The sequence below is a fragment of the Bufo bufo genome, chromosome 5 (genome assembly GCF_905171765.1).
Source record: "Bufo bufo chromosome 5, aBufBuf1.1, whole genome shotgun sequence".
Taxonomy (NCBI): Eukaryota; Metazoa; Chordata; class Amphibia; order Anura; family Bufonidae; genus Bufo; species Bufo bufo.
Genome location: NC_053393.1, coordinates 528,313,711 through 528,385,799, shown reverse-complemented (window position 1 = coordinate 528,385,799; position 72,089 = coordinate 528,313,711).

The following is a 72,089-nucleotide window of genomic DNA, read 5'->3' as shown; positions in this document are numbered from 1 at the left end:
TTCTGCTGGTGCAGTCACTGTGTACATACATTACTTATCTTGTACTGATCCTGAGTTACATCCTGTATTATACTCCAGAGCTGCACTCACTATTCTGCTGGTGCAGTCACTGTGTACATACATTACTTATCCTGTACTGATCCTGAGTTACATCCTGTATTATACTCCAGAGCTGTACTCACTATTCTGCTGGTGGAGTCACTGTGTACATACATTACTTATCCTGTACTGATCCTGAGTTACATTCTGTATTATACTCCAGAGCTGCATTCACTATTCTGCTGGTGGAGTCACTGTGTACATACATTACTTATCCTGTATTGATCCTAAGTTACATCCTGCATTATACTCCAGAGCTGCACTCACTATTCTGCTGGTGGAGTCACTGTGTACATACATTACTTATCCTGTACTGATTCTGATTTATATCCTGTATTATACTCCAGAGCTGCACTCACTAGGCTGCTGGTGCAGTCACTGTGTACATACATTACTTATTCTGTACTGATCCTGAGTTACATCCTGTATTATACTCCAGAGCTGCACTCACTATTCTGCTGGTGCAGTCACTGTGTACATACATTACTTATCTTGTACTGATCCTGAGTTACATCCTGTATTATACTCTAGAGCTGCACTCACTATTCTGCTGGTGGAGTCGCTGTGTACATACATTACTTATCTTGTACTGATCCTGAGTTACATCCTGTATTATACTCTAGAGCTGCACTCACTATTCTGCTGGTGGAGTCGCTGTGTACATATATTACATTACTTATCTTATACTGTTCCTCCCGCAGCTTAGATACACATCGGAATTATTTACTTACAGGTGACTGGTTGCCACTGTAATTTGCCCAACAAAAAATTGTTGAGAGACACCCCCTTTACAGCTCAGCGGAGTTCCTTTTATGTAGTGCTGTGAGTGATCGAGAATCTGGGCCAGTTACTTTTTTCTACATCAGATTATTATAACCTTCCAAGAATGCAAATCACCAGACCAGGCTCTGTACAGACACTGAAAAAGCAGGGCCTGCTGCTAACTAAGTAACTATTAATGCACTTATGGAGGAGAATTGCTATATTACCGTATAACTCAGCAGAAAATAATTAAAAAAATGTGTTACCCACCCAGCTTCAGTCTTTGCTCAGTCATTGCTGAGAAAAATGATGTTTTAATATATGCAAATGAGCCTCTAGGAGCAACAGGGGCGTTGCCATTACACCTAGAGGCTCAGATCTCTACAACTTCCACGCCCTCTGCACTTTGACTGACAGGACCAGGTGTGGTGACGTTTACACAGGCCCTGTAAATCAAAGTGCAGAGGGTGCAGCAGTTGCAGAGAGAGCAGAGTCTCTAGGTGTAATGTCAACGCCCCCGTTGCTCCTAGAGGCTCATTTGCATATATTAAAACTAAATTTTTCTCAGCAATGCGGGCACATATGAACATGGGACCAACACAGATGTCTTCGGCTGCCAAGTGCAGATGGAACAGGTCAGCCAGTGTCATAGGGACAGATCTGCTGACAGATGCCATTTAACCCCTACATGTACGGTGGCGGTTGGGTCTTTAAAGATGGATGATTTGCCATTTTTTCATCACTTTACCTCTCAAAAATTGAATATAAAGTCATCGAAAAGTCATACACACTCTAATAAAAACTAAAGACTATAAAAAAAAAGTTATGGGGGTCAGAATATAAGGGTGAAAGAAAAATATACCTTTTTACAAAAGTAAAAAAAAAAAAAAATTCTGTATTAAAACACAGGAAAAACTACACAACTATAGTATCACTCAAAACAGTAGAAAAAATCCAGCAGCAGGCTCAGGATAAAATCCAATTTAAGATGTACAGTCAAAACGCTTAGACCTTGCCTGTCTGGTCAGCCTATGGATTTTATAATGAAGAAATAAAGAAACTGGTTTTTATCCTGAGCCTGCTGCTGGATTTTTTCTACTGTTTTGATTGATTCCTGGTCTGGGATCCGTGGGATCCGTGGGATCCGTGGGATCCGTGGGTTAGGGGTGGGAGATATAGGCGATATGCGATATAAATTTGTGCCACGATATGGATTTTGTGCATATCGCCGGACCGCGATATGACCACGGAGCTACCCGGAAGTAATGTAGCTGCACCGGAAGTCACGTGGACGCGTTGGAATCAGCTGGAGGAGGGGTGTGCGCGCTGCGCAAGCGCATTCGGTAAAAGTATAGTAATCTGGCAGAACACCCCCTCCTCCAGCTGATTCCAACGCGTCCACGTGACTTCCGGTGCAGCTACATCACTTCCGGGTATAGACTTTTGTCCGGGTATAGAAAAGTGGCAGAACACCGGCCCCTATAACTGCACGCTGCGATCCGCCGCAATTAACCCCTCAGTTGAGGGGTCAATTGCGCGGATCACAGTGTCCTGTCAGAGGTCGGGTGCCGGGAATGTTCTTCAGTCTCTGCATTGGTGGTAGTGGGCAGTTCCGATCGGAGTCCCAGCAGTGTAATGCTGGGGCTCCAATTGGTTACCATAGCAGCCAGGAGTCACTCTACTGAAGTCCTGGCTGCCATGGTATGTTAGTGAGCAGCATTATACTCATGTGCGCCATGGCCGCCGGTCGCTTCTTCTTCTGTCTGTGCGGCGCATTGCTAATGCTTATAGCATTAGCAATGCGCTGCACAGACCTATGAGAAGGAGCGCCCGGCGGCCATGGCGCACGTGAGTATAATGCTGCTCATTAACATACCATGGCAGCCAGGACTTCAGTAGCGTGACTCCTGGCTGCCATGGTAACCGCATTACACTGCTGGGACTCCGATCGGAACTGCCCACTGCCACCAATGATGGGGGGGGGAGGGGGACCCTGTGGTATTATAGTAGTTATATTCTTGTACATAGGAGGCAGTATTATAGTAGCTATATTCTTGTACATAGGAGCAGTATTATAGTAGCTATATTCTTGTGTATAGGTGCAGTATTATAGTAGTTATATTCTTGTACATAGGGGGCAGTATTATAGTAGTTATATTCTTGTACATAGGAGGCAGTATTATAGTAGTAATATTCCTGCACATAGGAGCAGTATTATAGTAGATGTATTCTTGTACACAGGAGCAGTATTATAGTAGTTATATTCTTGTACATAGGAGCAGTATTATAGTAGTTATATTCTTGTACATAGGAGCAGTATTATAGTAGTTATATTCTTGTACATAGGAGGCAGTATTATAGTAGTTATATTCTTGTACATAGGAGCAGTATTATAGTAGTTATATTCTTGCACAGAGGAGCATTATTATAGTAGTTATATTCTTGTACATAGGGGTAGTATTATAGTAGTTATATTCTTGTACTTAGGAGCAGAATTAAAGTTGTTATATTCTTGTACATAGGAGGCAGTATTATAGCAGATATACTCTTGTACATAGGAGGCAGTATTATAGTAGTTACAGTCTTGTACATAGGAGGCAGTATAATAGTAGTTATATTTTTGTACATAGGGAGCAATATTATAGTAGTTATATTCTTGTACATAGAGATCAGTAGTATAGTAGTTATATTCTTGTACATACACGTAGGAGGCAGTATTATAGTTGTAACATTCTCGTACATAGGAGCAGTAAAATAGTAGTTATATTCTTGTACGTTGGAGCAGTATTATACTAGTTATATTGTTGCACATAGGAGCAGTATTATAGTAGTTATATTCTTGTACATAGGAGGTAGTATTATAGCAGATATACTCTTGTACATACACGTAGGAGGCAGTATTATAGTAGTTATATTCTTGTAAATAGGAGCAGTATTATAGTAGTTATTGTCTTGTACATAGGAGCAGTATTATAGTAGTTATATTCTTGTACATAGGAGCAGTATTATAGTAGTTATATTCTTGTACGTTGGAGCAGTATTATAGTAGTTATATTCTTGAACATAGGAGCAGTATTATAGTAGTTATATTCTTGTACATACACGTAGGAAGCAGTATTATAGTAGTTATATTCTTGTACATAGGAGCAGTATTGTAGTAGTTATATTTTTGTACATAGGAGGCAGTATTATAGTAGTTATATTCTTGTACATAGGAGCAGTATTATAGTAGTTATAGTCTTGTACGTTGGAGCAGTACTATAGTAGTTATATTCTTGTACGTTGGAGCAGTATTATAGTAGTTATATTCTTGCACATAGGAGCAGTATTATAGTAGTTATATTCTTGTGCATAGGAGTCAGTATGATAGTTGATATATTCTTATAATACCACACAGAACCATTGGACAGATGTGATACTGTTTTCTGAAGAACGTAGCCATGTTTTTCTAATTTTGGAGAAACCTTTAAGGCTACTTTCACACTCGCGTTTTGTGCGGATCCGTCATGGACGGATCCGTTCAGATAATACGACCGTCTGCATGCATTCAGAACGGATCCATTTGTATTATCTTTAACATAGCCAAGACGGATCCATATTGAACACCATTGAAAGTCAATGGAGGACGGATCAGTTTTCTATTGTGCCAGATTGTGTCAGTGAAAACAGATCCGTCCCCACTGACTTACATTGTGTGCCAGGACGGATCCATTTGGCTCAGTTTCATCAGATGGACACCAAAACGCTGCAAGCAGCTTTTTGGTGTCAAGTCTCCAAAGCGGAATGGAGACCAAACTGATGCATTCTGAGCAGATCCTTTTCCATTCAGAATGCATTAGAATGCAAACTGATCCGTTTTTGACCGCTTCTGAGAGCCCTGAACGGATCTCACAAACGGAAAGCCAAAATGCAAGTGTGAAAGTAGACTAAGTCTAACAGCTCACCAGTAATTGTGATCCACAACATTTATCACCACAGTCCCTGACGTGCAACTTAAAGGGAACCTGTCATGTGGATATTTGATTATAATCTAACTAATTATATACAATCATTAACTACTAAAAAGTGCCTTAGATGTATTCACTTACTGGTGTGACAGATGGTTATCTCATAATATACACACAAAGATGCTGCATGCTAATGAGCTGATTTGAGTCCAGCGTGATGTCAGTGAGTCCAGCGTTTTTTTTATTTAGAGCTGTAGCCACGCCCCTGCCCACCTGCTGCTGAGTCATATGGAAAATAACTGTCAATCTGCAGCCGGTGGGCGGGGAGAGTCAGGAGCTCATAAATATTCAGGACTCATCATTATCAGCTGGAACTTTTCAATACAAGATGTTGGCAGATTGACTGGGTCAATTAAAGAAAGTGACCCAGCATTTTGCTAAGAGAATCAGTCACTTATTTATGTTGCCCTTAGTTAGGACACCATAAAACTGGTGACAGGTTCCCTTTAAATACAGTAGATAGCCGATGACATATTGAATGTGTGTCTGATTTAGGTCTGGGGGTTGCAGCCCTAATGCATGTGAAAAAGTGCCGCCATATATACAGCAGTGTATATGAATTTCTTTTTATATTTTTTAAATTAGACTCGGTCTCCATGGCGACATGACATCACATTAAAATCGGTAATTACATTGTTTGCAAATGGGAAGATAGTCACCAATAAATATCTCTTTGCAGTCATCTTATAATATCCCCACAACTTGTGAGCGCCCCTTCCCCCCCAGTCGCCATGGATGTCTAGTCTAAGATCCACAGACTACATCCGAATCTCTCTATTAATTGAAGAACTCTCCATCCATGGTCATTGATTGCACACTACAAGACATGAATAATGCAGAAGTCTGAATCATCGGAAGAGAAGAGAAGAGAACTTTCTTGTTTCATCCAGTAGAGAATAATGGAGTGTTTATGTTCTGGAGAATCAGCCGCTAAGTTATCTATTAAAGAAGATGTCTGATTGTTCCCCTCGGATCCTGAAGACTGTTTATGGGATAATTGGATAGCACACACTGCACCACTAAGGGTTAAATATTCCACAAAAAAATATATAAAATGGCTGGGGAAATGTAAAATGATGCTGTGAATGGCAGCTCCAGTCATATATGTAAATATAAATACAGTACATATAGGAGTTTTAATCTTGTACAGAGGATCACTATAATAATAGTTATATTCTTGTACATAGGAAGTAGTATTATAGTAGTTATATTCTTGTACATAGGAGCAGTATTATAGTAGTTATATTCCTGTACATAGGAGCAGTATTATAGTAGTTATATTCTTATACATAGGAGCAGTATTATAGTAGTTATATTTTGTACATAGGAGCAGTATTATAGTAGTTATATTCTTGTACATAGGAGCAGTATTATAGTAGTTATATTCTTGTACATAGGAGGCAGTATTATAGTAGTTATATTCTTGTACATAGGAGGCAGTATTATAGTAGTTATATTCTTGTACATAGGAGGCAGTATTATAGTAGTTATATTCTTGTACATAGGAGGCAGTATTATAGTAGTTATATTCTTGCACATAGGAGCAGTATTATAGTAGTTATATTCTTGTACATAGGAGGCAGTAATATAGTTGTTATATTCTTGTACATAGGAAGTAGTATTATAGTAGTTATATTCTTGTACATAGGAGCAGTATTATAGTAGTTATATTCTTGTACATAGGAGCAGTATTATAGTAGTTATATTCTTGTACATAGGAGCAGTATTATAGTAGTTATATTCTTGTACATAGGAGGCAGTATTATAGTAGTTATATTCTTGTACATAGGAGGCAGTATTATAATAGTTATATTCTTGTACATAGGAGCAGTATTATAGTAGTTATATTCTTGTACATAGGAGCAGTATTATAGTAGTTATATTCTTGTACATAGGAGCAGTATTATAGTAGTTATATTCTTGTACATAGGAGGCAGTATTATAATAGTTATATTCTTGTACATAGGAGCAGTATTATAGTAGTTATATTCTTGTACATAGGAGCAGTATTATAGTAGTTATATTCTTGTACATAGGAGCAGTATTATAGTAGTTATATTCTTGTACATAGGAGCAGTATTATAGTAGTTATATTCTTGTACATAGGAGGCAGTATTATAGTAGTTATATTTTTGTACATAGGAGCAGTATTATAGTAGTTATATTCTTGTACATAGGAGCAGTATTATAGTAGTTATATTCTTGTACATAGGAGGCAGTATTATAGTAGTTATATTTTTGTACATAGGAGCAGTATTATAGTAGTTATATTCTTGTACATAGGAGCAGTATTATAGTAGTTATATTCTTGCACATAGGAGGCAGTATTATAGTAGTTATATTCTTGTACATAGGAGGCAGTATTATAGTAGTTATATTCTTGTACATAGGAGCAGTATTATAGTAGTTATATTCTTGTACATAGGAGGCAGTATTATAGTAGTTATATTCTTGTACATAGGAGGCAGTATTATAGTAGTTATATTCTTGTACATAGGAGGCAGTATTATAATAGTTATATTCTTGTACATAGGAGCAGTATTATAGTAGTTATATTCTTGTACATAGGAGCAGTATTATAGTAGTTATATTTATGTAGATAGGAGGCAGTATTATAGCAGTTATAGTCTTGTACATAGGGGCAGTAATATAGCAGTTATAGTCTTGTGCATAGGATCAGTATTATAGTAGATACATTCTTGTACATATGGGCAGTATTATAGTAGTTATATTCTTGTACATAGGAGCAGTATTATAGCAGTTATATTCTTGTACATAGGAGGCAGTATTATTGCAGTTATATTCTTGTACATAGGAGAGGATAGACGTGTGCTGCTGAGCTCCCTGCAGGGAGGGGGCATGGCTTCTGACCCAGGTGGAGGGGAGGGAAGCTGGGCTGATGATCCTGGGAAAGCCCAGAGCTTGGAGTGTGGCCTGCAGCATTGAGAGGAGAGTTTGGAAATGGTGGCTGGTGAGTCTTCTGAATGCAGCATTGTTTCTGACTTAAACATAAATGTGACCAGGAAAAATGTATTTAAACTTGAAATGAAGATCCACAGATTAAGAGATGAAATTAGCAAAGAGTCTGATCCTAAAACAAAGCTGATGAAGTGTGAGTGTCTGGATGATTGCAGACGTGAGCTGGCTGTACTGAAGGGGAGTCTGGAGGATAAAAGTATAATATCTACAATACAAAACTGGGCAAGTGACAAAAAGAAAGAATCTAGAGCCCAAGTTGTGAAAAGGAGAGAAATTCTTAGAAAAAAAGAAACTGAATATGAGACTGGTCGCAATGTTGTGAAGCAGAGGGACCCTATAATATGTGGGGGTGCAGAGACTGGAGGATCACAGCTCTTGTGTGAACCATGTTTGGGGTCTGAGCCATCAACCTCTTCAGATGCTGCAGAACAAAGTGTGCCAGACAGCAAGGGGTTAAGCACAGTGGACTTTGTTTGTAGCACTGATGAATTGAATTCTAGTGTCAGTCCTGTGATTCAGCAAGAAAACTCTTTATGTGCTGATATGGTCAGTGAGACCCCGCTCAGTGCTGCGAGTGACAATTTACCCCTAATTGAACCAACTGCACAGCGTGCAGCAGAGGTTACAGACATTGTACAGGACCCTCAGCTCTCCACAGTGCAGGCAGGACTATCTGCAGCTGAGGAGCGGCCGAGTACTGATCCATCAGCTGAAGAACCTCAGTACAGGAGACTGTTCTCTAATGTCACCAGACCGGCGAACCCCCCACCTCAGAGGAGGAACGCAGTCAGAATCAGGTTCACAGGACCAGAGGAGAACATCCCCTCCAGACTGCACATTGGGAAAGTTCTTCTGAAAGAGTTCATGAAGTTTAAGGCTTCTGAGGTGTACGCTCTGATCCATATTCCTTCCACCAGATATTATGATGTCAGCTTTAAGCTTCAGTACAGTCTGGATTTATTCTGGAGCATTTATAATGATACTAAAGAGAACAAGATTTGGGAGCACATCAGAGTGATCCAGCTGTCTAGGCCCCAGGTGGTCACGGCCACTGTCCTCTTCCAGTCAGAGGTGGTCGCGCTGGCCGATCTGGAGCTCTGGCTGAACAGACAGTGTATAGTAGAAAGCCGGCCAGCAAAAAACTATGATGGGGAGGGTATATGGAATGGGGGCTACACTGTCAGAGTTCAGCTCGTCCAACACAACGGGGTGACCAGCCATCTGCCGCACTCCTTCTACCTGGGCTCTGAGAGAGGGATATGTTATTACCCTGGGCAGCCGCGCCTGTGCCATAGATGTGGGGGCAGACACTTCGCCCACAGCTGCTCTCACACCAAGTGCTCGTTATGTGGACACCTGGGGCATGTAAAGGACGAGTGCACAGGCCCGGTCATCTGTAACCTGTGCTTAGGACAGGGCCACACGTTCCGGGACTGTCCGCACGCAGAACACAACAAGATTACTGAGGAGATGTTCACAGAAAACATGGAGGAAGACCAGGAGGATGTCCCTACAACTACAGATGTAGTCTCAGAAACTGTCAATCCCAATGATGCTAGAAGGCAAGGTACCAGTGACCCTGCTGTAGAGACTGATGTGCCACCCATGGGTGCTGCTTCAAAAATATCACCAGCCACCGAAGAGAAATTCCTTCCAAGAAGCAAAATATTCAAAAAAGTTATGAATGAATTACTAAAACAAAAGCAAACAACGCCTGAAGAACCAGCTGCCACCAAACCACCTGAAGAGAGGCCCTGCGTGTTTACAGAACCAGCTAACCCTGTAGGGGTCACACTTGTAGAACCAACTGATCCAGCCACAGAGACTATGTCCACAGAGCCAGCTGGTCCAGACATAGAGACCAGTGTGGATGATGATGGGTTCCAGACAGTAAAAAGGAAAAACAGCAAAGTGAAGAGAACACCTGAGCTATCGGTGCTGAAAGTAGCTTCTGGACGTTACAGTGCACTAGGAGAAGAAGATCAGAAGGAAGAGGCACAAATGGAGCAAGTTCATTCACTCAATCCTGAGGATGACCCTCAGAAAGAAGATCTTGTTTCCTCAGTGTCCACCAAAAGATGGGGCTCTACAGGTCACAGCAGTGGGAGGAGGAAAAAAAGGGCAAAGAAGTTTAAGTGACCTGAATAAAACTGCAAAAAAAAACCCTCTTAATGTGAACAGTGTAAAGACTAAGAACAGGCGGCAGGCGAGTTTCTCAGGAGAGATCTGATGTCTTCTCCATCCATACAGGAGACTTATCTGAAGAGCAATGCTCATGAGTTTGCAGCCGGGAGACAAGAGTCGTCTTTCTGGTCCTTTTTGCTGGAGATAAATGATTGTGTGATAGGATAGAAGTTGAGAAAAATAACTGCAATAATGTGTAGTGGAGGAACATCCATGTGTCAGCATGTGTATAATGTTTGTGATGTAACTTTATTTCATTTATTTTCGATGACTTTATTGTAAATATATTGTAATATTTTGTTGCTTGATTTTAAATAAAAAGATCATTATAGTAGTTATATTCTTGTACATAGGAGGCAGTAATATAGTTGTTATATTCTTGTACATAGGAAGTAGTATTATAGTAGTTATATTCTTGTACATAGGAGCAGTATTATAGTAGTTATATTCTTGTACATAGGAGCAGTATTATAGTAGTTATATTCTTGTACATAGGAGGCAGTATTATAGTAGTTATATTCTTGTACATAGAAGCAGTATTATAGTAGTTATATTCTTGTACATAGAAGCAGTATTATAGTAGTTATATTCTTGTACATAGGAGGCAGTATTATAGTAGTTATATTCTTGTACATAGAAGCAGTATTATAGTAGTTATATTCTTGTACATAGGAGGCAGTATTATAGTAGTTATATTCTTGTACATAGGAGGCAATTTTTATTGTAAAAAACAAAACAAATACAGTTACATGAACAAAATTTCACTTCAGTTCAAAAACATAAATTACATTCAGTGTTCGTAAATGATTACTCCACTATAGAAAACACAAAAACATTTTTAACTTAAAGAGGCCATGCCTGAAAAAAAAAAAAAAAAAAAGAAAAAAAAAAAAAAAAAAAAAAAAAAAAAAAAACATCATATAGTACAACCGAACAATAAGAGAACCATTCCTAATCCAGATGTACATTTCTCCACAATATTTTGTTGTTCTGGTTCTTACTTATCTCCAATGACCTGATCCACCTGAGTTCAGACAGTATTTGGCTGACTGCTGTTGTGTGTTGGAAGGCCTCACTGTGTAGGGACACTCGAGTTCTTGCATGCCAGTGGTAATACCTAATGGTGGATATTATTATATATAGCGTACCCTTGTCGATGTTACCATTAGTAGATGGAATACCATAGATAATCTCAGGATACTTTAGGGACTGCAACCTTGGGATTCTTAAATTGCCAGAGACTTCTGTCCATATTTTCCTTCCTCCCGAGCACTCCATTATGAAATGTTCCATGGTCTCTTCTTGCGGACATCCCAGAGGACAATTCCTATCTGACTGAGATAGGTACTTCAAATTACCTCTGACAAAGAGCCTCCCGTGTAGTGACAACCAGGCAATGTCATACAGTTTAGCAGGAAGTCTCTTCCCATTGAGGAACCTCAGACTTTCCTGCAGTGTGGTGGTCGGACAATCCCTCAGAGCAAGGGGAGAACAAAAGAAGTCCCTACATATCTTATTGTATAGTTCTTTCCTGGTCTTACTCATGATGAAAGACTTCTCTAGCCTCCACTTCCTGACACACTTCAGGGCATAGTCCAGGTACTGGGGGAGGTAGTCACTCGTCCTTCTCCTCCTCTTGAGACTGTCGCCTCGCACCCAAGATTCTGCAAAAGGCAATATCCAATCCCTGACACTATTCACCCACAGGGAGCTGTTCTCCGAGTCCAGGCCACCAAAATTGACTTTTAGAAACATGGAGTCAAAGAACACCCTTGGATTTATCATATCCAACCCACCCTCTCTCCTCTGCAGGTATGTTATACCCCTCTTTATTAGGTTCAACCTGTTCCCCCAAAGAAGCTGGAAGAACAGGCTAAAGAGCCTAGCCGAGAAAGATTCTGGCAAAGGAAAAATGACAGATACATATAAGAAGACAGGGACCAGATAAGTCTTTAACATTTTGACCCTTTCTCTATAGGTCAGCCTCCAGTTCTTCCATCGCTGAACCTTTGCATTTCCGGCTTCCAATTTATCTTCCCAGTTTATCCTGGCATTATCGTCCCTCCCAAATTTAACCCCTAAGATCTTAATATAGATGGAGGCTTTCGCAAATTGTGGCAGATCAAAGTCTGGATCAGAACTTAGTGTCCAGAAAGCTTGACTCTTCTCAAGGTTGACCAGAGACCCTGAGGCCTCCGAGTAGCTTCTGATGGCTGCAGACAACATCTTCACCTCACGAGGCTCAGATATCACCACAGTAACATCATCCGCGTAGGCGACAACACTCAGGGGCAGGCAGTGGGGGACCGGCACCCCCTGAAAATCACACTCCTGCAGTGACCTCAGGAACGGGTCTAAGGCAAACACATACAGCAGTGGACTCAGCGGGCAACCCTGTCTCACCCCTGCCTCAACCCTGAACGTGCCCCCCTGCCAACCATTGATCAGAGGAAAGCTCTCTGCCTCTCTGTACAAAGTCTTCAGCCAATCGATAAATTGTCCCGGAATACCGTACTTTGACAAAGTGGCCCATAGATACTCATGGTCTACTCTGTCAAAAGCTTTAGCCTGGTCCAGACCTACAACATATCTCCCACACCTCAGGGCTTTACATCTCTCAAACATCTCCCTTATCGAGATGACTGCTCCAGAGATGTTCCGCCCTTTTACTGTGCCGAACTGACAGCCTGACAACAGTGCCTGGGACAAACAAACTAACCTAGAGAACAAAATTTTCGCCAGAATCTTCCTGTCGACATTCAAGAGGGCAATCGGCCTCCAGTTCTTGATATCACTAGGCTCTTTCCCTTTAGACAGCAGAATTAAGGAGGACACCCTCATGGACGGAGGCATCAGGTGACTTTCTAGACAATTTTTGAACACGTCCACGAGGATTGGAGCTAAGTGGTCTCTGAACTCCTTATAAAATTCTGCGGTAATACCATCTGGACCTGGTGCCTTCTTCAGATGTAACTGATCAATGGCCTCTTTAACCTCCTCCACCGTTAATTCTGCTGTTAAAGGAGAAAAGTCCAAATTGTTAGTATCAGGGCCTGGAGTTGCCTCCAAGAATTGAGCCATTTTTTCTTTATCCAAAACCTTCTTCTGAAATAAGTCAGCATAGTAGGATCTCACCACCCCCAGGATACCCTCCCGAGATTCCTGCAAAACACCCTGGGAATCAGTGAGACCTGCAACAGATTTATTAGCCACACGCTCCCGGCAGTTCTCAAAGGGATCAGGAGACCCTAAGGTCCCATAATCCCGTTCAAGAACCAGGGAGGTGTACCTGTTGTACTGATACTGCCTCATCTCAGATTTCAGTCGGTTTATCCTTCGTTGGTCCCCCCCATCTGCCGAATACAGTGACTCCAATTCTTTCCGCAGCTTGAGATACTGGCTATATTTACTCTTCCCTTTTTTTAAAGACAGTCTCTTTAAGAGGGATCTGATCTCATCCTTGACGTCCTCCCACCAGTCAGCCACGTTTTCGTAAAAATCCATTCTCTCTAGCTGATCTTCAAGAAGGGAGTGGATGCAACTCTGGATGTAAGGATCATCCAAGAGGCTGGAGTTGAGTTTCCATGACCCTCTCCCGAGATCAGGGCGCTTGGTGGCTCCCAAACAGAAGTACAAAGCTAGGTGGTCAGAATAAGGGACAACTTTCTCTCTCCTCTCACTGATGTTTTCAGAAGGACTCACCAGAGCTAAGTCTATCCGACTACTTCTGCCAGCACAAGAATAAGTGAACTTTGGCTTTCTACCACCACATGCAAACACATCGGACAGACCAGCCTGAAGAATCATCCTGTTCAGGACCTTAGAATCTCTAGTAAGCGGCCTGTCAGTAGGTCTGTCACTGGGCATCATAACAGCATTAAAGTCCCCCGCCATGACCACAGGAACAGATGTGAACAGGTATGGCTTTACCTCATTAAAAAGGTCAGCCCTCTCAGTCACTGTCTGTGGACCATAGATATTGATGAATCGGAGCCTTCTACCTCGGATTGTGACCTCCAGGACCAGACACCTTCCCATGGAAACCTCCGTTAATCTATGTATGGTCACATCCCTGGTGTTAAACAGTATGGAGACCCCAGCATATGGTTCCACAGCCAGCGACCAGAAGGAAGGACCAGACTGCCATTCTCTCTCTGCCTCTCGTACTAGACCCAAAGTATTTAGATGGGTCTCCTGCAAGAAGAAGATATCGGCATCCAGATACTTCAGATGTTCATACACAGCATGCCTTGTTCTCCTCACTTTCATGCTATTTACGTTGCTGGAAATGACTTTAATATAAAAATCAGCCATTAAAATAAAACAAAGTAGAAGAAACAGAGAGATGGACCCCATCATCATATATCAGAGTCTGAGCACTCCCGCTGACCACCACCAGTTTCCATGTCTGAATCATACTGTTCCTCAACTTGAAAAGGTCTCTTTTTAGAAGGAGGATCATCACTTGGGTCCTCATCATACTCGGCCATCATACGTTTCAACTCACTTTCCATTTCTGCCTCTGCGTCTGACTCCGACAAGACACTGAATCTATTGGCGGTCACTGTCCCATCTGGTCTACTGTCCACTTTCACCTTACTTGGCTTTCGGACAGTGGTCCACTCACCCTCAGGCTTACGGCTGGACTTATCTTTTTTCTTTCTTTTAGGCTGCTTATTCTCCCCAGTGGTGAACACTGGAGCAGAAGAAGAGACAGCCTCTGTGTCTACAGCCTGTGTGACCACCTCCATGTTCCCCTCAATGATATCTGACTGGGGTTGGGTTTGTACTGGATCACTGTCTGGTAAGTCCTGTTGAGGCTCTGGCCCTGTTGGTACTGACCCCGATAACAACGTGTCCTCCTCTAGGTCATCTATCCCTTCCAGTAGGTCATCATCAGGAAAGTCCTTGCTTATGTTGTGCCAGGCGATGGGACAGTCCCTGTGGGAATGACCAATCGTACCACACAAATTACACCTAATGACCTGGCAGTTGGCACTGACATGACCAATCTCACCGCACAGGTTGCACTTCACCATGGTGCACGCACTCGCTAAGTGACCGGTCTTCCCACACTTAAAGCACTTTCTAGGCTGACCCGCGTAGAAGCACACACCCTTCTCCCTGCCAATGAAGAAAGAATTGGGCAGATGTTGGGTTATATTGTGGTGCTGATGGAGCTTCACCAAGACCTTCCACCCCCCAGTCCAGATACCGTCTTCATCTCTGGTTTTAGTGAGTTCGGACATAAGGTCACAATGTCTCCTCAGCCAAACTACAATGTCCTGGTGGGGAACCGACTCATTCCAGAAGATGATGGTGACGTTAACAGTATCTGGCTTAGAGATGGGGATAAAACTGAACTTATTCCAGCCCTCTTCTTCTCTGAACCTGGTGAAGCTAGCCCAGAAGAGATCGAGATCAGACATAAGCTTAAAGCTGATGTCAAAGCCCTGCCTGTCCGGGAGGTTTATGACCGCCAGGATGTTGGATGGCTGGAAGCCCATTTGCTTACATAGCAGCTCTCTGATGACATACCTCCTATCGGGCAGCTCTTCCTTGGCACCTCTATGCTTGAACCTGACCACGTTCCTCCTCTTAAAAGCCTGGCCGGTATAACTGGTGTTTGACCTAAATGATGGTGAGCCACGGCTCCAGGCATTCCCAGAGGAGGTGTGACCAGGTCCACTATTTTGCTGTCCTTGTGAGCCTTGTGTAGGCTGCTGGCCTCCTGTACTAGGGGGTTCTGGTGCTGTCTGTGTAACTAACGGGGGAAACTCCTGTACATTAGATTGTACTGACCCCTCCACACCATCAGTGTCACCAACATTAACAGAGGGATCCACAGACTGGCCTGATTCCCCAGAGGATCCCAGATCCCAAACAGACTGTGGTGCACCCTCCCCTGACAGAGCAGTATCACATAGCGTATTATCACACACAGTATCATCAACATCATCAGACACTTGAATGTTCTTAGCAGTATCCTCAGACACCTGAATATGCTCAGCAGTACTGTCCTGTACATGGATGTCCTCAGCAGTACCGCCCTGCACAGCACAGTCCTGAGGACCTGGCTCAGTAATAGCAGTTTCATGTGCTGCTGCACTGTTACCTTCTGTTAGGAGTCCACAGTCCATGTGCTCAGTGCTGCCCCCAGACTCTTGTGGTGACTGCACTGCTACTACAGGGTTACCTTCAGATAACAGGCCACATTCCTCCTGCAGAGTAGTGGATGCTGGGACTTGTAGTGCCATGCTAGGAACTGCTTCAGGTGCTTGCTGCTGCTGGACGCTTGCTTCCCCTTTGTACAGACTTCCTTCTTTAAAGGAAAAACTTGCTGGCTGCAGTAAGGGTTTTCCATGGGACTGCCGGGCGCCATCTTGGAAAAATTCTGATTCAAAGCGCTGCTGGTTCTTATAAGTCTCTCCAACTGGTCCTAGTTGTTCCAGGACAGAGTCCATCTCCCTTACGGTGTCAGCGAGCTGTATGGCCAGGGAGCTCAGCTTGCGGTCGTGCAGCTCCTGGTGGTCAGGGTTTGCTGCCTTCAGCTTGTACATGCAGTCTATCTGCTTCTGAAGCTGCAGTTTCTCTCTTCTCAGAGTCTCCATTCTCTGCACCAGTGCTGGGATTTTGTCAGCGAGGCTCAGCTCAGGTGCGCGCTCTCCCCCTCCAGCAGACTGTCCATTGCTGGGTATTGCAGGCTGTGGACTCACAGGTGTAGTGGCTCCGCTTGTGTCCAGCCCAGGTCTCTGCACTGCTGGTGAAGACACTTGTGGCTTTGGACTTGTTGCGGTCACTGCGGTGGGTGCACAATCCCCAGGTTGGAGACCGGCTCCCAGGTTTTCTCCAGTGGCTGCACCTGGTAACCTTCCTGCTTTACCTTCTTTGGTTTCATCCACACTTTTTGCATCTTTCTTGCTGCTGCTTCCAGATCTCGTACGGTCAGAAGTTATCAGGACATTTTGCTGCAGATTTTGCTGTATGGTCTGTCTCTCCAGAGAAGTTCTTCTCTGTCTGCATGGGGAGGGTGAGGGCTGCACACCTGCCGGCCGCAATGGAGTCTTCACCTCCTGCACAGTCTGCTGGCCTCTTCCCTCAGGGTATTCTGGACGCTGCACATTCACACTGGTCGATGGCTTCATCACACTCTTACTTACTGCGGCTGCTTTCTTCTCTGCTGTTACTTTCTTTACTTCTTGGCTTCTTCCTCCATAAAGACTGCTGACACCTTGACTTGGACCGCTGACGACATTACCGCTGACATTCATTTTCTTCACAAGAACTTTGGGATTTTCATCCACAGGTTGAGATGTCTGGGAATTGTTTCCCAGAGTAGGCCGTGGAGCAGGGGCCTTGCCTGGGGAGTATCCCCGCCCAGGGTGACCCCTCCCTGGGCTAGCTCCTGACATGAGGAGAACCACCTACACACGTCCTCTCAGCTAGGAGGCAGTATTATAGTAGTTATATTTTTGTACATAGGAGCAGTATTATAGTAGTTATATTCTTGTACATAGGAGCAGTATTATAGTAGTTATATTCTTGTACATAGGAGGCAGTATTATAGTAGTTATATTTTTGTACATAGGAGCAGTATTATAGTAGTTATATTCTTGTACATAGGAGCAGTATTATAGTAGTTATATTCTTGCACATAGGAGGCAGTATTATAGTAGTTATATTCTTGTACATAGGAGGCAGTATTATAGTAGTTATATTCTTGTACATAGGAGCAGTATTATAGTAGTTATATTCTTGTACATAGGAGGCAGTATTATAGTAGTTATATTCTTGTACATAGGAGGCAGTATTATAGTAGTTATATTCTTGTACATAGGAGGCAGTATTATAATAGTTATATTCTTGTACATAGGAGCAGTATTATAGTAGTTATATTCTTGTACATAGGAGCAGTATTATAGTAGTTATATTTATGTAGATAGGAGGCAGTATTATAGCAGTTATAGTCTTGTACATAGGGGCAGTAATATAGCAGTTATAGTCTTGTGCATAGGATCAGTATTATAGTAGATACATTCTTGTACATATGGGCAGTATTATAGTAGTTATATTCTTGTACATAGGAGCAGTATTATAGCAGTTATATTCTTGTACATAGGAGGCAGTATTATTGCAGTTATATTCTTGTACATAGGAGAGGATAGACGTGTGCTGCTGAGCTCCCTGCAGGGAGGGGGCATGGCTTCTGACCCAGGTGGAGGGGAGGGAAGCTGGGCTGATGATCCTGGGAAAGCCCAGAGCTTGGAGTGTGGCCTGCAGCATTGAGAGGAGAGTTTGGAAATGGTGGCTGGTGAGTCTTCTGAATGCAGCATTGTTTCTGACTTAAACATAAATGTGACCAGGAAAAATGTATTTAAACTTGAAATGAAGATCCACAGATTAAGAGATGAAATTAGCAAAGAGTCTGATCCTAAAACAAAGCTGATGAAGTGTGAGTGTCTGGATGATTGCAGACGTGAGCTGGCTGTACTGAAGGGGAGTCTGGAGGATAAAAGTATAATATCTACAATACAAAACTGGGCAAGTGACAAAAAGAAAGAATCTAGAGCCCAAGTTGTGAAAAGGAGAGAAATTCTTAGAAAAAAAGAAACTGAATATGAGACTGGTCGCAATGTTGTGAAGCAGAGGGACCCTATAATATGTGGGGGTGCAGAGACTGGAGGATCACAGCTCTTGTGTGAACCATGTTTGGGGTCTGAGCCATCAACCTCTTCAGATGCTGCAGAACAAAGTGTGCCAGACAGCAAGGGGTTAAGCACAGTGGACTTTGTTTGTAGCACTGATGAATTGAATTCTAGTGTCAGTCCTGTGATTCAGCAAGAAAACTCTTTATGTGCTGATATGGTCAGTGAGACCCCGCTCAGTGCTGCGAGTGACAATTTACCCCTAATTGAACCAACTGCACAGCGTGCAGCAGAGGTTACAGACATTGTACAGGACCCTCAGCTCTCCACAGTGCAGGCAGGACTATCTGCAGCTGAGGAGCGGCCGAGTACTGATCCATCAGCTGAAGAACCTCAGTACAGGAGACTGTTCTCTAATGTCACCAGACCGGCGAACCCCCCACCTCAGAGGAGGAACGCAGTCAGAATCAGGTTCACAGGACCAGAGGAGAACATCCCCTCCAGACTGCACATTGGGAAAGTTCTTCTGAAAGAGTTCATGAAGTTTAAGGCTTCTGAGGTGTACGCTCTGATCCATATTCCTTCCACCAGATATTATGATGTCAGCTTTAAGCTTCAGTACAGTCTGGATTTATTCTGGAGCATTTATAATGATACTAAAGAGAACAAGATTTGGGAGCACATCAGAGTGATCCAGCTGTCTAGGCCCCAGGTGGTCACGGCCACTGTCCTCTTCCAGTCAGAGGTGGTCGCGCTGGCCGATCTGGAGCTCTGGCTGAACAGACAGTGTATAGTAGAAAGCCGGCCAGCAAAAAACTATGATGGGGAGGGTATATGGAATGGGGGCTACACTGTCAGAGTTCAGCTCGTCCAACACAACGGGGTGACCAGCCATCTGCCGCACTCCTTCTACCTGGGCTCTGAGAGAGGGATATGTTATTACCCTGGGCAGCCGCGCCTGTGCCATAGATGTGGGGGCAGACACTTCGCCCACAGCTGCTCTCACACCAAGTGCTCGTTATGTGGACACCTGGGGCATGTAAAGGACGAGTGCACAGGCCCGGTCATCTGTAACCTGTGCTTAGGACAGGGCCACACGTTCCGGGACTGTCCGCACGCAGAACACAACAAGATTACTGAGGAGATGTTCACAGAAAACATGGAGGAAGACCAGGAGGATGTCCCTACAACTACAGATGTAGTCTCAGAAACTGTCAATCCCAATGATGCTAGAAGGCAAGGTACCAGTGACCCTGCTGTAGAGACTGATGTGCCACCCATGGGTGCTGCTTCAAAAATATCACCAGCCACCGAAGAGAAATTCCTTCCAAGAAGCAAAATATTCAAAAAAGTTATGAATGAATTACTAAAACAAAAGCAAACAACGCCTGAAGAACCAGCTGCCACCAAACCACCTGAAGAGAGGCCCTGCGTGTTTACAGAACCAGCTAACCCTGTAGGGGTCACACTTGTAGAACCAACTGATCCAGCCACAGAGACTATGTCCACAGAGCCAGCTGGTCCAGACATAGAGACCAGTGTGGATGATGATGGGTTCCAGACAGTAAAAAGGAAAAACAGCAAAGTGAAGAGAACACCTGAGCTATCGGTGCTGAAAGTAGCTTCTGGACGTTACAGTGCACTAGGAGAAGAAGATCAGAAGGAAGAGGCACAAATGGAGCAAGTTCATTCACTCAATCCTGAGGATGACCCTCAGAAAGAAGATCTTGTTTCCTCAGTGTCCACCAAAAGATGGGGCTCTACAGGTCACAGCAGTGGGAGGAGGAAAAAAAGGGCAAAGAAGTTTAAGTGACCTGAATAAAACTGCAAAAAAAAACCCTCTTAATGTGAACAGTGTAAAGACTAAGAACAGGCGGCAGGCGAGTTTCTCAGGAGAGATCTGATGTCTTCTCCATCCATACAGGAGACTTATCTGAAGAGCAATGCTCATGAGTTTGCAGCCGGGAGACAAGAGTCGTCTTTCTGGTCCTTTTTGCTGGAGATAAATGATTGTGTGATAGGATAGAAGTTGAGAAAAATAACTGCAATAATGTGTAGTGGAGGAACATCCATGTGTCAGCATGTGTATAATGTTTGTGATGTAACTTTATTTCATTTATTTTCGATGACTTTATTGTAAATATATTGTAATATTTTGTTGCTTGATTTTAAATAAAAAGATCATTATAGTAGTTATATTCTTGTACATAGGAGGCAGTAATATAGTTGTTATATTCTTGTACATAGGAAGTAGTATTATAGTAGTTATATTCTTGTACATAGGAGCAGTATTATAGTAGTTATATTCTTGTACATAGGAGCAGTATTATAGTAGTTATATTCTTGTACATAGGAGGCAGTATTATAGTAGTTATATTCTTGTACATAGAAGCAGTATTATAGTAGTTATATTCTTGTACATAGAAGCAGTATTATAGTAGTTATATTCTTGTACATAGGAGGCAGTATTATAGTAGTTATATTCTTGTACATAGAAGCAGTATTATAGTAGTTATATTCTTGTACATAGGAGGCAGTATTATAGTAGTTATATTCTTGTACATAGGAGGCAGTATTATAATAGTTATATTCTTGTACATAGGAGCAGTATTATAGTAGTTATATTCTTGTACATAGGAGCAGTATTATAGTAGTTATATTCTTGTACATAGGAGCAGTATTATAGTAGTTATATTCTTGTACATAGGAGGCAGTATTATAATAGTTATATTCTTGTACATAGGAGCAGTATTATAGTAGTTATATTCTTGTACATAGGAGCAGTATTATAGTAGTTATATTCTTGTACATAGGAGCAGTATTATAGTAGTTATATTCTTGTACATAGGAGCAGTATTATAGTAGTTATATTCTTGTACATAGGAGGCAGTATTATAGTAGTTATATTTTTGTACATAGGAGCAGTATTATAGTAGTTATATTCTTGTACATAGGAGCAGTATTATAGTAGTTATATTCTTGCACATAGGAGGCAGTATTATAGTAGTTATATTCTTGTACATAGGAGGCAGTATTATAGTAGTTATATTCTTGTACATAGGAGCAGTATTATAGTAGTTATATTCTTGTACATAGGAGGCAGTATTATAGTAGTTATATTCTTGTACATAGGAGGCAGTATTATAGTAGTTATATTCTTGTACATAGGAGGCAGTATTATAATAGTTATATTCTTGTACATAGGAGCAGTATTATAGTAGTTATATTCTTGTACATAGGAGCAGTATTATAGTAGTTATATTTATGTAGATAGGAGGCAGTATTATAGCAGTTATAGTCTTGTACATAGGGGCAGTAATATAGCAGTTATAGTCTTGTGCATAGGAGCAGTATTATAGTAGATACATTCTTGTACATATGGGCAGTATTATAGTAGTTATATTCTTGTACATAGGAGCAGTATTATAGCAGTTATATTCTTGTACATAGGAGGCAGTATTATTGCAGTTATATTCTTGTACATAGGAGGCAGTATTATTGCAGTTATATTCTTGTACATAGGAGGCAGTATTATAGTAGTTATATTATTTTACATAAGGGCAGTATTATTGTAGTTCTATTCTTGTACATAGGAGGCAGTATTATAGTAGTTATAGTCTTGTACATAGGGGCAGTATTATAGTAGTTATATTCTTGTACATAGGAGGCAGTATTATAGTAGTTATATTTATGTACATAGGAGGCAGTATTATAGCAGTTATAGTCTTGTGCATAGGAGCAGTATTATAGTAGATACATTCTTGTACATATGGGCAGTATTATAGTAGTTATATTCTTGTACATAGGAGCAGTATTATAGCAGTTATATTCTTGTACATAGGAGGCAGTATTATTGCAGTTATATTCTTGTACATAGGAGGCAGTATTATAGTAGTTATATTATTTTACATAAGGGCAGTATTATTGTAGTTATATTCTTGTACATAGAAGCAGTATTATAGTATTTATATTCTTGTAAATAGCAGCAGTATTATAGTAGTTATATTCTTGTACATAGGAGCAGTATTATAGTAGTTATATTCTTGTACATAGGATCACTATTATAGTAGTTATATTCTTGTACATAGGAGGCAGTATAGTAGTAGTTACATTCTTGTACATGGGAGCAGTATTATAGTAGTTATATTCTTGTACATAGGAGGCAGTATTATAGTAGTTATATTCCTGTACATAGGAGGCAGGTATTATAGTAGTTATATTCTTGTACATAGCAGCAGTATTATAGTAGTTATATTCTTGTACATAGGAGCAGTATTATAGTAGATACATTCTTGTACATATGGGCAGTATTATAGTAGTTATATTCTTGTACATAGGAGCAGTATTATAGCAGTTATATTCTTGTACATAGGAGGCAGTATTATTGCAGTTATATTCTTGTACATAGGAGGCAGTATTATAGTAGTTATATTATTTTACATAAGGGCAGTATTATTGTAGTTATATTCTTGTACATAGAAGCAGTATTATAGTATTTATATTCTTGTAAATAGCAGCAGTATTATAGTAGTTATATTCTTGTACATAGGAGGCAGTATTATAGTAGTTATATTCTTGTACATAGGATCACTATTATAGTAGTTATATTCTTGTACATAGGAGGCAGTATAGTAGTAGTTACATTCTTGTACATGGGAGCAGTATTATAGTAGTTATATTCTTGTACATGGGAGCAGTATTATAGTAGTTATATTCTTGTACATAGGAGCAGTATTATAGTAGTTACATTCTTGTACATAGGAGTAGAGATGGCCTTGCGGTTCGTCCGGCAATCATTTCGCGGCAAACCTTGCTCGTTCCCCGAACATGCGAACATATGGCGATGTTCGCATGCGCCATATTCTTGTGCATTGCGCCGAACTTTGACCCATGACACACGCATCAGGTGGGACAGGACAGCCAATTGAGACGTTTCAGCACATGGACACACCTCCACCCTATAACAGAACCCGATCTTGCAGCCATTTTACATTCTGTGTTTTGCCAGTGTAGGGAGAGGTTGCTTTCTGGAGCAGGGACAGGCTGTTAGGGGCACCAAAAATCCTTTTAAGGACTGGTATAGGTGTGCTATCGATAGGTGTGATATACTGAGGGGTGTGATATACTTATAATATACTTTCTAACATAGAAAGTATATTATAGGGCATTTGTATTGTGCAGCAGTTGTGTGCAGCTCTGCTGCGATACCGCAGCTATATTGAGGGACAAACGCTATTGGAACAACTATTTGCAACTGGTGTGATATACCTGTTGCCCCCCAAAAAAATGATTGAGGGGTGCGATATACCTGAAATAAACATTAATAAGGATGGTGCACTACTGTGGATGCAAACAAACAAGTCTGACTAAACCATGAAACTGATGTTAAAATTGAGAATTTAGCTAATATATCCTTATATGAAGGACATATCTGAGCCCAAGCACCACACCAAGGTATCTCAAGTAGCTCGGTACCTAACGCTAACCTACCTGTGCCGTATGGGCAAAACCAGGAGCCAGTGGGCAAATTGCAGGAGCATAAGGTCAGACTAACAGCAAACTCCCAGTTAATTTCAGCATGCAGCCATGCTTGCAATGGGAGGAGGCTGTGAGTCCCACCAGATATACCTGCTTCCACAAAATACTGATTAAGGGGTTTGATATACATGCTGCCACAAAATACTGATTGAGGGGTGCGATATACCTGCTTCCACCAAATATTGATTGAGGCCTGCTATACACCAGCATCCACAAAATACTGATTGAGCGGTGCAACATACCTGCTTCTACAAAATACAGATTAAGGGGTTCTATATACCTGCTTCCACAAAATACTGATTGAGGGGTGCGATATACCTGCTTCCACAAAATACTGACTAAGGGGTTTGATATACCTGCTTACACCAAATTCTGATTGAGGCCTGCGATATATCTGCTTCCATAAATACTAGGGACTTTGGCACAGGGTCATTTCGAAAATGACAGGCAGAGGAAGAGGCAGGCCGTTCCGCAGGGGTCGTAGGGGTCGGGCAGGTGCACCAAGCCGGAGCCTAAGTGGGAAGTTGGAGAAGGTGAGTGCAATTATGTCAAAGGACGCACCAGAGTTGCCTTCCGCTTCTCCACCCTCCTCATCCTCTGTATCTGAACTCTCCTCACTCTCTGCTGTGTGCACCCCCAAAGACACCACCACCACCACCATAGCCCCTGCACTCAAGTCAGAGGAATTATTTTCCCATCCATTCCAAGACCTTACCTATGCGCAGCCATTCTTGGCATTGGATGAGGAAGAGGAGGTAGCAATGGCCGCCACCTAGCAGTCTGGCGACAGTACACAGATCAGCCCAAAGAGGGTGGTCCCTGCTGTTGCTGCCTACTCCGAGATCTCTAATGTCAGTGGTGGTGAAGGTGATGATGATGACGTGTCGATGGACGTCACATGGGTGCCCACAAGAGAGGAAGAGGAGGGGAGTTCAGAGGGAGATACGGTAGCAGCAGATAGGGAGGAGAAGCAGGCAGAACTCGTAGTGCAGAGGAGGCAAAAAGCAGACTGCAAATGCATCTGGAGCGAGCCATCCACCATGCACGGTCACATCTTGCGCTCCCATGGCTCCGCAGTGTGGGCTGTTTTTAACGTGTCAGCTGCTGGCAATAGTGTTGCCATCTGCAGCCTGTGCTGTCAACGCATAAGTCGCGGTAAGCCCAACACTCACCTAGGGACGACCACCTTAAGAAGGCATCTGGTCTCCCATCACCGAGCCCAGTGGGAGCAACGCCGTCAGACCCACAAAGCCACACTACCGGTGCTCCACATCCTGCCTCTTCTCCTCTCTTCTCCCATTTGTCCTCCACTACACCTTCCACCGAGCCGTCGTCGCATTCATCAGGCAGAAGGCAGGCTTCCGTAGCCCAAATTTTCAAGCGTAAAAAGTTGATGACGCCGGATAACCTTCTTGCCCAATGGCTAACCACTGGCTTGTCGGAACTGTTAGCCTGCCAACTACTACCATATAAACTGGTGGACTTGGAGGCCTAAAATTTGTGGCCATTGGCACACTGCAATGGAAGGTCCCCGGAAGGAAATATTTCTCCCAGAAGGGCATCCCAGAGTTATATGGCCACGTTCAGCAGCAATTGAATATATCTCTGGCACACAGTGTAGGTGCTAAGATACATCTGACCACAGACACGTGGTTTAGCAAACACGGGCAGGGAAGGTACATAACTTTTACTGCCCACTGGGTGAACCTTCTGACAGCCGTCAAGCATGTAACCCGTGGCACCTGTGTGGATTTGGTGTTACCGCCACGGATTGCATGCAGGCCTGCCTCTTCTTCTCCTCCTCCTACTCCATCCTCCATGGCTGACTAAGAGCCACACCGGTCCTGCACCAGTGGTGGATCCAGAGCCTGGTCTCGGGAGGGGCACTTTCCCGGGCAATAGGAGATTTTGGGGCCCCTGTGTCACCGGCCCAACCTCAAGCCACACCCACACACAGCCCCACCCATATATCGCACCCATACCTCTTACATCCAGTGACGTCTCCTTTGATGTAGATGTTCTCTTTCTTCATCTTCTTCATTCAGACCAGACCACCATGATGATTTCTTTCAGCCATCTCTCATCTCTGCAGAGTTTGACAGACAGACATCTTAGTTTCTTACTTTTCCTCCCACCTTCTCAACATCCCATCATGCACCCCCAATACTGAGACACTGTGCCCCCCAAAACTATACTGTAGAAACAGATAAACCCCCTGAAAATACTAGTTACACACAGATAGCGCCCTCTTAAAATAACTGCACCCAGCAAATAGTGTCACTGACACTAATAGTTTAACCATAATGTCCCCCAAAAAAAACTGTGCTAAGCTGATACTGTGCCAGGGCGCCGCTTACAGTAATAGTGCTCCCCAAAATCCCAACAATAGAAATAATTCTGTGCCACTTAGTAGTAATAGTGCTTTTACAGTGCCCCCAACAGTAATGCCTATCCTATGCATGCCCAGAAGTAATAATGCTTTCATAGTCCCCAGTTGTAATAAAGCCCCCTTATAATCTGCACCAGTACAAAAAATGCTCCGTTGTGTGGCAGTAAAAAAAAAATAATACCTCCTCTTAGTGCCCCCAGTAGAGTCAATGTCCCCAGAGTGCCCTCATGTGATCCAATGACCCGTACTGTGTGCCACTACAAAAACACTTAGTGCCCCCAGTTGAGCTAAGGTGCCCATAGTGCCCCTATAATTTGTGCCAGTATAAAATGCTCCTATATAGTGCCCCTAGGAGATGCCCCCATAGTGCTCCTCCCCGTCCTATATAGTGCCCCCAGAAGATGCCCCCATAGTGCTCCTCCCCGTCCTATATAGTGCCCCCAGAAGATGTCCCCATAATGCTACTCTCCCGTCCCCATAGTGCCCTTCATAATGTAGCAGTAGAAAATGCCCCTATAGTCTGCCCCACATAGATGCCCCATAATGCTTCTCTCCCCCTTCCCCATAATGGCACCAAAATGGGTGTGAGTATAAAATGCCCCTATATAATGCCCCCATAGTGCTCTTCCCCCCCCCTTCTCCATAGTGCCCCCCCATAATGTGCCAGTATATAGGGCCCCATTAGATCCCCCATACTGCTCCTTCCCCCCCTTCTCCATAGTGTTCCCCCCCCATAATGTGCCAGTATATAGGGCCCCCATTAGATGCCTCCATAGTGCTCCTTCCACCCCTTCTCCATAGTGCTCCCCCCATAATGTGCCAGTATATAGGGCCCCCATTAGATGCCCCCATAGTGCTCCTTCCCCCCTTTCTCCATAGTGCTCCCCCCATAATGTGCCAGTGTATAGGGCCCCACCCCACTTCTTGCCATACTGTACTAAAAATAATTAAAACAATAAACACTTATACTTACCTCCATGACACTCTCAGTGATGCGATGCAGACCTCTTCCGGCCTGTGTCCCGCTCTGTACGGCTCAGGCGGCGCGTCATCGCGCCGCCTGCACCGGCCTCTGATAGGCTACTGGCACTAGGCCTGCAGCCTATCAGAGGAACGGGCAAGGGAGACGCCTCTCCCCTGCCCCGCATCGTTCATCATAGAAACATAAAATGTGTCGGCAGATAAGAACCATTTGGCCCATCTAGTCTGCCCAATATACTGAATACTATGAATAGTCCCTGGCCCTATCTTATATGAAGGATGGCCTTATGCCTATCCCATGCATGCTTAAACTCCTCCACTGTATTTGCAGCTACCACTTCTGCAGGAAGGCTATTCCATGCATCCACTACTCTCTCAGTAAAGTAATACTTCCTGATATTACTTTTAAACCTTTGCCCCTCTAATTTAAAACTATGTCCTCTTGTAGCAGTTTTTCTTCTTTTAACCCCTTAGTGACCAAGCCTGTTTGGGCCTTAATGACCGAGCCAAATTTTGGAAATCTAACATTGTGTCATTTTAGCTTACAATAACTTTGTAACGGTTTTGCACATCAAAGTAATTCTGACATTGTTTTGTCGTCACATATTGTACTTTACTTAGGTGGCAAAATTCTACCGATAAAATATGCGTATCTTTATTAAAAAAGTGAAAATTTATGAAAATCTGTAAAAATTGGCACATTTTCCTATTTTCAACTGCAATATTTCATATACATACATAAATACTATTTAATATTTTTATCAGAAATATATTTCCACATCTTTACTTTATTTTGGCTGCAATTTTTACTTTTTTTTCATTTTATTTAGGAGACTTAACATTTTAACATAAATTTTAACATTTTTGAAGTACATATTTTTTCTTGCAACAAGCCAAGTTTGCAGAGGCTTATAAGTGTCAGAATAATAGAACCCCCCCAAAAGTGAACCCATTTTAAAAACTAGGCCCCTTAACGTATTTATCTATCGGTGTAATGAGTTTTTTGACCCACTAGTTTTTTAAAGAAATGAATGCTAAAAAGGTAAAAAAAAAAAGATTTTTATTTTTTACACAAAAGTGTCAATTTAAAGACAGATTTTCTTCTACAGAGCACATGAAAATGAAGATGTACACTCCAAAATGTATTACCCCGTTTCTCCTGTCTTCAGAAATACCCCCATTGTGGCCCTAATCTTATGTCTTGACAAACGGCAGGGCCCAAACATAAAGGAGCACCCAGTTGTTTTCAGAACACAAAATTTGCTTGAAAATGATTCAGGCCCCATTGCACACTTGTAATGGCGTTGAGCTGCCAAAACAATAGAAAACCCGGATAATGGACCCCATTTTGAAAACTAGACCCCCTAAGGTATTCATCTAGGGGTGTAGTGAGCATTTAGACCCCCTAGTTTTTTGTAGAAATGAATGCAAAGCAGGCGGAAAAAAAATATTTTTAATTTTTTACACAAAAGTGTCAATCTAACCACCTCAGCCCCCAGTGCTTAAACACCCTGAAAGACCAGGCCACTTTTTACACTTCTGACCTACACTACTTTCACCGTTTATTGCTCGGTCATGCAACTTACCACCCAAATGAATTTTACCTCCTTTTCTTCTCACTAATAGAGCTTTCATTTGGTGGTATTTCATTGCTGCTGACATTTTTACTTTTTTTGTTATTAATCGAAATTTAACGATTTTTTTGCAAAAAAATGAAATTTTTCACTTTCAGTTGTAAAATTTTGCAAAAAAAACGAGATCCATATAGAAATTTTGCTCTAAATTTATAGTTCTACATGTCTTTGATAAAAAAAAAAATGTTTGGGTAAAAAAAAAAATGGTTTGGGTAAAAGTTATAGCGTTTACAAACTATGGTACAAAAATGTGAATTTCCGCTTTTTGAAGCAGCTCTGACTTTCTGAGCACCTGTCATGTTTCCTGAGGTTCTACAATGCCCAGACAGTACAAACACCCCACAAATGACCCCATTTCGGAAAGTACACACCCTAAGGTATTCGCTGATGGGCATAGTGAGTTCATAGAACTTTTTATTTTTTGTCACAAGTTAGCGGAAAATGATGATTTTTTTTTTTTTTTTTTTCTTACAAAGTCTCATATTCCACTAACTTGTGACAAAAAATAAAAACTTCTATGAACTCACTATGCCCATCACGAAATACCTTGGGGTCTCTTCTTTCCAAAATGGGGTCACTTGTGGGGTAGTTATACTGCCCTGGCATTTTAGGGGCCCAAATGTGTGGTAAGGAGTTTGAAATCAAATTCTGTAAAAAATGACCTGTGAAATCCGAAAGGTGCTCTTTGGAATATGGGCCCCTTTGCCCACCTAGGCTGCAAAAAAGTGTCACACATCTGGTATCTCCGTACTCAGGAGAAGGTGGGGAATGTGTTTTGGGGTGTCTTTTTACATATACTTATGCTGGGTGAGATAAATATCTTGGTCAAATGCCAACTTTGTATAAAAAAATGGGAAAAGTTGTCTTTTGCCAAGATATTTCTCTCACCCAGCATGGGTATATGTAAAATGACACCCCAAAACACATTCCCCACCTTCTCCTGAGTACGGCAATACCAGATGTGTGACACTTTTTTGCAGCCTAGGTGGGCAAAGGGGCCCATATTCCAAAGAGCACCTTTCGGATTTCACAGGTCATTTTTTACAGAATTTGATTTCAAACTCCTTACCACACATTTGGGCCCCTAGAATGCCAGGGCAGTATAACTACCCCACAAGTGACCCCATTTTGGAAAGAAGACACCCCAAGGTATTCCGTGAGGGGCATGGCAAGTTCCTAGAATTTTTTATTTTTTGTCACAAGTTAGTGGAAAATGATGATTTTTTTTTTTTTTTTTTTTTCATACAAAGTCTCATATTCCACTAACTTGTGACAAAAAAAAACAACTTCCATGAACTCACTATGCCAATCAGCGAATACCTTGGGGTCTCTTCTTTCCAAAATGGGGTCACTTGTGGGGTAGTTATACTGCCCTGGCATTCTAGGGGCCCAAATGTGTGGTAAGGAGTTTGAAATCAAATTCTGTAAAAATTGACCTGTGAAATCCGAAAGGTGCTCTTTGGAATATGGGCCCCTTTGCCCACCTAGGCTGCAAAAAAGTGTCACACATGTGGTATCTCCGTATTCAGGAGAAGGTGGGGAATGTGTTTTGGGGTGTCATTTTACATATACCCATGCTGGGTGAGATAAATATCTTGGTCAAATGCCAACTTTGTATAAAAAAATGGGAAAAGTTGTCTTTTGCCAAGATATTTCTCTCACCCAGCATGGGTATATGTAAAATGACACCCCAAAACACATTCCCCACCTTCTCCTGAGTACGGAGATACCAGATGTGTGACACTTTTTTGCAGCCTAGGTGGGCAAAGGGGCCCATATTCCAAAGAGCACCTTTCGGATTTCACGGTCATTTTTTACAGAATTTGATTTCAAACTCCTTACCACACATTTGGGCCCCTAGAATGCCAGGGCAGTATAACTACCCCACAAGTGACCCCATTTTGGAAAGAAGAGACCCCAAGGTATTCGCTGATGGGCATAGTGAGTTCATGGAAGTTTTTATTTTTTGTCACAAGTTAGTGGAATATGAGACTTTGTATGAAAAAAAATAAAAAATCAGCATTTTCCACTAACATGTGACAAAAAATAAAAAATTCTAGGAACTCGCCATGCCCCTCACGGAATACCTTGGGGTGTCTTCTTTCCAAAATGGGGTCACTTGTGGGGTAGTTATACTGCCCTGGCATTTTCCAGGGGCCCTAATGTGTGGTAAGTAGGTAAATGACCTGTGAAATCCTAAAGGTGCTCTTTGGAATGTGGGCCCCTTTGCCCACCTAGGCTGCAAAAAAGTGTCACACATCTGGTATCGCCGTATTCAGGAGAAGTTGGGGAATGTGTTTTGGGGTGTCATTTTACATATACCCTTGCTGGGTGAGAGAAATATCTTGGCAAAAGACAACTTTTCCCATTTTTTTATACAAAGTTGGCATTTGACCAAGATATTTCTCTCACCCAGCATGGGTATATGTAAAATGACACCCCAAAACACATTCCCCACCTTCTCCTGAGTACGGCGATACCAGATGTGTGACACTTTTTTGCAGCCTAAATGCGCAAAGGGGCCCAAATTCCTTTTAGGAGGGCATTTTTAGACATTTGGATACCAGACTTCTTCTCACGCTTTGGGGCCCCTAGAATGCCAGGGCAGTATAAATACCCCACATGTGACCCCATTTTGGAAAGAAGACACCCCAAGGTATTCAATGAGGGGCATGGCGAGTTCATAGAAATTTTTTTTTTTGGCACAAGTTAGCGGAAATTGATATTTTTAATTTTTTTCTCACAAAGTCTCCCGTTCCGCTAACTTGGGACAAAAATTTCAATCTTTCATGGACTTAATATGCCCCTCACGGAATACCTGGGGGTGTCTTCTTTCCGAAATGGGGTCACATGTGGGGTATTTATACTGCCCTGGCATTCTAGGGGCCCTAAAGCGTGAGAAGAAGTCTGGAATATAAATGTCTAAAAAATTTTACGCATTTGGTTTCCGTGAGGGGTATGGTGAGTTCATGTGAGATTTTATTTTTTGACACAAGTTAGTGGAATATGAGACTTTGTAAGAAAAAAATAAAAAAATTCCGCTAACTTGGGCCAAAAAAATGTCTGAATGGAGCCTTACAGAGGGGTGATCAATGACAGGGGGGTGATCAATGACAGGGGGGTAATCAATGACAGGGGGGTGATCAGGGAGTCTATATGGGGTGATCACCACAGTCATTGATCACGCCCCTGTAAGGCTTCATTCAGACGTCCGTATGCGTTTTGCGGATCCGATCCATCTATCAGTGCATCCGTAAAAATCATGCGGACATCTGAATGGAGCTTTACAGGGGGGTAATCAATGACAGGGGGGTGATCAGGGAGTCTATATGGGGTGATCACCACAGTCATTGATCACGCCCCTGTAAGGCTTCATTCAGACGTCCGGATGCGTTTTGCGGATCCGATCCATCTATCAGTGGATCCGTAAAAATCATGCGGACGTCTGAATGGAGCTTTACAGGGGGGTAATCAATGACAGGGGGGTAATCAATGACAGGGGGGTGATCAGGGAGTCTATATGGGGTGATCACCACAGTCATTGATCACGCCCCTGTAAGGCTTCATTCAGACGTCCGTATGCGTTTTGCGGATCCGATCCATCTATCAGTGCATCCGTAAAAATCATGCGGACATCTGAATGGAGCTTTACAGGGGGGTAATCAATGACAGGGGGGTGATCAGGGAGTCTATATGGGGTGATCACCACAGTCATTGATCATGCCCCTGTAAGGCTTCATTCAGACGTCCGGATGCGTTTTGCGGATCCGATCCATCTATCAGTGGATCCGTAAAAATCATGCGGACATCTGAATGGAGCTTTACAGGGGGTTGATCAATGACAGGGGGGTGATCACCACAGTCATTGATCATGCCCCTGTAGGGCTTCATTCAGACGTCCGGATGCGTTTTGCGGATCGGATCCATCTATCAGTGCATCCGTAAAAATCATGCGGACATCTGAATGGCGCTTTACAGGGGGGTGATCAGGGAGTCTATATGGGGTGATCACCACAGTCATTGATCATGCCCCTGTAAGGCTTCATTCAGACGTCCGGATGCGTTTTGCGGATTGGATCCATCTATCAGTGCATCCGTAAAAATCATGCGGACATCTGAATGGAGCTTTACAGGGGGGTGATCAGGGAGTCTATATGGGGTGATCACCACAGTCATTGATCATGCCCCTGTAAGGCTTCATTCAGACGTCCGGATGCGTTTTGCGGATCCGATCCATCTATCAGTGGATCCGTAAAAATCATGCGGACGTCTGAATGGAGCTTTACAGGGGGGTAATCAATGACAGGGGGGTAATCAATGACAGGGGGGTGATCAGGGAGTCTATATGGGGTGATCACCACAGTCATTGATCACGCCCGTGTAAGGCTTCATTCAGACGTCCGGATGCGTTTTGCGGATCCGATCCATCTATCAGTGGATCCGTAAAAATCATGCGGACATCTGAATGGAGCTTTACAGGGGGGTGATCAATGACAGGGGGGTAATCAATGACAGGGGGGTGATCAGGGAGTCTATATGGGGTGATCAGGGGTGATCAGGGGCTAATAAGGGGTTAATAAGTGACGGGGGGGGTGTAGTGTAGTGTAGTGGTGCTTGGTGCTACTTTACAGAGCTGCCTGTGTCCTCTGGTGGTCGATCCAAACAAAGGGGACCACCAGAGGACCAGGTAGCAGGTATATTAGACGCTGTTATCAAAACAGCGTCTAATATACCTGTTAGGGGTTAAAAAAAACACATCTCCAGGCTGCCAGCGAACGATCGCCGCTGGCAGGCTGGAGATCAACTCTCTTACCTTCCGTTCCTGTGAGCGCGCGCGCCTGTGTGCGCGCGTTCACAGGAAATCTCGGCCATCGCGAGATGACGCGTATATGCGTGACTGTGCGCAGCGCTGCCACCTCCGGAACGCGATCCTGCGTTAGGCGGTCCGGAGGTGGTTAAAGACAGATTTTTTTCTACAGAGCACATGAAATGAAGATGTACACTCCAAAATGTAAGGAAACAAATCAGAAAAGGTAAAATTAGTTCCAATGTCTGAAAAAAAAACTAGCTCCACGACCCATCCCAAAGCGATCCCTCCCTCCCTGGAAAGCCCACAAACTAAACAGATAATGAGAATAAATTGAATTCCTGAACCCCCCCCCTTTCTTTTTGGTAGTAAATGAAATTAATAATTCGCAACCGTATGGTAAGTTTCAAAACAGGGGTAATTACAGAGGCCTGGTTGTGATGGGAAACTGGGGCAGTAAAACCGGGTGTCCCTCCTCCTTCCATGTTTGCTACACACCCGGCATCTTTTCTGTGGATAAGTTTTGCTGGTAGTGGCAGGGACGGGGTGAGGGAAATGGCGTTCTGAAAGCCTTCGAACGTCCTCCGATTCGAAGGCTTGCCCAGGTGCGGGGGACTCAAACAGGAGACTCAACCACCTTCTCCTGGTACTCGAGGAAGTTGAGGTTTCCCTGGGACTTTTTAAATAAAATAAAACTATTGTAGGTAGCAATCTGGATGAGGTAGATTGCTACCTTTTTATACTAGGCCCTGTTTTTTCGCTTCACCAGGTAGGGATGAAGTGCCTGGTCCGAGAGGTCTACACCTCCCATAAATTTATTGTAGTCTGTCACACAGACTGGTTTGTGCTTGTCTGCCGTAGCCCCCCTCTCCCTAACTGCCACTGTGGTGTCTGCATGCAAGGTGGTCAGCATGTAGACATCCTTCCTGTCCTTCCACTTCACGGCAAGCAGCTGGTCACTTGCGAGGGCGAAGGATGTTCCTTTCTCCAAACGTTTGGAGAACAGCGGTTGAGGGTATCCAACTCTATTTTTGCGGACTGTCCGACAAGCCCCTGTGTTTGCAACATGGAGGGATTTATAAAGGGGTATGCTGGTATAAAAATTATCTGTGTACACATGGTACCCTGTGTGCAGGAATGGCGCCAATAAATCCCACACAATTTTGCCTGATGTTCCAATATTTTCTGGGCAGCCTGGGGGGTTAAGTTAAGAATTTCTGCCCTCATAAATAGACAGACCACAGGTGTAGCCTGTCCTGCTCTCGCACACCTTATACAATTTTACCCCATATCTGGCACGCTTGGAGGGAATATATTGACGGAAGGAAAGGCGGCCTTTAAAACTAAAAAGGGACTCATCAACGGATACATTTTTTTCAGGGGTATATAATTTCAAGAATAAATCTGTAAGGAGGGAAATAAGGGTTCTCAATTTATTTAGGCGGTGGAAGGCTGGGTCAGTTCCGTGGGGGACTTGGGAATTGTCAGAAAAATGCATGAACCACATTAGGACTTCATAGCGGTTACGGGACATAACTTCTGCAAACACAGGGGTTGATAGGACAGTACTCGCGTTTTTTTTTTTTACGATGACCATGTCCAGGGTAAGCCCCCAAATTTTTTATTTATTTCAGGGACACTTGTTGGGGTCCACCGTCTTACATAAATAGACGAGGGCTTTTGTACAGCAAACTGTGTGGCATACAAATTAGTTTGCTACACAATTAACTCAAGGACGTTATCATCCACAAATAAATGAAAAAAATCATATGGGGTAAAATTGCCGACATCCACATTAATTTGGGAAGTGGATAAAAATTGGGGTACTTGGGGGGAAATTAAGTGGCAGGAACCCACGTAGCAGAAGGGACGGGACCGCTGGGTGGAGAATGAGAGGAGGTGGCGACTTCTACCACCATAGGGCTATGGGGTCTGGGGATGGAATCGGAGTCCCCGCTATCTGAATATATTTTAGATTCAGAGTGGTCAGAGCGGAGAAATTCGTATGCCTGCTCTGCACTGAATAACCTCTGAGCCATTATTTTTTTCTGTACAGTTTAGAAAGAAATTAAAATAACTGACCGTTCCTAATAGACTGGTAATGGACGGCAAATGACTGACAGTGACACCCACTGACGGACTGACACCCACCGACTGACGGAGTGACACCCACTGACTGACTGACTGACACCCACCAACTCACTGACACCCACTGACTGACTGACACCCACTGACCGCCAGTAACAGACGGACACAGGGTCCCTAATAAAGATAATTGACCGTCACTAAAAGACATCTAATGACGGACACCCACTGACCGCCAGTTACTGACGGACAATTTATAATTTGATTTTTTTTCTTTTTTTTTTTCACAGTATGTAATCACAGAGCCAGGACAGAAGTCTGATCTCTCTCTCCTCACAGAACAACTGCGCTGAGGGGAGAGAGAAGCTCAGCCCCTGTCCTGGCTCTGGTTTGTAAATATAATGGATGTGATCTCCATGATAGGTTTATCATGGAGACCACATGATCAGGGACCATTATTATTGGTCCCTGATGGTTACTGTGCTGAAGGCAAATCTTCAGCACAGTAACCAGTGCGCATGTCTGCGCCATTTTTTTATTTATTATTAGATGGGGGGGCCCTAATAACTTTATTTAAACACATCTGAGGGCAATATTGATCGGGGTGCTGGGGGACCCGATCGGGCATAATTTGAACTTCTCTCTCCTCTCCTGAGGAGAGAGACTTTACTGTGAGCGGCGGCGGCCGGCTTTCAGTCTGCGCACGCGTCGGGCCGCCAGCGCCATCTTTCTTGAGGGTAAGGGGGGGTGGGGGGTGAGGATCGGGACCCAGATTAGGACCAGAAGCGCTGGGGGACCCGATCGCTGCACCGGAGACTTTCTCCCTCCTCTCTTACATGAGAGGAGGGAGAAAGTTTAGTGCGGGCAGCTCCGCTGCCGGCATTTTCTGTGATCGCCCTGATAAAGTGTATAATGGCGATCACGTGATCAGAGACCGCTTGTCACGGTCTCTGATCACTGCCCCGAGCCGTCAGCTACCTCCGATAGCTGTGGGCACGGAGCTACAGCGATTTATTTTATCGCTAACTTGGGCTGACGTGCCGCCGTAAAAAGGCGGCGCTACAGCCCAAGGCCCCTTAGTGACTGCCGTAAAAACACGTATGGGTGGTCACTAAGGGGTTAAATATTCTCTCCTCTTTTACCTTGTTGATTCCCTTTATGTATTTAGCAGTTTCTCTCATATCCCCTCTGTCTCGTCTTTCCTCCAAGCTATACATGTTAAGGTCCTTTAATCTTTCCTGGTAAGTTTTATCCTGCAATCCATGTACCAGTTTAGTAGCTCTTCTCTGAACTCTCTCCAAAGTATCAATATCCTTCTGGAGATATGGTCTCCAGTACTGAGCACAATACTCCAGATGAGGTCTCACTAGTGCTCTGTAGAGCGGCATGAGCACCTCCCTCTTTCTACTGGTAATTCCTCTCCCTATACACCCAAGCATTCTGATAGCATTTCCTGCTGCTCTGTGACATTGTCTGCCTACATTTAAGTCTTCTGAAATAATGACCCCTAAATCCCTTTCCTCAGATACTGAGGTTAGGACTGTATCACTGATTTTATATTCTGCTCTTGGGTTTTTACGCCCCAGGTGCATTATCTTGCACTTATCAACATTCAATTTTAGTTGCCAGATTTTTGACCATTCCTCTAGTTTTCCTAAATCCTTTTCCATTTGGTGTATCCCTCCAGGAACATCAACCCTGTTACAAATCTTTGTGTCATCAGCAAAAAGACACACCTTACCATCGAGGCCTTCTGCAATTTCACTGATAAAGATATTAAACAATATGGGTCCCAGAACAGATCCCTGAGGTACCCCACTGGTAACAAGACCATGGTCTGAATATACTCCATTGACTACAACCCTCTGTTGTCTGTCCCTCAGCCACTGCCTAATCCATTCAACAATATGGGAGTCCAAACACAAAGACTGCAATTTATTAATAAGCCTTCTATGTGGGACAGTATCAAAAGCCTTACTAAAGTCTAGATAAGCGATGTCTACTGCACCTCCGCCATCTATTATTTTAGTCACCCAATCAAAAAATCAATAAGATTAGTTTGACATGATCTCCCTGAAGTAAACCCATGCTGTTTTTCATCTTTCAATCCATGGGATTTTAGATGTTCCACAATCCTCTCCTTAAGTGTGGTTTCCATTAATTTCCCCACTATTGATGTCAGGCTTACTGGCCTATAGTTGCCCGATTCCTCCCTACTACCTTTCTTGTGAATGGGCACAACATTTGCTAATTTCCAATCTTCTGGGACGACTCCTGTTACCAGTGGTTGGTTAAATAAATCTGTTAATGGTTTTGCTAGTTCACCGCTAAGCTCTTTTAATAGCTTTGGGTGTATCCCATCAGGCCCCTGTGACTTATTTGTAATAATTTTAGACAGCTGAATTAGAACCTCTTCCTCTGTAAAGACACATGCATCAAAAGATTCATTAGTCTTCCTTCCTAACTGAGGTCCTTTTCCTTCATTTTCCTTTGTAAAAACTGAACAGAAGTATTCATTGAGGCAGTCAGCTAGTTCTTTATCTTCTTCCATATACCTTCCTTCTTTTGTTTTTAATTTGATAATTCCTTGTTTTAGTTTCCTTTTTTCATTTATGTATCTGAAGAATGTCTTATCGCCATTTTTCACTGACTGAGCTAATTTCTCTTCTGCCTGTGCTTTAGAAGCTCTTATAACTTGCTTGGCCTCTCTCTGCCCAATCTTATACATTTGCCTGTCATCCTCATTTTTTTTATTTTTATAATTATTAAATGCTATCTTTTTGTTTTTAATGATTTTGGCCACTTCTGCTGAGTACCACAGATAAATATAGATGAATATATAGACGAGCACTTCCCTGCCGCTGCCACCGCCGCCAGCAATTGCCCCGCTGACCCGCCCCGGATCCGCCAATGGTCTTATCTCAGCAAATAACATTTATCATGTAGAGAAAATTAATACAAGCCACTTACTAATGTATTGTGATTGTCCATATTACTTCCTTTGCTGGCTGGATTCATTTTTCCATCACAATATACACATCTCATTTCCAGAGGTTACGAACACCCTGCAATCCAGCAGCGGTGGTCATGTGCTTGCACTTTATAGTAAAAAATGTCGGCCTATGCCCATTCCCACAATCCCATTCCCCACTTTTTTCTATAGTGTGAAAGCACGACCACCGCCGCTGGATTGCAGGGTGGTCGTAACCCCTGGAAACAGGCAGTGTATAATGCGGTAGAAAAATGAATCCAGCCAGCAAAGGAGACAATATGCACAACCACAATAGATTAGTAAGAGCCTTGTTTCTCTACTTGATAAATACAATTTTCTGAAGTGAGACAACCCCTTTAAACTCAGGCTCAACAAAATATAAATGACATACAAAAAAGATTTTTCCACCCCTGCATTCTTTTTTTTGTATGTACTGTAAGTAATAGACCGTAGCACAGACGACTGTGTCACTACATAAAACATAGCCCATTCTTATGTCTTCCAGAGAAGGGGTCTGTGATTGTGAACATGGTCCACTGAGGCCTAACACTCTCTGCAGAGATCTCGGCCCGGCTTTGGGTTTGCGCTTTATATTTCTGTTGCTAGTGATGTTATCTGGAGAGTTTCCAAACGATTGTTAATCTCTGAGATGCCAGGCTTGTCATAGAAAGGTGGCACAGCAGGAACGTTTCTAATAATAAGATAAATTGCGCTCATAATTTTCTACAGGTCGGCTGGCTTACCTCTAGTGGTTCTGTCTAGCAGGTTGCCTCAGTTTCTATTTTTTATCTTTGTCGATTAGAAATAATAGAAATAAATTCTCAGAAAGAGTTAGAGATTTTCCAATAAAGTCTTGGACACCCCCAAGCTAACAAATCACCCTTTTGGATGTAATGGGGTTACCCAAACATTTTGTCATAACCCAGAAGCAGTTCATATGTGAATGTAGGCACGTTAGCAAAGATCTTAGCTTGGCATTTTGTTCTATATGTCATTACAGAAGGATATTAGAGGATAATTGGTGCTGGGATTTCCTACTGGGAGAGAGGCAGAAAGGGCTGCTTCATTCACGGTCACATAACTGATGCTGGCACACTAACAAGTGCTGATAGATCTGATACTTAGTACTTGGAAAAGTACTTCTCTTCTAGGGTACAGTGTTGTGGTCAACCCTTGCAAAGGCCTGCTCCCACGACCCCATGCAGTAAATCACTGGCCTCGGCAGGCACATGTGCTAGAACGACATGCTCTAGTTTGTTGGGTACCCAAAGTGGCTGGTACAGACCACGGTGTGGGGATGCCAGGACAGTTAACTGGGCACAGGATCTGAGTGTTGGTTTGGTCGACCCCTAGGCCGGAGAAACCCTTTAATAACAGTTATTGCAATAACCACATCATCTGTATTTCTCTTAAACTTTTTGGGCCTCATCTCCGTGGCTGTGGAAACATATGGGCAAAAAAAAATTATGTGGCAAGCATCTATAAAACAGCTAAATCACCATTAGGTCTCAAGCATGTTGCAGTTGAGCACAATTTGCTTTACTGCCTATTTGTCACCGCCAGCCCTCTGAGAAGCTCTGGCAGACATTCTTCTGTACCTCTTGCATGATGTTCTTTGTTTTGGTTTCACTTTGTCATCTCTTTTCCTTCTCCCAGCAGTCATCTATTTACACTGATTGCCTCCCTTTATATTCCCTCCTATCATGCCTCACTTTGCGGTTTATACTACGTCCTGGATTGTGTTCACTGCTAGATGCTGCAACTGATGGTTCCTCAGATAAGTATTTTCCTTTATTTGTGTTTCCGTGCTGGCTTGATTCTAGGTGACCCTGACTCCCTCCGTATTAAGTGCAGGGAGCCAGCGGTCGTGTCCCCTCTTTATTATAGGGTTTTCAGGTGTCACACAGTCTAGGTACGAGGGCATGCAATTATCTATCATAAAGATCTTTGCATGGGCAGAGCAGTCAGGGAGAGCTCTAGGGGTTTTATAGGGCTCCCCCATATGTTCCTTAGTTTGGGATCAAGTCAGTCGGATGTTTATTTATAACTTCCAGTTTTCTGCAACACCATCCGTGACACTATGCTTGCAAAGTCACCCATGTAGGATTATATTTTTTTTAATAGTTTTGGCATTATATGGCAATAGCTTAAAACTCTTTTTGAATGAAGTGTAAGGTAGAAGTACAGGACCATGATTGCTCCTTCATAGGAACCAGTTAGATACCAGTGAGACATGAACTACTGGTGTACAATACTTGATAATTGGATTATTATTGGTTGGTTTCAATTTTTGAAAGGATTCTTCACAGCAAATTTGGCCGCTGCTTCACAGGATTTGTACTTTCTCCTTCCTGGCTTTGTTGCATTGTACAGTGTGACAATCAGATCTTTGTTTCTGCAGAGGAATGTGTTATGTAATTATTGGCCATGGAACATGGCAGCAGTCAGATGGTATGCTATAAACTTTCTGAACTTCACTCCTGTATAAGGACATTTTGCGGTAAAGTTTACGATGTGTGCACAATATTAAAAATACAAGATGCACTGAAGACAGGAGTGTGAAGAACAGGTGGGACTTCTCCATCTCTCAAGTAGGTATTCACCAGTTTATTGGACAACCAAGGCACGGCGACCAGAGATGGTCAAGGAACAAACATAAAGGGTATTATGCTGAGGACTCCAAAAAGTTCTCCAAAGTTTTGGAATGGTTTTGTACATTTCTCCTCATCATGTACATTTGTACATTTTTATACAATATCTTTATATACTGAATTATATGATTTTTAACTCTAAAAATATATTTTGTAATTATTTTTGCAATTTCTGCAAAAAGATACCGAGAGCAAGTGGGAAAGGGAAAGAGCAAAAGCACCAGTCAAAAAGTCAATAATAAAGACACAACTTTGTTTCACCTGCAGTCCATACCCACCGCCATCTCAATGCTCACCTGTCAGGGGCGGACTGGGAACTTAAATTGGCCCTGGAAAAAAAAACTAAAAGTTGCCCAATTTTGTAGGCAGATCCAAATTAACAGGAGGCGGGGTAACACTAGTAGCGGGGTCAACAATACCATAGTGCAAAATACCATCCCAGTAGAACCAAATAACACAGTGTAGTACAATATACTGACCCAAAAGCTGGCTTTGTGTGGTGGCCATCAATAGCTACCATCTTCTGTCCTCCTCCTCCAGTTGTCTATGGAGTAGGGGGCTTAGGTGGAGGTGAGGTGCGGGCCACATCAGTTGAATTTAGGAGGACATGTGTGGTCACTGGCCAGGTACATGAGTACCTGATTCTCACAGCATTAATTATCGCTGAGAACTCATTATGTACCTGGCCAGCAGCAGAGAGGAGGATTTGAGTGGGCCCCTGGGAAACTTCAGCCCACCAGGAAATTTCTCTGCCAATCCGCCCCTGTCACCTGTCCTCCTGTTCCTATTCCCTCTGCTCCTTTCCAACGAGTACAGCTGCTGGGTAGCGCTGCTCCATCCACTCCACGTAGGATGAGACCTGCTTCTTGCCTGCCTCTGCCTCTCTCTGCCCAATAGGGTGCTCTCTTTCTCACACTCTCACTTTTAAAAGGCCAGTACACACATACCTAAATCTTGCCCAGCCTACATATGCCTGGCCACCACATGTTATTTAAGGCTACTTTCACACTAGCGGCAGCCTTCTCCGGCACGTCGTATTTTTATTCCGGCCGCCTCTCGGCTTGTTTGCCAGGCTGCCGCCGGACACATTATAGTCAATGGGGCCGGAGCGGACCTCCGGCGGCACGTGCGCACTAGCGGCAGCATGGATCCGGCAGGCTGTTCACCCGCTAGAACAGCCTGCCGGAGAAGACTGTGTAACATCCCAGAGTTATGTTACTAAACACTCTTACCCCACTACAACATGTTAAGTGTATATATATTGTCATCCTGTGTAATCTAACATTGCATCCTTCATTATGTGCATTTTCTATGCCTGTTTCATATATTTGCTGTAATTTTCATGTTCACCAGCAGGTGGCAGCAATGTGTTCAGCAGGCCTTAGTGTCAGTTTAGCATTTCTAAACTGGAATAGTACATTCCAGTTTAGCTCCCCCTCTATGAGCAGAAGTGGGCTGGCCCATGTCCTGCCTCATGGGGAGGGAAGGAAGTTCTAGTTAGTGTGCCAGCCACCCTGGCTAGGGGAAGGTTGTGCTAGTAGGAGCTACCAGAAATAGGGATCCCAAATCAGGATCTGTCTCGGCTGAGACCAAAGATCACCAACCCCAGTCTGAGCCTTCAGCCTCAGTGCTGGTAGAAAGCAAGCAGCACCTCCAGTCCTCCAGGAAGAGCCATTCCCTGTGAGCATAACTGTGAGTACTTATCCAGAGACCAGGAGAAGCCAAATTCCTCCTCAGCTAGTCAGGCCCACACTAAACAGAAGATATACAGAGCAGAAGACAGATTCCTGCCACATTCTCCAGGCATATAGTATAGAAGCAGAAGAGATATTGATCCCTGCCATACATTGCCAGAAACCTGCTGGGACCTAAAGACTAATTCTGTATCTCATATGGATTTATGCTGCCTTAAGTAAAGACGAGTTGGATTATATTACAAGTCTGGATCTCATTTACTTCTACTAAAATCCTCAATTACTCCTACTAACAACACTCAATTTATTGCAAGTGAGCCAGGATCCAGGAGTCCAGCCGTACCAGGGTAGGAGACACCGTTGACATTACACAGAGACATTATCCCCACTCTGGCATTCCTCACCTGGTACACGTGAGTTACAACATCTTAAAGGGCCCTGCAACAGTACCCTGCGCACGCTGCAATTGGCGTCACGAACAAAACCTATAGACTTTTGGACACATACCTTGACCCACTGCATGATTGGCCACCGTACCACGGTCCTGCTCATTGCAGCTGTCGCTAGTGTGAAAGTACCCTAAGGCGCCTCTGGGATGCAGGGCTTAGCTTCATTAATCATGTACTTGAGAAGAGATTTTTTTTAAATATTTGCCAAAGGAGATATAAAGAGGGTGTAAATACATAATGCTGTTGTTTCTGAGAGCCAGATGGCCCTAAGTCTAGAGCAACTTGTATAGTACCACAGCGCCAGCACAAGTGGACGAACCTGGGAAGTGATTACCCAGGGCATAAGGTCCCCTGTATAATCGGATCAATATGATGATAACATTTTCTTATGCATGTTTTTTTTTTTTTACAAATACTGACATGCTAAATTTTTGAACTTAAATAAATATATTTATATTTTTTTATTCAGGAGTAATAAAATTAGACTCAGGGCCTGGTACCTGAGGAGACCCAATTGCCCCTTAGCCACATGAGAAGACACCAGTATTTTAAATGGCACATGATAAACGGGGGAACTCGATTAAAGATTTTACAGGAGCTTCAATTTACACCACTGACCACACTTGCTACTGCAAGTTCTGCCAAACGTAGTATAACTTTCTTAAAGGGGTTTTGCAGTTTGTTTTAACTGATGATCTATCCTCTGGATAGATCATCAGCATCTGACCGTCGGGGGTCCCAGGTGATGATCAGCTGTTTGAGAAAGCAGCGGCGCTCCAGCAGCGCCGCGGCCTTCTCACTGTTTACCGCAGGCCCAGTGACGTCACGACTAGTATCACTGGCCTGGGCGGGGCTGTGTTCCATTCAAGTGAACAGAGCTTAGCCGCGCCCAGGCCAGTTGATACTAGTCGTGACGTCACTGGGCCTGCGGTAAACAGTGAGAAGGCCGCGGCACTGCTGGAGCGCCGCTGCCTTCTCAAACAGCTGATCGGCGGGGGTGTCGGGTGTCGGACCCCCGCCCGTCAGATGCTGATGATCTATCCAGAGGATAGATCATCAGTTAAAACAAACTGTAGAATCCCTTTAAGGTCACCACTCCAAAACAATGTGCTGATTAACGTCATGATTTTCTAACTTCATAAATGATATAATTCTGGCTGCATGCAGTCACCACTGGAGGGAGCTATTATTTTTTACATTTATAATTGCCCTCAATGGAAGCCCTATAAATCTGTGTGCAGTGAGCTTCCTATGAAAATGTAAAGGATGCAAATTCGGCAATTCCGGAGTGCGCCTTCTCTCACAACATGGATTAGTAGAACTACAGGTAACAGCACTCTGCTAGTCAATTGCACAAAGATATAAGCAAACACTGAAAGAATAAATGCTTGGTGGTCATACTTACTGCAAATGCAGCTAGAAGCTCTTTGCGAATATAATTGATCAAAAATATTTTGGGCCCTTCTACCAGTCGTCAAGGTAGCTTCTAATCAGATGGGTCCTACTCTAACATGCCTCTCCTGGCCTTACAGCCTACAATCTGGGCAAAGTAGTACCAAGCTGTATCCTATGCATGCCTCTCCCAGGCTGTGAGCCTGCAGTATGGGCTGAGTAGAATATAGCTGTACAAGCTTTCAGAATAAAAGCACATGGTAAATGGGCTGGTAGTGCACGGTTCAATCTCACCACCAGGGGGAACCACCCCCCTAGTGGCAGTGACAATGGGGAAAAAATAAACGAACCAGCACCTCCACAATAAGTGAATATGAGAACGCAGGTGGACGCTACCTTGGCTGAAACACACTTGGATTAGTAGAACTACAGGTAACAGCACTCTGTGTCACGGAACCATGAACCAGACGTACCACAAGAGATAAGTGAAAATAAGAAGGCTTTATTGAAAATAAAGCTGTAAAGCAAAAGTCCAAACGGATGGTGAAACCGAGCAGAGTCTTTGCGAAGCCAGAGGTCAGGAACCAGAAGGGTAGTCAGACGAAGCCAGGATCAGGAACCAGCAGGGTAGTCAGACGAAGCCAGGATCAGGAACCAGCAGGGTAGTCAGACGAAGCCAGGATCAGGAACCAGCAGGGTAGTCAGACGAGGCCAGGATCAGGAACCAGAAGCAGCAGCAGTCTTAGAAGCATGTGAACACAAGAGGACCAAGCAAGGAACTGAAGCCACAGACCTCCTATATATATGAGCTAGGCATCCAGCTCCTCCCAGGGGAAGGAGGAGCCGCAGGGTGGAAGGCTACAAGAAACCCAGGACCCAAGATGGCCGCCAGCACATGTCAAACGAAGGAGAGCAGCAAGCAGGTAAGACCATGACACTCTGCTAGTCAATTGCACAAAGATATAAGCAAACACTGAAAGAATAAATGCTTGGTGGTCATACTTACTGCAAATGCAGCTAGAAGCTCTTTGCGAATATAATTGATCAAAAAAATTTCGGGCCCATCTACCAGTCGACAAGGTAGCTTCTAATCAGATGGGTCCTACTCTAACATGCCTCTCCTGGCCTTACAGCCTACAATCTGGGCAAAGTAGTACCAAGCTGTATCCTACGCATGCCTCTCCCAGGCTGTGAGCCTGCAGTATGGGCAAAGTAGAATACAGTTGTACCAGCCCATTTACCATGTGCTTTTAATCAGATAGCTTGTACAGCTGTATTCTACTCAGCCCATACTGCAGGCTCATAGCCTGGGAGAGGCATGCGTAGGATACAGCTTGGTACTACTTTGCCCAGATTGTAGGCTGTAAGGCCAGGAGAGGCATGTTAGAGTAGGACCCATCTGATTAGAAGCTACCTTGTCGACTGGTAGATGGGCCCGAAATATTTTTGATCAATTATATTCGCAAAGAGCTTCTAGCTGCATTTGCAGTAAGTATGACCACCAAGCATTTATTCTTTCAGTGTTTGCTTATATCTTTGTGCAATTGACTAGCAGAGTGCTGTTACCTGTAGTTCTACTAATCCAAGTGTGTTTCAGCCAAGGTAGCGTGCACCTGCGTTCTCATATTCACTTATTGTGGAGGTGCTGGTTCGTTTATTTTTTCTCTCACAACATGACTGACTGCAGTTGGTGCCTTCCCTCTATGATACTTTGGTACAGCATTGTTCACTACTTGTTAGTATCAGTGCACTATCCCATTTCTATTGGAGGACCTTCTCATACAGATGGTTAAGTTGATGCTCTCAGGCCTCAATGCAAAATTGTTACAGGGTCCGACAACTACCATTTGCCATTCATAATGTCAGTGTGTACAGTTTTCACAAAGTTTGCTGCTAAACTGCTTTTAGATCTTTGTTTCAGTTGTTTCTGTGATGTAGTGAAATATAATTACACGCACTTCATACGTTTCAAAGGCTTTTATCGACAATTACATGACATTTATGCAAAGAGTCAGTATTTGCAGTGTTGGTCCTTCTTTTTCAGGACCTCTGCAATTCGACTGAGCATGCTCTCAATCAACTTCTGGGCCAATTCCTGACTGATAGCAACCCATTCTTTCATAATCACTTCTTGGAGTTTGTCAGAATTAGTGGGTTTTTGTTTGTCCACCCGCCTCTTGAGGATTGACCACAAGTTCTCAATGGAATTAGAATCTGGGGAGTTTCCAGGCCATGGACCCAAAATATCAACGTTTTGGTCCCCGAGCCACTTAGTTATCACTTTTGCCTTATGGCACGGTGCTCCATCGTGCTGGAAAATGCATTGTTCTTCACCAAACTGTTGTTGGATTGTTGGAAGAAGTTGCTGTTGGAGGGTGTTTTGGTACCATTCTTTATTCATGGCTGTGTTTTTGGGCAAAATTGTGAGTGAGCCCAATCCCTTGGATGAGAAGCAACCCCACACATGAATGGTCTCAGGATGCTTTACTGTTGGCATGACACAGGACTGATGGTAGCGCTCACCTTTTCTTCTCCGGACAAGCCTTTTTCCAGATGCCCCAAACAATCGGAAAGAGGCTTCATCGGAGAATATGACTTTGCCCCAGTCCTCAGCAGTCCATTCACCATACTTTCTGCAGAAGATCAATCTGCCCCTGATTTTTTTTTTGGAGAGAAGTGGATTCTTTGCTGCCCTTCTTGACACCAGGCCATCTTCCAAAAGTCTTCGCCTCACTGTGCGTGCAGATGGGCTCACACCTGCCTGCTGCCATTTCTGAGCAAGCTTTGCACTGGTGGCACTCCGATCCTGCAGCTGAATCCTCTTTAGGAGACGATCCTGGTGCTTGCTGGACTTTCTTGGACGCCCTGATGCCTTCTTAACAAGAATTGAACCTCTTTCCTTGAAGTTCTTGATGATCCTATAAATTGATTGAGGTGCAATCTTAGTAGCCACAATATCCTTGCCTGTGAAGCCATTTTTATGCAACGCAATGATGGCTGCACGCGTTTCTTTGCAGGTCACCATGGTTAACAATGGAAGAAAAATGATTTCAAGCATCACCCTCCTTTTAACATGTCAAGTCTGCCATTTTAACCCAATCAGCCTGACATAATGATCTCCAGCCTTGTGCTCGTCAACATTCTCACCTGAGTTAACAAGACGATTACTGAAATGATCTTAGCAGGTACTTTAATGACAGCAATGAAATGCAGTAGAAAGGTTTTTTTGGGATTAAGTTAATTTTCTGTCACTACCAGAGCTTTGAGACGTTCTCACAGCTCTGTTTCTCCACCCCTGTGATGATGTCACTACTAGAGCTTGGAGGAGTTCTCTCTGCTCTGTTTCTCCGCCCCTGTGATGAGGTCTTTACTTTCTGTTTCCTTCCTCCCAGCTGTTCCTTCTGTGTTTGATTTCTCTGCCTTTAAATCACCCATCCTCCTTTCTAGGGTGCGGATTATATTTCTCATTTGAGTTGTATCTCTCGCTTGAGCATCTTCACTTGTGTGCTATCATTTCACTGGACCTGTGTTCTGCTGCAGCAAGTACTCCGGATATTGCCAGCTGTCTTTGGATCTGTCTTCTCTGCTGCATGCAGCTCCTTCAGTTAAGTGTGCAGACATTGTGTGTTTCTGTTTGTTTGTTGAATGGATCCGAGACGACCCCGGTTCCGTCCATATACTGAGCAGGGCACCTGTGGCCGTGCCCCTTCCACTATTGTAGGGGTTACAGTGGTCATCAGTCTTAGGTACGCGGGCATGCCTCGATCCACCATTTGGATCCGGGCATGTGCTTAGCAGCATAGGGAGAGCTTTGAGGGTCTGACAGGGGTCACCCTTTATCCTCCCTAGTTTGAGTCCGGTCAGTAGCTCTATTTCTCTGTGTATGCTCTTGTTGCTCACATACAGCCGTGACATTATAATCCGCCAAAAACCGTCCTTTTTGACATGGATCCGCTTTCTGGACTGGTTGACCGCATGCAGGGTCTTTCTTTGGAGGTAGCGGATCTCCGTCAATCTATGACTCAGCTTCATGCATTGGGCTATGCTCCGGCCCATGGAGTCTGTTGCGAGCCAAAGGTCTCACTTCCGGAAATGTTCTCCGGGGGTAGTGAGAATTTTGTTCGCTTCAGAGAGGCATGCAAACTCCATTTTTGCTTGTGTCCCCATTCCTCTGGTAATGAGGAGCAGAGGGTGAGGATTGTCATCTCCCTGCTCAGGGGTAATGCTCAGACTTGGGCTTTTTCACTGCCATCGGGGGATCCCTCCCTTCGATCCGTGGAAAGATTTTTTGTGGCCCTGGGGCAGATATATGATGACCCGGAACGTGTTGCCCTGGCCGAATCTAACTTACGTTTTTTATGCCAGAACAAACTGTCTGCAGAGTTTTATTGTTCTGAATTTCGGAGATGGGCAGCTGATTCAGGTTGGAATGATGCTGCACTCCGGAGTCAGTTCTGTCATGGTCTCTCAGAGAAATTGAAGGATGCGTTTGCTTTCCATGAGAGACCAACGTCCTTAGAGTCTGCCATGTCATTGGCGGTACGCCTTGACAGGCGTCTAAGAGAAAGAAACGAGACCTCTCTGTCCAGCCATTGTCAGTCTAGGGGCAGTGGTGCGGACTCATTCAGTGTGCAGGGGCCTCATCCTGTCTCGGTCCCCTCTGAGGGGGAGCCCATGCAGCTAGGTCGACTTGCCCCTGATAAAAGAGGATTTAGTCCTCAGAGTATGGTGTGTTTTTGTTGTGGGGGCATAGGTCATTTGGCAAATGTTTGTCCGTCTAGGAGATTCTTGAACTATACTAAGAGTGACACAATCACAGAGTGTCATATAATATGCTGAAGAGCTATCATCAATATGTCACAGAAATTGTAAGCTATTCAATTAAAATTTAACTTTTAATAGATAATGTTAATAGAGGTATAATTTTCCAAAATTTCTTGATATATTTTCACTTGTTATTATCAATTGCCAGAATAAAGGTAGAATTAAGACCCACCGTGGACTTCAATGCAGTAGGTCATATGATAAGGAAGGTAAGAGGTGTAGCACTTACAGTTAGATGTTTTCCAAGTGAGATCCGGTGAGGTCAGGAGGAACAAGTATCCCTGTTGATACCCTAAGGTGTCTACCCCTGCCTACAGGCAGAGCACCCGCCCCGAAAGGGGCGACCCCACCTCTCGGTGGCTAAACCCTTATTCTTACCCTCACGTGACCCTAGATGTTACCTCACGGCGGGTTCAAATGTTCTCCTCTGTTGAAATAGGACAAAGGTGTCAGTCCTAAATGATGGAATTTTTTAGTTGACCCGACGCGTTTCCCCAAGTCAGTCCTTGGTTCCTCAGGGGACCATGATGGTTAAATTCACGTAGCCGAAGGATGGTGGCTATATGCTGGCAGTGGCTGATGATACGCAGCTACTATGTCTAAAAGCAGGGTTTAAGTAGCAGAATTTTCGCGCCGGATAAACGGTGCCGCCCATTTTTTTTTTCACTTAGAAAACATCTAACTGTAAGTGCTACACCTCTTACCTTCCTTATCATATGACCTACTGCATTGAAGTCCACGGTGGGTCTTAATTCTACCTTTATTCTGGCAATTAATAATATCAAGTGAAAATATATCAAGAAATTTTGGAAAATTATACCTCTATTAACATTATCTATTAAAAGTTAAATTTTAATTGAATAGCTTACAATTTCTGTGACATATACTAAGAGTGATAATAAGAGAAAAACCTCAAAAGGTAAATCATCAAACTCTGCTTCATCTGCTACTTTGGGCAAAGTTGATGTAGGAATTGATGCTTTTCCTCTGACCTGCAGTTCCCGTTTTCTCCTGTCTGCCACGGTGGCGCTAGAGAGCAAAGTAATTTCTTGTGAGATTTTTGTCGATAGTGGAGCGGCCGTCAATCTTATTGACACTCAATTTGTAGCCATGCATGGTTTTCAGGTTTGCACATTAGAAAAGGATATACCTGTTTTTGCTATTGACTCTGCTCCACTCTCACAGAGATCTCTGAAGGGCATTGTTCACAATATCCGGCTAGCTGTAGGTGACACTCATGTGGAGGATATATCTTGTTTCGTCCTTAACGGATTGCCTTCTCCTTTAGTTTTGGGGTTACCCTGGCTCACTAGACATAACCCCACTATTGATTGGCAAGGAAGGCAAATAAATGAGTGGAGTGACTTTTGTAGAGAGAATTGTCTCACAGCGACTTTTGCAGAGGTGTCTACTAAAACTGTGCCATCATTTCTCTCTGATTTCTCGGACGTATTTTCCGAGAGCGGTGTTCAGGAGCTACCTCCTCACCGGGAGTTTGACTGTCCCATTAACCTCATTCCCGGCGCCAAGCTGCCAAAAGCACGCCTCTACAATCTCTCACAACCGGAAAGAATCGCAATGCGAACCTATATCTCCGAGAGTCTCGATAAGGGGCATATTCGTCCCTCAAAATCACCTGTTGCCGCTGGGTTTTTTTTTGTTAAAAAAAAAGATGGCTCTCTGAGACCTTGCCTAGATTTTAGGGAGCTGAACCATATCACGATTCGCGATCCCTATCCCCTTCCTCTGATCCCGGACCTCTTCAACCAAATTGTTGGGGCCAAGGTTTTTTCCAAATTGGATTTGAGAGGCGCATACAACCTGGTCAGGGTCAGAGAGGGGCAGGGCCGATCCTAGGGTCACAGGCGCCTGGGTGCAGAAATATTTCTGGCGCCCCCACATGGGCGTGGTTATCTTACTAACTCCTCCCCTTTACAATGTTCCATTTCAGTTTCATCATGCATAAGTACAATAGACTCAGTGTCTGACTCAGAGGAAACATCAGATATATCTTCCTCTTCAATGTCAAAATGCATCTCTGCTGCTGAAACAATGTAACCTGAAGTTACATCTCCAGTTGTTATTGGCTCAGTACAACACTCGGGATCCACGGGTACCAGATCATCATCACATTCTGATTCTTCCAATTGTTTATTTTTTTCTCCTTCTCCCCTATGTGAAATGTCTATGACACTGGACCTTAACTCTTTGCTTGATGTTGATGCATCAGTGCAAAGGGAATCTTGACCACTGCTTAATGAAGACTGTGGCTGTAAGAAGCTTGTAATAGAAGAAGTAATTTTTTTCAAAGCTTCTTCCTTTCTTTTTCGGCGTTGCTTGTATTGACATCCTGATAACTTTGTTTTTTTGCTAGACATCTAAGGGGAAAAGCAAATGTATACTACACTGATCAGCCACAACATTAAAACCACTGACAGGTGAAGTGAATAGCATTGATTATATTATTACAATGACACATGTCAAGGGGTGGGATATATTAGGCAACTACAATGGGATCTAATGGATCCTGGAGGGGGGGCTCTCTAACAGAGGCCCTCTTTGTGACCTGAATTTTGAAGGGCACAGTGGCTGCATTTTGACGGGCACAGTGGCTGCGTTTGGATGGGCACAGTGGCTGCGTTTGGACGGGCACAGTGGCTGCGTTTGGACGGGCACAGTGGCTGCGTTTGACGGGCACAGTGGCTGCGTTTGACGGGCACAGTGGCTGCGTTTGGACGGGCACAGTGGCTGCGTTTGACAGGCACAGTGGCTGTGTTTTTATGGCCACAGTATGTGTTTTGATGGGCACAATAGCTGCATTTTGATGGGCACAGTAGCTGCATTTTGATGGGCACAGTGGCTGCATGTTGATGGGCACAGTGGCTGCAGTTTGATGGGCACAATGGTTGCATTTAATGGCACACAGTAACAGTATTACTTACACACAGGGTGCAGCCAGGGAAGCCAGCCAGGTCAGGTGCAGTCAGCACCCACTTCGCAAGGCACTGCAGCAGCCAGCAGGCAGATGATCAGATCGATGGCACGCCACTCAGTCTGTCTAGCCAGACCAGGCAGAAGGCATTCAAGGCACTGGGCAGGCTCAATCAGCTCAGCTGAATCAGGCAGCAGCAGCTTTAAAATGCTCCGCTGTCCGCTCGCTCCAGTCCCTCCTCTGCCTCCTAGCTACCACGCTGTCTGAAGATGGCAGAGGTGGGTGGAGCCGAGCGGAGCTATATGATCTCCAGCCGCGGGCTTTGACGTCACGTCGTCACTGACATCCCGCTCGGCTCGCAGATTCCTCGGCGAATCGGCGGCTCGGCTGCTCGGCTTAAAAAAAAAAAAAAGTCAAAAAAAAAAAAGTCCCGGCGGCTCGCTCGGCGCCTTTCGGGTGACAGCGCTGGGGTGCGGGGCACCCACTGCACCCCGTGTAGGATCGGCCCTGGAGAGGGGGATGAATGGAAAACGGCTTTTAATACCCCTAACGGGCATTTCGAGAATCTCGTTATGCCTTTCGGCCTGATGAATGCTCCGGCCGTATTTCAGCATTTTGTTAACAGTATTTTCTACCATTTAATGGGGAAATTTGTATTGGTGTATATTGATGATATTTTGATTTTTTCCCCTGATGTTCAGACCCATCAGGATCATCTTTTTCAGGTTCTGCGGATTCTGCGGGAAAATAAATTGTACGCCAAGCTGGAGAAATGTGTTTTTATGGTATCGGAGATTCAATTTCTGGGTTTTCTCCTCTCTGCTTCTGGTTTTCGCATGGATCCGGAGAAGGTCCGTGCTGTACTTGAGCGGGAGCTTCCTGAGAATCAGAAGGCATTGATGCGCTTTCTGGGTTTTGCGAACTATTACAGAAAGTTCATTTTGAATTATTCCTCTGTTGTCAAACCCCTCACTGACATGACAAAAAAGGGGGCGGATTTTTCCTCTTGGTCGGAGGAGGCGCTTGCAGCTTTTTCTAAGATTAAAGAGAGTTTTGCGTCTGCTCCCGTCTTGGTGCATCCCGATGTTTCCTTACCTTTTATTGTTGAGGTGGATGCTTCCGAGGTGGGTGTGGGTGCGGTTTTGTCCCAGGGCCCTTCTCCTGCCAAATGGCGACCCGGTGCCTTTTTCTCTAAAAGACTCTCCCCGGCAGAGAGAAACTATGATGTGGGAGATAGGGAGTTGTTGGCCATCAAGTTGGCTTTCGAGGAATGGCGCCATTGGTTGGAGGGGGCCAGGCACCCTATCACCGTTTTTACCGACCATAAGAATCTGGCATACTTGGAGTCGGCCAGGCGTATGAATCCGAGACAGGCCAGATGGTCTCTGTTCTTCTCCAGATTCAATTTTGTCGTTACATTCCGCCCTGGGATCAAAAATGTGAAGGCTGATGCTCTCTCTCGCTGTTTTCCGGGAGGAGGAAACTCAGAGGACCCGGGTCCCATTTTGGCGGAGGGGGTAGTTGTTTCTGCTCTGTATTCTGATTTGGAGGCCGAGGTCCAGGCTGCCCAGACTGAGGCACCTGCCCGTTGTCCTTCTGGGAAGTTGTTTGTGCATCCTGAGCTACGTCACAAACTCTTCAAGGAGCATCATGATACTGTTCTTGCTGGTCACCCCGGGAGTAGAGCCACGGTAGATCTCATTGCTCGGAGATTTTGGTGGCCGGCTCTTCGTAAGTCGGTGGAGGGTTTTGTGGCTGCTTGTGAGACGTGCGCTCGCGCTAAGGTCCCTCGTTCACGGCCTTCAGGTTCCCTTCTCCCGTTACCCATACCTTCCCGTCCTTGGACACACCTGTCCATGGACTTTATCACGGATCTTCCTCGTTCCTCAGGGAAGTCGGTGATCCTGGTGGTGGTGGACCGTTTTAGCAAGATGGATCATTTCGTACCTTTCCCTGGTTTACCCAATGCTAAAACGTTGGCGCAAGCTTTTGTCGACCATATTGTTAAATTGCATGGCATTCCCTCTGATATTGTTTCCGATAGAGGCACGCAGTTTGTGTCCAGGTTCTGGAAGGCTTTCTGTTCTCGCCTGGGGGTTCGGCTGTCCTTCTCTTCTGCTTTTCACCCGCAGTCGAATGGTCAGACTGAGCGCCTTAATCAGAATCTGGAGACATATTTGCGCTGTTTTGTGGCAGAGAACCAGGAGGATTGGTGTTCTTTTCTCCCTCTTGCTGAGTTTGCTCTGAACAACCGTCGTCAGGAATCTTCTGATAAGTCACCATTCTTTGGTGCATATGGGTTCCATCCGCAGTTTGGGACATTCTCGGGAGGGGCTCCTTCTGGTTTGCCTGAGGAGGAGAGATTTTCCTCGTCTTTGTCTACCATTTGGCAAAAGATTCAGAGTAATCTTAGAAAGATGAGTGAGAAGTATAAGCGTGTGGCTGATAAGAGACGTGTGCCTGGTCCGGACCTGAATGTGGGTGATCTGGTGTGGTTGTCTACAAGAAATATTAAACTGAAGGTTCCCTCCTGGAAATTGGGTCCCAAGTTTATTGGGCCTTATAAAATCTTGTCAGTCGTCAATCCTGTTGCCTTCCGTCTTGATCTTCCACGGGTTTGGAAGATACATAATGTATTTCACAGATCTCTCTTAAAACCATATGTCCAGCCCACGGTACCCTCCTCTTTGCCTCCTCCTCCGATTTTGGTTGATGGCAATCTGGAGTTTGAAGTTTCCAGAATTGTGGACTCTCGCATTGTCCGCGGTTCTCTTCAGTACCTCGTTTATTGGAAGGGTTATGGTCCTGAGGAGAGGATGTGGGTTCCGGTGTCGGACATTAAAGCCACTCGCCTCATCAGGTCATTTCATAGGGCTCATCCTGAGAAGGTGGGTCCTGGGTGTCCGGAGTCCACCCGTAGAGGGGGGGGGTACTGTCACTACCAGAGCTTTGAGACGTTCTCACAGCTCTGTTTCTCCACCCCTGTGATGATGTCACTACTAGAGCTTGGAGGAGTTCTCTCTGCTCTGTTTCTCCGCCCCTGTGATGAGGTCTTTACTTTCTGTTTCCTTCCTCCCAGCTGTTCCTTCTGTGTTTGATTTCTCTGCCTTTAAATCACCCCTCCTCCTTTCTAGGGTGCGGATTATATTTCTCATTTGAGTTGTATCTCTCGCTTGAGCATCTTCACTTGTGTGCTATCATTTCACTGGACCTGTGTTCTGCTGCAGCAAGTACTCCGGATATTGCCAGCTGTCTTTGGATCTGTCTTCTCTGCTGCATGCAGCTCCTTCAGTTAAGTGTGCAGACATTGTGTGTTTCTGTTTGTTTGTTGACTGGATTCGAGACGACCCCGGTTCCGTCCATATACTGAGCAGGGCACCGGTGGCCGTGCCCCTTCCACTATTGTAGGGGTTACAGTGGTCATCAGTCTTAGGTACGCGGGCATGCCTCGATCCACCATTTGGATCCGGGCATGTGGTTAGCAGCATAGGGAGAGCTTTGAGGGTCTGACAGGGGTCACCCTTTATCCTCCCTAGTTTGGGTCCGGTCAGTAGCTCTATTTCTCTGTGTATGCTCTTGTTGCTCACATACAGCCGTGACATTTTCATGGCAACGAAGGACTATGCAATTCATCTGATCACTCTTCATAACATTCTGGAGTATATGCAAGTTGCTATTATAAAAACTTAAGCAGCAACTTTTCCAATTTTCAATATTTATGTAATTCTCAAAACTTTTGGCCACGACTGTACTTATGTGGCAGAGGGACCTTTGGACCCCTTAGGCACCAGAGCCCAGTTGAGACTGCTTCCTCTGCACCCTCTTTAGCTATGCCCATGCTTCCATCATTATATATACTTTTATTGTATTCAATTAAGCACAGCATAATAGCTTTTGGGAAATTACAATTACCTTTGGAATCATTTACATAAAACATAATATAGAACATTATCCCAAGCACGAGGTGGTAATTGGAACTCACGAAATGAAACGCTATTCTTAATAAGGTTCTCAAATACTGAGAATTTCTTTTAATGCCCTTTCATGTCTTGTATGGCTGTTGGTTAGTATCATTCACAAGGCACGTCTATTATCTATCTATATCCAAACAGTAGTTTTATGCACTTGTGTTTCATCAAATTTAGGTCACACTTGCCTTATGTTTGTAAATCAGGACAAAAAAACTGTGTAATATAAACCAGTGGTCTCTATCCTCTCCAGCCATTGTACAAAATAAAAAAATTTGGGGGATTCAATCAGCACAACCCTATATGCAGGTGCACATCGCTATAGCGAAATACATATACAAAGAAAAAGACACACCATGCATGCTGAGCCCACTATATACTTCTCCTGGAGCCAAATGGCACCTACCAGTAGGGATTGGGCTCCAGGAGAAGTATATAGTGGGCTCAGCATACATGTTGGTACTTGCATCCCTGGATCCGATGAAAGCTGTAATGGCACCGGACGGGGTTAAAAGCAGAGTGTGCTTGGCGTGCATGCTGCACCTGCATTCCCTGGACTTTGTGTGGCTGTCATGGCCCATAAACAGGTAGGAACTAGTGTTAGAGACCACTCCATAGAGGCGACCTTGACGTGGTGAGTGGCTTATTACGCTTTGGCGAAAATGTACACCAATGCCTCATCCAGCATAGAGGCAGGGCAGAATGCTGGTTGCAGAGTGCTATTGCATTTGTGTCTTTTTCTTTGTATATGTATTTCGCCATAGTGATGTGCACCTGCATATAGGGTTGTGCTGATTGAATCCCCCACATTTTTTCTTTGTAGTATATATTGGAGGGGTGGCGATCTCCATGCAGTCATGCACACCTGACCAGTCAATCTGTCCTGGAGGCTGGTTTTAAAGTCAGTATAAAACTGAGTCTGCTTATATAGCACCTACCAGTAGCCATTTGGCTCCAGGAGAAGTATATAGTGGGCTCAGCATGCATGTTGGTACTTGCATCCCTGGATCCGATGAAAGCTGTAATGGCACCGGACGGGGTTAAAAGCAGAGTGTGCTTGGCGTGCATGCTGCACCTGCATTCCCTGGACTTTGTGTGGCTGTCATGGCCCATAAACAGGTAGGAACTAGTGTTAGGGACCACCCCATAGAGGCGACCTTGATGTGGTGAGTGGCTTATTACGCTTTGGCGAAAATGTACACCAATGCCTCATCCAGCATAGAGGCAGGGCAGAATGCTGGTTGCAGAGTGCTATTGCATTGTACAAAATTATAGCCATTGCATACTCACATACTCAATAAAAAAAAACTGTATGTAACAAGATTCTTGGCTCCCTCTAGTGGTGGCTACAGGCAACCAGAATTTCAACATTTATCTGTAGGTAATGCAGGGGTTTATAAAGCAATAATAAGCAATGAGTCCAGGCAAATTATTGGACCTAAAAATGACATGGGGTAAATATCAATGTTGTTCTATAATTGTCTAAAAATTTGGCTTCAAAGTGCTGATGTCTGGGAACATAGGGGGTCATTTGCTAACACCCGCGTTTTAGACGCCGGTCTTAATAACCCTATGCCCTGGTAGTGGATCCACCGATCACAGTCCTAAAACAGGCATAGAACATGATAAATAAGAAAGGCCTGCTGGCCCGCCCACTTCCCATGTCACACCCCGCCCCTTTTTTAGACCTGGTGGGAGCGGGGAAAAGTCACAGATTGCGGGAAAAATGACCTTTGCGCTGCAATCTGCACCAGAAATACGCCAAAAATAGGCAAACCACATAGAAGGGTTCTCCATCAATAAGATAGATAGATAGATAGATAGATAGATAGATAGATAGATACAGGGGCGGACATACCGCCTGTGCAGCCGATTCAGCTGCATAGGGACCCAGCATTGGAGGGGGCCCTGTCTAACCAGCAGGTCCAAGGTAAATGAGCGCTTCCATTGTCAAAGCACTATGAAGAAGTGGGGGGAGAGGAGCACTATGGGGGCATCTACTGGGGGCCATTATATAGTGGCACACATTGAGGGCGACACTATGGAGAAGTGGGGGCGACAGGAGCCCTATGGGGGTATCTACTGGGGACCCTATATACTGGCACACATTATGGGGGGCATCTACTGAGGGGCATTACATAGGGGTATTTTATACTGGCACACATTATGGGGGGCCCTATGGAGAGGTGGGGGAGAGGAGCACTATGGGGGCATCTACTGGGGGCCCTATATACTGGCACACATTATGAGGGGCATTATGGAGAAGTGGGGGAGAAGAGCACTATGGGGGCATCTACTGGAGGGCATTATATACTGGCACACATTATGGGGGCATCTACTGGGGTGCACCATATAGGAGTATTTTATACTGGCACAAATTATAGGGGCACTATGGATACCTAAGCTCAATTGGGGGCACTAAGAAAGGGCTTTTTGTACTGGCACACAGTAGGGGGCATTGGCACACATGAGGGCACTATGGGGATATTGGCTCTATGGGGTGCACTAAGAGAAGGTATTTTTTTTTACTGAAACACAAAGGGGCATTTTTATAAGGGGTAATTTTTGCACTGGCACACATTATAAGGGGTAATTTTTTCACTGACACACATTATAAGGGGTATTTGTTGCACTGGCACACATAATAAAGAGAATTATTACTACCAGAGGCATTATGGTAAACTTTATTACAACTGGGGGACAATAGGGAACATGAATACCAGTCTGGACACTATGGGAGCATAATTACTTCTGGGGCACAGTGGGGACATTATTGTTGGGGCACTGTAGGGGCACTATTACTACTAGGGGCACTCCAGCAGAGAATTATTACTATTGTTGAGACTTTGGAAGCACTATTACTGTAGGGGCACCCTGGCACAGTATCAGCTCAGCACAATTCCTTTTGGAGGATATTATGTTTACACTATTAGTGTCAGGGACACTATTTGTGCCAATAATTATTGAAGAGGCACTATCTGTGTGCTACTAGTATTTTCAGGGGTGTATCTGTTTCTGCAGTATAGTATTGGGGAGCAAAGCAGGCACAGTATTGGTTTGCATGATGGGATGTTGAGAAGGTGGGAGGATGATGGAAAAGTAGAAAACTAAGATCATCATGGCGGTCTGGTCCAAATGGAGAAGATGAAGAAAGACAATGTCTACATCAAAGAAGAAGTCATTGGTTTTAAGAAGTATGTGGTGCTGTATTAGGCTAGCTTCACATCTGCGTTAGTGATTCACCGGCTCCGGCACTGCTGGATGCAGACAGAAGGCCCGCCGACCACATTAACTTTAATGGGATCTGGCAGAGATTCGGCCACAATCTAGCAAAAATGCGGAGAATCAGCGAGACATAAACCGCCGCATGCTACAGTTTGTATCCGGCCGATTCCTTGCATTCTCTGCCGGATCAGGTGGCCGGAGCGTAGTGCTGCAGGTGTGAAAGTAGCCTTACCCTGTATTTTGTATTGCTATAAGTAATGTCAGGAAGGAATAGGTTAGGTTTAGAATTTGGCATGCGGGGTGGGGGGGCCCGGGCACATTCTTTGCACAGGGGACCTCTGCTGTCTGTGTCCACCCCTGGATAGATAGATAGATAGATATGAGATAGATAGAGTTTTGTGTCCGGGATAATCTGATGACTATTTTTGATTGATTTTGATAGATTTGTATTATTATATTATACACTGAGGATCGGCAGCTGGTCACTTTCTATCCTAATGTCTCCTAATGACACAGACAATAACGTAAGCGGAGTAGCTGCCAAGAGACGGCACAGTCCCTGCGAGCTCTGTTTCCATCCAGCCTTAATTAATAGCCTGATTAATGTTTCATCCGAAGTCGAAGTCCCTACTGGACACCTCCGTGAATAGTAAACCTGCAGGAGGCCTCATATCCAGGTCACCTCATTTACTGCACCTCATGGAGCAGGAATACATTAGTTGTGCTAATAACATACATAGGAAATGACACAAAAAGGCGCGCTAACACCTGTTAGCAGTCAGCTCGGCTTATGTGAAAGCTGGGCATGTATTTTCCACAACCTTATCCCATTAAAATAACAGGAACATATCCTCACAATATGGCATATTATATAAATCATGTTTTCACTAAAAACATATATTTTACAGGCATGGTAATGTTTTATTTTTTATGTTATTTTCCAAATAGATAATAGTCTGGATAACACCACTAGAGAAGAGCGAATTTTTCAAAAATTCGATTTGGCCGATTCGCCTAATTTAAAAAAAAATTTGGTTCAATCTGAATTTATTCGTGGCAAATCTTTTTAAAAAACTGCTATTTCCTGGCTGCAGAGAGCCTGTATAGTGGTGTGGAACACTGTGCCTTGCAGTAACACGGGTAGGGAGTCTGCTGTGGTAGTGAAACAATACTGTGAGTCAGTATGACATGCAGATGACAGGCATCGTTCTTAGAATCACTGCACACTTCACTTATTTTGGCAGTCACGGGGCCAAAACTGACCCAATAACTCAAGGGTGAACTCAGCCTTACAGGTCGATGTTAGCGCCAAGAAGAAGCGCACTCCTTTTACACCGTCGTCAGCTGATTCCACATAGATGTCTACAGAACCTGTTCTATTAAACGCTTAGGCCTCTTTCACACAAGCATGTCCGGATTAGGTCCGGATGCATCCCGGGTGCATTGCAGCAAACCCACGTGAGTAGGTACGCAATTGCAGTCAGTTTTGACTGCGATTGCGTTCCGTTGTTCAGTTTTTATCGCGCGGGTGCAATGCGTTTTGCACGCGCGCGATAAAAAACTGAATGTGGTACCCAGACCCGAACTTCTTCACAGAAGTTCAGGTTTGGGTTCAAGGTTGTGTAGATTGTATTATTTCCCCTTATAACATGGTTATAAGGGAAAATAATAGCATTCTGAATACAGAATGCATAGTACAATAGCGCTGGAGGGGTTAAAAATAAATAAAAAATTATTTAACTCACCTTAATCCACTTGTTCACGCAGCCGGCATCTCTTCTGTCTTCTTCTTTGAGGAATAGGACCTTTGATGACGTCAGTGTTTTCATCACATGGTCCATCACATGATCTTTTACCATGGTGATGGATCATGTGACGGACCATGTGATGAGTGTAGTGACGTCATCAAAGGTCCTATTCCTTTAAAGATGAAGACAGAAGGAGGAGCCGGGCTGCGCAAAAAAGTGTATTAAGGTGAGTTAAATTATTTTGAATTTTTTTTTAACCCCTCCAGCCCTATTGTACTATGCATTCTGTATTCAAAATGCTATTATTTTCCCTTATAACCATGTTATAAGGGAAAATAATAAAGATCGGATCCCCATTCCGATCGTCTTCTAGCAACCGTGCTTGAAAATCGCACCGCATCCGCACTTGCTTGCAGATGCTTGCGATTTTCACGCACCCCCATTCACTTCTATGGGGCCTGCGTTGCGTGAAAAACGCACAATATAGAACATGCTGCGATTTTCACGTAATGCAAAAGTGATGCGCGAAAATCACCGCTCATGTGCACAGCCCCATAGAAATGAATGGGTCCGGATTCAGTGCGGGTGCAATGCGTTCACCTCACGCATTGCACCCACGCGGAAATCTCGCCCGTGTGAAAGAGGCCTTATACAAGTAGAGCCCCCCGACAGAGTGGAGAGGGTGTCACCAGTAAGTTTGTGTTGACGTCATTGATTATTTTGCCCTTCCTCTGATCCGTCAGAACAATAACCCCAAAAAAACGGATCCTGTCTGTGGAGCATCCGCCTTCACTCGGTCAACATTTGGTCAGTAATCCATCAGTATTGCTAATGCCAAAAAAAAAACAGGACTGGATACAAAACAGAGATGACACATTAATGGAATATTTGCATGTCTTCTGTGTTTTGTACCCACTCCTGCTTTTGGCTACCAAATCACAAGCCAATTCTGATGGGACCATACAGGCGAAAACTGTTACATAGACAGGATCCGTTGTGCGTCTCATTTTTCCTTCCTTCTGACAGATCAGAAGAAGGGTCAAATAAATGATGATGTCAGCCGGTGACCCGGTAACAGAGTTGGGGGGTGGGTGTTAATACCAGTACCAGCTGAAGATGGTGGGTGAAAGAAGGAGCACTTGGCATCAGATGTGTGGCATCAGGCGGGTGGCAGCATCAGAATAGTAGCTGAGGCAGGTAGCCAGAAGAAACCAGTCTCTTTTGTCAACGTGTTGGTGTGGCTCCATGGATGATCTAGTCTGATGCATCAGGCATTGGTGGGTGGAAATCCTGGCTGATCCACGCCTGATTCATCTTGACAAATGTCAGTCTCTCCACATTTTGGGTGGACAGGCGAGTTTTTCTTGGGGTAACTATGTCCCCCGCCGCACTAAACACCTGCTCTGATGCCACACTTCTGGCCAGGCAGGACAGCTTTCCCAGGGCAAACTCGGCCATTTGCGGCCACAAATCCAGTTTGGATGCCCAGTAGTCCAGCGGATCTTCAATGTGGGGTGGCAGGGTGCTGTCCAAGAATGCCACCACCTGCTGGTTCAGGTTCTGCTCCAGGTTTGGATGCTGCTGCTGGTGAGTAGTTTCTTCACTAGACGGGTGAAGAAAGCTGCTTATCAGCGACTCTAGACTTAAGTTGCTGCTGATGGAGCTGGAACTGCTCCTACCCCCCCACCGTTCAGACCTGCGAGAGGATGGACGATGGCGCAGAAAAGCAGCGGCCAACTGACTACATAGGATGTCCCTATAGTACTTCAGTTTGTCCTCCCTCTCAGCCGGTGTAAAAAAGGCTCACATTTTGGACCGGTAGCAAGGGTCCAACAAGGTGGAGAGCCACAAGTCATCCCTCTGCCGAATGGTAACAATTGGGTCATTTTTGTAAGTGATTCTGAGGGACTCCCTGCCTCCATCTCCACTGCATACTGCCACGGTGTGTCTGGGTCCTCTGCCTCATCTTCCTCATCGCACTGTAGCTCCTCTGGCTGCTCCTCCTCTCCTGTCACCTGTGTAGAAAAACCACCAATTTCGCTACACATTGCTTGTGCTCCAATGTCCTCCTCTTCTTCCTCCTCCAGTTCAGCCCCCACAGGGCTCATGTTCTTCCTCCTCCAGTTCAGCCCCCACAGGGCTCATGTGGCCGTGAGATGTAGGCGCCACGTCTCCAATCCCCTGACCATCCAGATTTACCAGCATCTGTTCCAGGACATGAAGCAGTGGAATGACATTGTTCATCCCGTAGTCCTGGCAACTGATAAATAATGTGGCCTCCTCAAAGGGCCTGAGCAAACGGCAGGTGTCACACATAAGCTGCCACTGGCTGACATCGAAATTACACAGGGGAGTACTCCTGTCCGCTGGGATCATCAAGAAATCGTTTAGGGCCTTTCTCTGTTCGTACAGTCGGCCCAACATATGGAGGGTGGACACTGCACCTATGTTGGGGGATGCTATTCTGCAGCTGCAGCTCAAGGAGGATATGCTTTGCGGTGTAGGAGTGGCTGAAGTCGATGCAAGGTTTCCTGGCCATTTTTAGGATGTCTTGCAGTTGGGTGGAAGACTTCAGGAATCGCTTGACAACCAGATTGAACACGTGTGCCATGCAGGGCGCATGGCTCAGCCCTCCTTGACGCAGCGCCGACACTATGTTCTTCCCGTTGTCGGTCACCATGGTTCCAATTTTCAGTTGTCGAGGAGAAAGCCAGGATTCGATTTCTTGATGAAGGACACGGAGCCGTTCCTCCCCTGTGTGACTCCATTCGCCCAAGCAAACGAGGTGCAGAACCGCATGACACCACCATGCCCTGCACATGTGGTATGCTGGAGGGGCACTGTAAATTGTCCCTGCAGTGGAGGCTGAAGACACGGTGGAGGATGAGGAGGCAGAGGCGGATATTGTTGCAGGACCAACGGCATGAGAACGTGGAGGCGGAAGCTGCGTCACCTGGCCAAGTTGCTGGTGTGGCTGTGCAGGAACCACATTCACCCAGTGGGCCGTAAAGGACATATATTGTCCCTGACCGTAGTTACAGCTCCACACGTCAGCGCTGCCATGCACTTTGGCAGACACCGACAGGCTCAAGGACTGGCCCACCTTCTGTTCTAGATGTGTGTGCAGGGTTGGTACTGCCTTTTTGGCAAAGAAATGACAGCTTGGGACTCTCCACCTCGGCTCAGCATAAGCCATCAGTTCTCTGAAAGGTGCAGAGTCCACCACTTGGAAAGGGAGGGACTGCATCACCAGCAACTTGGACAGGAGCATGTTCAGCTTCTGCGCCGTTGAATGAGTGCATGCATACTGTTGTCTCTTGGCAATCGCTTCGGTGATCGATTGCTGAGAGAATGAGTGACGAGGAGTAGGAGGATGAGGAGCAGGAGCATCAGGACCAGTAGATGATGGGAAGGACAAGCAGCTCCCTTCGGAGCCTTGACTGCCTGAAATCGGCTGCGTGCCACTGGGTGATGCAGCAGTTGCTGCGGCAGGCTGGACCACCACATCAGAGCCACAGTTCGCCCAGGCCACTTTATGGTGACGCTGCATATGTTGACGGAGGGCCGTGGTGCCAACATTGGCACCCTGGCCACGCTTCACCTTCTGCCCACAGATTCTACATATGGCCATGTTCACCTCCTTCGCAGGCTTAAAAAAAACTGCCACACCGCCAAGTAGGTGATTTTACCCTCAACACTATGCACTGACTGACTACTACCGCCACTGCCTCCGTGAACCCGTGCACCGCTACTTCCCAGGCAGGTAGGCTCCTGCGAAGCGGGTGGTCTACCCCGGTTACGTTTGGCTACCAACCTCCCACTGCTGCCACCTTGCTGACTCCCAGCCACGCTAGCGACTTGCTGGCTCCTCTGCTGCCTCACGGGCAAGCTGCCCCCCTCTTCTGCCGATGATGAAGCCACTTGGTCACCCGGCTCCCAAGTGCGATCAGCTACATCATCATCATCGAGTACTGTCTGCTTGTCACTGATGTCCTCCTCAACCGTCTCTGGGTCAGGACCGCTCGCAAAACCAGCTCCCATGCCACTCTCTTCATCACTACTTGCCTGCTTTGTAGTGGAAGCAGCGGATGTCTACTCCACATCTTGGCTTGCCAGTAGCTGCTGATTGTCTTCTAGTAGCTCGTCCTCACTGTATAGTGGAGCTGAGCCCACAGCATGCAGTACTTCTCTGGCTGAGGTAACAGAAAAGGACAGAGGCAGGTTGAAGACAGGTGAGGGCACAGGGCCTGCTCCCGGGCCATGCCAACTAAGGGTTGTGTCTGAAGAACCCACCGACTCTAGGCTGGGGGTGTCTGATGTCACTTGGGATGAAGTCGAAGATTGAGTCAACCATTCAAGAACGTGGGGTTGCTGGTCAAGACACGACCGCTAGCTGACACTGGGAGCTCAGGCCTCTCAAAGTGACGCTGCTGCCACGCCCCCTTACTCTGCTGCGACCTCTGTCTGTGCCATAAACATTTAGGCCTCTGCCACTCTCCTGTGCAGGGCCTGGCACTTCTCTGTCTGACATACTGTTAGATCAAATAAATTAAATAAAGGAAATTAAAACACCCCAAAAAAGGCTGTAATTTTCTCACTTCAGCACACAACAGCTAATAAGCCCTTTTTCCCCTCACTAATACACACAAGACTGCCGGTATTCAGGGAAACAGGGGAAGGGGCAACACCTTTACTAACCCCTGGCCCCTTTACCCAATCTTGACCCATAACAAACAACACCGACAACTGTGTCACTTTATTGCTGGGTGGTGATCGGCCACAGCTTATTTATTAAAGCGGCAAACCTTAATAAACCATAATATCGGAGCAGTATGCCCACCGCTGGACTCCCAGCGGGCAAGTACGCCATCTGCTCCCACCATATCTCCGCTGTACTCAAATGCCGCCAGCTGTGACTTCTGATTGAGTTTATGAACTTGCAGCTCTCCAAAGCCAAAATCCTCGAAGCGATATCCAAATTGCTGGACTCCCAGCGGGGGCTCTGAAGAATAGAAAAACAAAACAGAATAACCAAGTATCCATAACTGATCATAACCGTGCACCTCGACCCGCCTCTCAATGATAACCGCAAAGGGAGGGAGGGACGGCCAATTTTGCTTCCACTTGCAAGAGTAAGTGACCAGAACAGGGGAGGGGTATATGTAACCTTCAGGATTCCTGCACCGCCCCCATCCTGTCTAAGGAGGATCCCCAGAGAATAAACCCTTAATGGCCCCCTGCTCTACCACCTATTTAACCATTAACATGCGGGGCCAGCTCCTTGAATGCCCTGAGGGGGAAAAGGGGAATGAGGGGGGACCATCAGTCCCTAAGCACCCTCCCTATACAGTCGGGCGCTTGCAAAAAAGGGCTTTAGAGCATATAACTGCACCGCTGAATAGCAAATATATTTTACTTTTGCCACTAATACATGACAAAAAGGGCTTTAGAACATATAACTGCACCACTGAACTGAAAAGATATTTTTATTTTGCCACTAATACACGACAAAAAGGGCTGTAATTTTCGCACTTCACCACACAACGGCTAATAATCCCTTTTTTCCCCATTAATACAAGACAAAAATGCTTTAGAACATATAACTGCACCGCACAAGGGCAAATAAGACGTAGAAATATTTCCTTGTAATAAACCCTGTTAATGGCTGTATCACACAGCACTTGCAACCCAATAACAAGAACAGTTTGCTGGAATTACAGAGCAGTATAATGGCAATTTGGATCCCCAGTCAGTGCAGGAAGGTGTAATAGGATTGTTCCTATTACCCAGGCTGTAACCTCCCTTACTGAACCCTGTTCTACATAAATGCTGTGGAATGATTCCTCCCTATCCTTTCCCTACAGCTTGAATAATCTTTCCCTGCACTTGTAAATCGTTTTTTTTAGCACAACAAAGTCTTTCCTAGCACTGTCCCTAGCGCCTGCTGATGTCTCTCCCTGCACTAAGTACACTGGAAAATGGCAGAATCCAAGATGGCTGAGGCTATTTATAGGGCTGTGACATCACAGGGCAGACTGCTGATTGGCTGCATGCTTGGCATTATGGGTGATCCCGCTTTCCCAGAGTTCCTTGCTCCATGTTCTCACATGTACAGCAGCCATTTTAGGAAAAAATGCCATTTGTTACTACGAAGCGTGAGGAAATTCGGATTCGGTGTGATTCAAATTTCCTGAAATTTTCTGAGATCCACTTCGTCAACTTCAATTCGCTCATCTCTAAACATCACAATACCATGACTGGATAACATCACCATACCGTGACTGAATATCAGGCCCATACAGTGACTGGATAACACCACCAAACTGTGACTTAATTAAAACCACATTACTATGACTGGATAACAACACCACCAGGGGCGGACTGAGAACCTAAAGTGGCCCAGGAAAAATAACCTAAAAGTGGCCCCAACAAACGTAGGCAGTGTAAGTAATACCATAGCGCAAAATATGTCCCATCAGAACTATATACCACAGTGCAGCACCATATACTGCATCAAAAGCTGTCCCTCTGTGGTGGCCATCAATAGAGGCCATTTTCGGTTCTCTTCTTCCATTTGTCTCTAATTAAAAAATGGAGCAGGGAACTTAGGAGGTGGGGTGAGGGCCACAGCAGTTGAATTCAGGACAGCACATGCGGTTGCTGCCCTGGTATATGAGTACCTGATTCTGACAGCTTTAGGGTCTATTCACACGTCTGCAAAACGGGTCCGCATCCATTTCACAATTTTGCGGAACAGGTGCGGACCCATTCATTCTCAATGGGTCCACACTTCCGTTCCGCGGCTCCACAAAAAAATAGAACATGTCCTATTCTTGTCCGCAGCCACGGACATGAAAAGGCTTTTCTATTATAGTGCCGGCCATGTGCCGTCCGCAAAATGCGGAACGCACATGGTCGGTGTATGTGTTTTGCGGATCCGCAATTTGTGAATGAACCCTTAATTAGCGCTTATTTTGTACCCGGCCAGCAACAGAGAGGAGGGCCCCATGGGCATCGGCCCACCAGGAAATTTCCCAGTAAGGTCTATGGCCAATCCGCCCATGAACACCACCGTAATGTGACTTACGGTAATTAAAACCACATTACCATGACTGGATATCACCCCCATATGTGACTAAATGTCATCATCACATGTCACTAGATAATACCACCATACTATGATGACTGGATAACTGCATCAAATGTGATTAGATACCAATATACTGTGACTGGATGGAGAGCGTCAAATACTGTAATTTATCAGAAACAATAATGCTGCTGCAAAAAACCTGAATGGCAAACATGCTCCTCCCTCTATTTCACTGACAGCGCCAAGGAGATGACTATGCAGAAACATGACCATGTTAATCCAGAAGAAGAGGGAGAAGCCGGCAGAGGAAGCAGGAGGAGTCGGCAGAAGAAGCACGAGGAGCTGGCAGAGCAAGCAGGAGGAGCTGGCAGAGGAAGCAGGAGGAGCCGGCAGAGGAAACAGGAGGAGCTGGCAGAGAAAGCAGGAGGAGTTGGCAGAGGAAACAGGAGGAGCTGGCAGAGAAAGCAGGAGGAGCTGGAAGAGGACGAGTTTAAAAGCATTGCACCCGCACTGAATCCTGACCCATTAATTTCTATGGGGCTGTGCACACGAGCTGTGATTGTCCCGCATCGTGCGTGAAAATCGCAGCATGCTCCTCTTTGTGCGTTTTTCACGTAATGCAGGCCCCATAGAAATGAAAATAATAGCATTCTGAATACAGAATGCATAGTAAAATAGGGCTGGAGGGGTTAAAATAAAATAAAAAATAATTTAACTCACCTTAATCCACTTGTTCGCGCAGCCCGGCTTCTCTTCTGTCTTTATCTGTGAGCAATAGGACCTTTGATGACGTCACTACACTCATCACATGATCCATCACCATGGTGATGGATCATGTGATGGATCATGTGATGACCGGAGTGACGTCACCACAGGTCCTTTTCCTGCACAGAGCGGCTGCGCGATCAAGTGGATTAAGGTCAGTTAAATTATTTTATTTTATTTTTAACCCCTCCAGCGCTATTGTACTATGCATTCTGTATTCAGAATGCTATTATTTTCCCTTATAACCATGTTATAAGGGGAAATAATACAATCTACAGAACACCAATCCCAAGCCCGAACTTCTGTGAAGAAGTTCGAGTTTGGGTACCAAACATGCCGATTTTTCTCACGCGCGTGCAAAACGCATTACAATGTTTTGCACTCGCGCGGAAAAATCGCGCATGTTCCCGCAAAGCACCCGCACCTTTTCCCGCAACGCCCGTGTGAAAGAGGTCCAAGTGAAAGATATCATTACATTCAGCTGAACTAGCCCTACAGGGTATTTTGCATGGTTTACCAGTGAGTTTCATGGTGACAGGTTCCCTTTTTCCCTTTTGTCTCACTTCAGCAATTGACATGTATCATGTAGATAAAGTGAATACAAGGCACTTACTAATGTATTGTGATTGTCCATATTGCCTCCTTTGCTGGCTGGATACATTTTTCCATCACGTTATACATTGCTCTTTTCCAGGGGCTACGACCACCCTGTAATCCAGCAGGAGGCAATATGGACAATCACAATACATTAGTAAGTGTCTTGTATAAAAATGTCCTCATATGCCTGGGCCCCTCGTGCTGAATATACTTACCTGGCTCCCCGCTCCCTGCGCCGCTCCTGGTCCCCGCATAGCTGCCGCTGCTTCTCCCCGTGCGCGGATGAAAACATCCGTTGTCAGTGTGGAAGGGGGGGTTATGGGCGGACAGCCAATGGCAGGTAGTGACGGGGACGAGCCTCCCTAGCATCGATCGTGGGTGACGCTAGGGAGGCTTGGCCCCGTCCCTGCCTGCCATTGGCTGCACCTCCCGACACCAGATGTTTTCACCTGCTCATGGGGAGAAGCGGTGGTGTGGGGACCAGGACCGAGCGGTGCAGGGAGTGGGGAGCCAGGTAAGTATATTCATTTTGGGGGGCCCGGCATATTGGGGGACATTAAATAGTCTTGGATAACCCCTTTGGATCTCGTGGAGCCTCAGTCTGGGCCATTTTTAAATAAAGAATAGATAGAAGTTTCCTGACAATCAACAACGCTGAGTTATGGAGCAGAAGGTGGGAAATCCTCCCAAGGTTAAGGAAAGTAGAGCTGAGGAACGCTGATGCACTGGAGAATAGGACTAGCAGGGCAATTAGAGCTGATGTATGATACTGAGACCGGGAGAGGAGACAAATGAATAAGGTTTAGTGCGCTATAAATAAGTTCAGTGAGTGAGCGCGGATAATAAATGTACATTATACTACAAAATGTCTAATGACATAGAATAACGACGAGAGTGATATGCGGACTGAATGGAATAAACGTGGTGGGTAAATAATAATAATGTCAAAGAAACGCAAACTATAAGGGATCATTTTTCCTGTCCTCAAAAATACGGCTTTTTTTTTTTGCGGACAGTTTATCATGTCCGCAAGAAAACGGATTGCATTCCGCATTTTTGCGGACCCTAGTATAGGACATGTTTTATTTGTTTTGTGGTGCCGTGGAAAAAAGCACTAGCCGATGTGCGCTCCGACGGTCCCGGCCACCAAATAGGGCAGCGCTTTTTCCTATAGTGTGCAAGCATGGAGCACCACTGCTGGATTGCAGGGTGGTCGTAACCATGGAGACGAGCAGTGTATAATGTGATGGGAAAATGAATCCAGCCAAAAAAGGAGGCAATGTGGAGAATCACAATACATTAGTAAGCGCCTTGTATTAACTTCCTCTACATGATAAATGCTATTTGCTGAAGTGAGAGGACTTTAAGAGCAGAACTTTATTTCATCTCTGTACTGCATTGCTCTCTTGTATCAGGAAAGCAGTGGATGTTTAACTCGTATGACCCATCAATGAACCTCTGTCATCTCTGTTGTAGCAGGGAAAGAGGAGCCTATTACGCCCGGTGACCCGCCTCAGCCAGTAATTAGCTGAGTGGCCCTTTCCTGGCATTTCGGGTGTGTCAAGCTGAGACCAGAAAGTGAAGAGCAACAGGAACCAGACCAGCATCAGTGGAGGTTCTGTCAGGGTGAGCATGGTTTATTTTTTATTTTT